The sequence below is a fragment of the Onychomys torridus genome, chromosome 2 (assembly GCF_903995425.1).
Source record: "Onychomys torridus chromosome 2, mOncTor1.1, whole genome shotgun sequence".
NCBI classification, from domain to species: Eukaryota; Metazoa; Chordata; class Mammalia; order Rodentia; family Cricetidae; genus Onychomys; species Onychomys torridus.
The window spans coordinates 13,082,926-13,155,014 of NC_050444.1; the positions used below are offsets into that span (position 1 = coordinate 13,082,926).

Sequence of the window (72,089 nt, forward strand, 5' to 3'; positions counted from 1 at the left end):
AAGATCTGCCAGTAGGCAGACTATAAACCGATCCTTTTGGAAGACTTGTGTGAAGCTATAAGCTGATTTTTTTTTTTTTTTTTTTGGCTTAGGAGCCATCCTGACTACTGCAAACTTAATTGTATGGATCTTAGCTGCTTTCAGACCTGTCTGTGTTTCTTAAGGCAGTTGAAAATGAGTGGGTGGAGTTAAGGTGAGTTAGGGCGAGAGTCTTAGAAGCTGCCCAAGCCCGCCCATTTGAGCCCACCTACTACCAGCGGAAGTCAGACAGAAAAGGTTACATATGGCAGACTCAGAAGTGGGGAAAGAAAAGGATTTAGAGCTTTAGCCGAAAGCTTGGAGATAAAGTAACTCTTATTTGCCTGTTCACTGGCAGAAGTTCCCGCGACTCTGTTATGCAGCCAGGTTTATGCTGTTATGTGGTCAGATTTACCAGTGCCCACTCCTATCTGACAATGTAGGTGGTAAATGTATCTGCCCCCTTGTCCCATGGCTGTAGCCGAGAGAAAAATAAAAAAAATTAAAATAACAAACCGGGATCAGACTCCAGTCTTGGGCATCCCCAAAGAGTGGAGAAAGATCTAAGAATCAGCTCAAGTTCACCATCCTTTTTGCCAAGGGATGGGAAGGGCTGCAGATACACTGCAGTTGGTCTGCCGGGTAGACCTGAGACAACATTTTTCTCTTTGTCAGGAGCAAAAATGTGCCTGTCATTGCCAGCACAGCCTGAGGACAACCCCCAGGGTGTCTGTCACAAAGAATATAGCTCAGACTACAGCATGGTCCCCCCTTCCCCTTTCTCTCTTCCCTCAGGCAGGTCCTCAGTTGGTGTATCTGAGTCTGAATGACCAAATATTGGTTAAATCGGTGCTGCTGGTGGCTGGAAGAATCACGAGCCATGGTTACCTTTCTAGAGCTTTATTGGGAGAGAAAGGGGGAGAGAGAGGGAGAGGGAGGGAGAGAGAGAGCGACAGACAGACAGACAGACAGACCGAGAGACCGTGCAGAGGGAGGAGAGCAGAAAGAGAAAAGGGAAGGAGTAAGTTATATGCATGCCTTGGCAACTGGTCTAGCCAATTTCCTCGACCCTATGGGCCTGTCCTACCACATATCCACCCTTTTATTTTATTACATAGGCATTCAGCAGGAGTCAGAGTTCTTTGCTCTGGCCTTGTTGACCCTGCCTCAGGAGGCTCAGCAACTGGGCTGTGCCTGTATTAGGTTGGTTAGCCAAACAAGTTCTTACCTGTCTTTGACTACCAGTCCTCAAAGAGCATCCATCCCTGGGGAGTCCCCCTGAGTAGGGAGTGTCAGGCAATAGCCTTTTGAATTTCAGAAAGCCAGGCTTGTATAACCTCCTGTGAGGGGCTATGAGTTGGATGTCTAAGAGCCATTAACACCTATAGAGTCATCTTAGTGGCTGCCTGCTGTTGTATGTGGTGTAGGACACACTTAAAAAGGAGAAAGATCAAGAGTACCACCAAGCCAATCAAAACATAAGTTAAATCCAGGAGAGATCAAACAGCCTCTTTATATCATGTCAAACCTTTTCCAACAAAAAGAGTCAAAGGCCATAACCTGTGCTCTTGTCTGATTTAATTGGAAAATTTCATGTGTTAGCCTTAATGGATAATATAGAAACTTAGCTGGCCATGGGCCCTTAATATATTTAGCTAGATCCTGGCCTCCTAAACTAATGTTCTTCATCTCAAAAGTCATCATACAAAATGAGGAAAAACAAGGCTCCACAAGTCTTCATCCTTTAGAGGGGTAATGAGAGCAAGAAAGGGGAGTATATACATTACCCATCCTGGGTGATTTTCTCCTTGGTGGGAGCAGGCAGGTTTATGGCCAAGCACACATCTCTTGCTGCGACCCATATTGGTGTAGCACACTAAGGAAAACACAAGTATATCCTCTCCCATGGATTAGCAGGGGGGCTAGTGGCTGCCACTAGAGCAAGATAGGACCTCTTCATCTCACCAGGGACAGAGGCATGTTCCTTAATAGAGAAACCTAGTGCTTGTAGGCCAGGCTGAGCCCCTTATAGGGCCTTGAGGGCCAGGTCTGAGACCTGTTGAAAATAGGCATTCAAACTAATCTGTGCCTGCTGCACAGAATGGATATATTTCCTGTGCCCTGTGAGCATATCATAGGTCACTGGGATGTTAAGCAAGATGTTTGTCCAGGCCTGGGATTCTGCCTGATCATCATAGACTGATCTCAAACTGAACAAGACTGCAGGTTCCAACACAGCTTTAAGCAAATGGTACCAATGGAAATGTTTGTAACCGCATTGACCATTGAGCAAGGACCTGCTGAAAGTAGGGGGAATCTGAGCCTGACTCATTGGCTACCTTCCTGATGAGGGAGAGATCAGCTATGGGGGTGGGAATCCAGGGCTGGTCTTTGGCACTTGGGCCCTTATTGACTGGGAAGGCTTCCATGGGTCTGCGGACTGGCAGTGGTGCAGGCAGTGAGGGTTGTAGGACATCTGGCACCATGGAAGAGTAGCCACCTCTGAAGGCAGGCTGGTATTGGGGTAGATTGCACCAAGAATACTGTGTCAGAGGGTAGCTGCCAGCGGTGGTGGTGGAGCGGAGGAGGTGGCAGCACATGACTTCATGACAGCTGCCTTCTCTCTGACAGATTTGGCGGGACCCAAACTGACAGCTACATTCTCCTCGACAGACTTCCCAGGGCCCAAACTGACACAGGTGGACATGTGGGGAAGATGAACCCTTACTTGTTGCTGGTGGGAATGTAACCAGTACAGCCACTGTGAAAATCAGCATGGTGGTGTCTTCAAAAATTAAAAATAGAACTACTATAGGACCTAGCTATTCCACTACTGGGCCCCAGAGGACTTCACTTCCTCCCAGGAGACACTTGCCCCCTCATGTTCACAATAGCCAAAAATTGGGATTGACCTAGATGCTCGCCAACTGGTGAGGCTAATAAAACTGTCATGCATATACACAACAGAATTGTATTCAGGCATTAAAAAAAATGAAATCAGCATAAAACAGAGAGAAATGGGAAATATTACATTAACTAAAATAAACCAGGGGCAAAAAGACAAACATTACATGTTCTTTCTCATATATGGATCCAAGCTTCCTATTCTTACACATGTGTATACATAGGAGTCACCAAGTGGCTATAGATCAAGTAACTAGAAAAAGGGCTGGGCATGGTGGCACATGCTTTAATCCTATAATCTGGGGGTGGAAGCAGGTAGATCTCTATGAGTCTGGGGCCAACCCTGTCTAGATGGAGAGTTTCAGGACAGCCAGCCAGGGCTACATAGTAATAATCTCCCTCAAACCAAAGGGGAAAAAAAAGAAAGAAAGAAATTAGAAAGGGACCATGAGAAGGAGAAAGCAACTTTAAAGAAGGGCAATGGAGAGAGTCACAGCACATGTGTGATGTGGAAGTGGAAAGGGCAATGCTCAGGCAGAAGGCACAAGTAGGCGGGATGAAGGAGATGGGGGAAGGAGCAGAGAAGAGACAACCCACACAAAGTCTATGACAGAGTGACTTCCAGGCCAGCCAGGGCTACTTAGTGAGACGTCTCAAAGCACTCACATGCGTGCGCGCACACACACTTATTTTGTGTATAAGCTGTTGGCTTGTACGGGCTGGCAGCAAGAAGGCAGCTACAGCTGCAGTATAATTACAAGGTAAAGCAGAAGGCAGTGTCATAGACCTGCTGCAGCTCTGGAGGAGGTAGGAGGCTTTGAAGAGGTCGTTTCCCAGGGAGAATGAAGCAAATATCCCAGGGCTGGGTGAGCAGATGGTAACAGAAACAGTGGGATCTGGGACTGGAGGTGGAAAGGAGTCAGAGGACACTGGGAGTGGCAGCAATTCAATTTACCTGAGACCTGGAGGTACAATGAGGAAAGTACCATGCAAATTCCCATGCAAGTCACAGAACCCCGTGTGCATTTAACATGCAATTCAAGTGTAACTTGAAAAGTGCATACCCTCACTAGCTTTTGCAAAGACATATTACCTCTTAGCCTGACAAAAACAATTTTTCTTAGGTATAAACATGTACTAAAATTGAAAATCTCTACAATGATTATTATAACTGAAATAAATATCTATGGCCGGGCGGTGGTGGCGCACGCCTTTAATCCCAGTACTCGGAGGCAGAGCCAGGTGGATATCCGTGAGTTCAAGGCCAGCCTGGTCTACCAAGTGAGTTCCAGGAAAGGTGCAAAGCTACACAGAGAGACCCTGTCTCGAAAAAAAAACAAAATAAAATAAAATAAATAATAAAATAAAATAAATAAATATCTACAAACAGAAAACATGACCATTGATGATAATAATTAACACTAAATTTATCAGCTTTTTGCTGATAAAATATAGATGTTTTTCCTTGTCCACAATAGAAAAATCCGCATTTACCCACTAAACATATTCTTAAATATTGTATTTTTATTAAAAGCTAAAAGGAATCTGGACATGGTGGACTTATAATCCCAGTACTCAGGAGGCAGGACGGTGAGTTTGAGGCCAGCTTGGGTTAGAGAATGAGTTCCACACTTGCCTGACCACAGTGTGTGCAAGCCTGTGTCACAAAAAAACAACAAAAAGCAAGCCCAGGGATAGTGGTGCACACCTTTAGTTCCAGTATTCCAGAGGCAGAGGCAGGCAGATCTCTGTGAGTTTGAGACTAGCCTGGTCTACACACAGAGTTCTAAGACAGCCAGGGTTTCATAGTTGTTGTGCCCAGATGGTGGAGACCCCTCAAAGACTACCACAGAGACATCGAATCCATGTGCAAAAGCCAAGAGCTTTATCCAAGCTTGAGCTTGGACCCTCCATGTGTTTGACACAGCGGTACTTCAGAGGGTGCCGAGCCCAGGCAAGATAGGGTTTTTATCATAGTAGAAGATGGGGGTGAGGGGATTTCCAGAGTTCAGGACCCTGATTGGCTGACATTTGTCTGGGGTGTCTTGGTGAAAGGGGGATAGGTGTGTGTTAGGCTCAGAGACATCTGGTGATCTTATCTAATCTTATCTAACGGTTGGAGTGTTTGGGATGTCAGATATTTCAAGCCCTTGGATGCTGGCCTGCCCCTGGGTGGTGTCAGCTTATAGCTTTTCCTGTATCCAGGTGTTGCCTGCCAATAACCCCAAACTCAGGCCTACTTTTTAGCTGGTTTTTATTAAGCCTGTCATGGCAGCTATGTGGCTAAGCTGCCCTGGGCCCCATAATAGTAACACCCAGTCTCATAAAATTAAACTAAAATTTTAAAGGACATGGTTTTTTGTGTTTTGTTTCTTTGGTTGGTTGGTTGGTTGGTTGGTTGGTTGGTTGGTTGGTTGGTTTTTCAAGACAGGGTTTCTCTGTGTAACAGCCCTGACTGTCCTGGAATTCCTTCTGTAGATGAGGCTTGTGGTGGACATGTCATCACCTCTCACCTACAATCTATGTAATCTGGAGAGATAACTCAGCACAGACTGCTCTTCCAGAGGACCTGGGTTTGATCCCAGCACCCACATTGTGACTCACAACCATCTGTAACTCCAGTTCTGACACCTTCTTCTGGCCACGATGAGCACTTACATGCACATGGTACAGACATTCATGCAGGCAGAACACCCATACACATAAAAATAAATAAGTATTAAAGAAATAAAAATAAATACATAAAATATCTCCCCCCCAGTTAAACGTGGTGGCATAGGCTTATAACTGAATACTGGGGGCTGATGCAGGAGAATCATGAGTTCAAGACTACACTGTATTCTGAGAATCTGTCTTGAAAATACCCAAATAAAACATATACTCCTCAAGAATGCTTTAAAGTTTATGAAATCATTATGGATGTCATTAAGCCTTGAAATAAATAATATTTCTATTATATCAAGTTAAAAGTAAACTGGTTTTCAAAATAAACAAGAATTCAAATACATGTATGTATGTGCAGATATAGTTAAATGTGTTGGTTAAGTAGCAGCCATGCCAACGGAAGAGAGCACCGGATGTTGCGGTGGCAGAAAAATCACGAGCCATAGTTACCTATCTAGAGCTTTATTGGGAGAGAGGGAGAGAAAGGGGGAGAGAGAGAGGGGGGAAGAGGGAGAGAGAGAGAGAGAGAGAGAGAGAGAGAGAGAGAGAGAGAGAGAGAGAGAGGGAGCAAGCCCGCTTTTTAGGCTGGGACACCATTGCAGGCTGGTGATGTAATTAAGGACAAAATCCTTACAAAATGTTTTTCCTTCTGGTAGTTTACTCTGTTGTTTCTATTTCTAAATGGCACCCTATTCTGTATGATTATTGTAATTTAATTAGTAATGTTCTGTTTGCATTCTAATGTGTTTAACAGTTGCTATCTACAGATTCTTTTTCTGAACCTGAAGTAGGTGTTACGTTGGCTCAGACACAAACAAGATTATATATAATCTTATTATCTCTGTGGTGGTTTTTTTGGGGTCCCTGCAATCTAAGCATAACAAGATCCACCTGTTGCTGCCTCCCGAGTTCTGGGATTAAAGGCATGCGCAACCACCGCCTGGCTCCGTCACCCTTTTACTTTCTTTCTGTTTGTTTGTTTGTTTGTTTGTTTTTGTTTTTTGGGGGGGATTTTTGTTTTTGGAGACAGGGTTTCTCTGTGTAGCTTTGTGCCTTTCCTGGCTCTCACTCTGTAGCCCAGGCTGGCCTCGAACTCACAGAGATCTGCCTGCCTCTGCCTCCCGAGTGCTGGGATTAAAGTCGTGCGCTGCCGCCACCACCACCGCCTGGCTTTACTTTCATTTTTAATGATCTCACTATGAATGCCTTTTCTCTGGGAAATTTTTTGTGGGCTTTGGTAAAGGATGAAAATGTGTACAATGGCAGCCTCTTTAAACAAAATAACTCTTTGGAAAAAACAAAACAAAACACCCCAAGGAACCAGGAATACCATTGTGCCCTCCTAATTACACCAAGAACAGGAAAGTTAGAGATTTACACCTGATCCCAAGGATGAAATGCATATAATTCAGATTCAGAGCCTGAGGCCATTACGGACCAGAGTTCAGTTAATAAGTACAGAGAAATCAGACTGGTAGAGTGGGGTGGGAAAAGAGTAAGACATGAGGACCCTCCTTAGGGAGTGTATGAGGGAACCGCCTACAGGAAGACGAAGATACAAGGGAACACAATTAGGAAAAGCTCCGCTCCCACTCCAGAGGAATGGAATTTGCTCTTAAACTGCAGTATAGTGGCTGCGCCCAGAAGTCTTCTTCCCAAGGACAGGCATTTGGCTAAGGGTCTCCATTCCCTCAGGGGCTTGTTGAGGAAAGTTCTCCTAATCTCTGGCAGGAGGAATTTATGGCCCTCCATTAACATGACTGGTACCTATTAAGGTCAATGCTAGATTCCTCAAGGCCTGATCTCAAGCCACATCCCAGCTCACAGGCGCCTTTTCTCCCATTTAATCCTATGTGCAACCCTAGAGTATAGGTGTATTATTTTTTCAATAAACGCTGCTGGCAGCCATCCTGATTCAGCCTCAGATGTCTCCTCCTCTCTCCCTGCCAACTCCACACATTCTCTTTGGGATGGAACACCTACCGAAACAAGTGTCCAGCAAGCAATGACTTTCAAATCCTCTGCAGCAGCATTAGGATGGCTGAGGGGCAGGCCTCAGCTCGTCTGTCCAACCTTCTCTTTAGCCAGGGCAGCACAAGAGCTCTAGTCACATCTGTCATGTTTGTGCATGCTGTTTCTCTTGAAAACATGTTTTGCTATGACACCCCCTCCCTCCCTCCTTACCTCTCCTTTCTCAGACTTCATATTTTGTATACAATATTATGGGCATTATTCTTCCTTCTTCCTTCTGAACAATTCATTCCTAGGGACCTGCACGGAGGCGCAGAACCTGAGCAAGTTGGGAAATCCTGGAACTAGGCAGCCTGGGGCAGGAGTCGGACGCAGAGAGGGGAGGGGTCCACCTCAGAGAGCAGCCTGCGGTGAATTGTGATGGATGGCTAGGAGCTGGAGGAGAGGGCCTCCCTCGAGCGAGCAGTGTGGCACAGTTATCAATCCAAGACCAGCCGGGCGGCGGTGGCGCACGCCTGTAATCCCATCACTCGGGAGGCAGCGGCAGGTGGATCTCTGTGAGTTCGAGGCCAGCCTGGGCTACAGAGCTCCAGGACAGGCTCCAAATCTACAGAGAAACCCTGTCTCGAAAAACAAACAAACAAACAAAACAAACAAAAAAAAATCCAAGATGGGGTGAGATCCTCCACACAACAGGGAGGCCCAGGGTCTGCTCTAGAATGGTGGGTGTGAGCTGGAAGCCTAAGGAAGGTGGTCTAGTGTGGATGCTGGAGCTCACATGACATGAAGGGCCACAGAAGGAAGCGCCATGGGCCAGAGCACAAAGCACGTCCTCAAAGCAAACCCAAGTGAGACTGAGGAGTGGGGAGGAGCTGTAATGACAGCTGGTGTGGGAGGCCTTGGTGGGTTGGACCAAGCTGCCCCAGTGGGTGAGGGAGACACGACATGCACACCCGGCAGCAGGCGACATGGCACGGTGGAAAGTTACACCCCAGGCATCCACATCGAAATTTGTTATAAGATAAATTAGAGGGGAGGGGAAGGAGAGAGGGAGAGAAAGGGAAAGAGGGAGAGAGGAAGAAAGAGGAAGGGAGGGAAACAGGGAAAGTGGAGGTGTGCTCACTTCATGGCGAGGAAAGGGGGGAAGAGGAAGAAGGGAGGGTTTTTCCTTTTAAGAGGATTTATGTCAGGGTGCAGGGCAGGTCCCCAGGATGCCTATAGGAGCAGCCTGGTGAATAAGTGGTGTGGGCCAACCCTGTGAGAGCATGCACAGAGGAGTATGGAACTGTGCTGAGGCAGATCTGTTGAGGAAGTGTTCAAGGGGCACCAGGGAGACACCTGGGTAGGGTCATTGGTGAGTGAAGACAGATGTGGTGGTGAGATCACATGCAGAGAGACTGTCTCAGGGTCACTACTGTGGTGATAAAACACCAAGATCAAAAGCAAGTTGGGGAGAAAAGGGCTTATTTCCCTCACACTTCCATACAACGGTTCATCATCAAAAGTAGTGAGGGCAGGAATTAAAGCAGGACAGGAATCTGGAGGCAGGAACTGATCCAGAGGCCATGGAAGAGTGCTGCTTACTGATATAGAAATGTATTATATAGAAATGATAGGATAAAAAGGTAGATTATTGAATCTACTCTGAAAAGGAAAAAGGAAGTATATGGATACAATAACATAAAAAGGTAGATTGATTATTGAATCTACTTTTAAAAATCAACTACTAGTTTTAAATATTTTACATTGGATTAGATTTTTGTATATTGTATACAAATTTTATATATTGATACAAAATTGAGATTATTTTTGTTAGAACATACTGTACATAGGTTTCTAATCTTGTTCAAGGTATTGTACCTATACAACTCATTTAACAATGTAATGCAGTTTTCTAGTCCTTGAAAGTTATTACCAACTAATTAGGATATAAAGAAATGCAGGTTAGTAGTTAGTCACCTATTACAATCAAACTTGTAGTCATTGGTATGTTTTCAAGGTCAAACAGATATATTTTAGACAGACAGGTGGTCTTCAAACACTTCTGAGATCTACAGAATATGGCATTTAAGATGTTTTAATAACATAAATTCTTTTATTTATGACTATGAGACATGTCTGCTCCTGGCAGCACCAATCTACTTCAGAGAAGATGATGGGCATCAAAGAAACTCCTTATGCAGTTTACTTTCCTAGTGGCAAGTTAGCCACTGGGCAAGAAACTGCCCTTGCCTTGGCTGATGACAGTATGCTGTCCAAATGGGCAGGGCATGATAAAGACATTCTAAAAACAGACAGTGGTGACACCTTTAGTGAATATGAATCACAGAACTGAACACACCAAACAGGTGAATTGTAGGTAGGTAAAATGGAGTATGTTTCAAATAAAGCTGTTAAAAATGCTAAGTTAAAAAAGGCACAAAATTATATTTTCTCCAAACTCACAGGAGCATGCTTAAACAGTAACTGGTAAAGTGGCACTCATTCCTTTTTTTCCTGATAAATTTATATTACCAAAGCTTTCCAACTACCATTTTAACTACCAGTAACTGGACAACAAAGGTATCCCATGTTCTTTCTCTCCTTGGAAAACTACATTAAGAGCCATCAAGACAGGCAACTCTGCCAGTTCCTGTGTGAGCCACCCTCTGAAGTGCCTTCGGGGACTGGGATGCAGCTCAGTTGGTGGAGTGCTGGCCTAGAGGTCCTAGGCTCCGTGCCCAGGACCTCATAAACAGGGTGTGAACCCAGCTTGCAGTCCTGGCACTCAGGAGGTGGAGGCAGACAGGTCAGAAATCAAGGGCATTCCCAGCAACAGTGAGAGCTACTTGTTACATATGAGTCTGAGGCCAGCTTGGGCTAAAGGAGACCATATCTCAAAAAAAAAAAAAAAAGTTCTAAGTAAGAGCTTCTGTTCACTGCCCTCTACTAGTGCCTACAACATACCTGGCATTCATAACTACTAAATAGTAAGGTAAAACTATGCATACTACTGTTGTGAGATATTTGACACTGTGTGAAGATGTATTTGCTGTGATTGGTGTAATAAAAAGCTGAACAGACAACAGCTAGCAGGAGGTATAGGCGGGATTTCTGGGAAGAGAAGGAAGAAGGAATCTAGGTGCACAGGGAGTCGCCAGGAGACACAGAAATAGGAGGTATAAGATGGAAGAGGTAACACCCTGTGACAGAACATAGATTAATATAAATGGGTTAATTTTAAGTTATAAGAGCTAGTTAAGAATAAGCCTAAGCTATAGGCTGATCTTTCATAATTAATAAGAAGTCTCTCATTATTTGTGAGCTGAAGCCCCAAAGAAAAATCCAATTACAAATGCACCCCACATGGGGCACAATCACACAGAGAACTCATGCCAGTTGACACGGCCACAGTTACGCCTGGCCTTCTCTGAGAGCCTCACAGGGACTCTGCAAAGAGTGCTCAACCACTTTCCAGAACTGGGGTGGTAAATGAGGCTTCTGCTGGCATAAGGCTAGGCTCTAGGGGAAGAGAGGGGCCAGGGCCAGCAGCTAGAGCCATACAATGGAGGGCCTAACCACTGCCTAATAGTTTAAAAATATGTCTCACACAGAGACACTATAGGCATGGAGTAAAGCCAGGCCAGATACACAAAAACTCTATAAAAAGGTACATCATGTAAAAAGGTGCTTAGTGCTTAAGAAAAAAGAAAATGGGTATAGGCAGTCAAAAAATAGTTTAAAAATAAAGTCTTTAAAGAGAGAGTAAAGTAATATTTGGACCTTATATAGTGCTTTGTTAATTTTAATTTTTTGAATGCTAATGAACAAAAAAAAAATAGCCACCAAGACACTGGATTATGGAAACTGCTAAATTAAACCAACCTATATATTTTAAGAATGTCTGAGCTTCAAAATGAAAGTCAGAAAATATGTTGCATTGGGGGAGAGATTATGCCTTTGTTTCCACATGAAACAAAAATTAATAAAGATCAGATTTGACCGGGGAAGACCTCCTGAGGATCTTGGCTATGTACATGAGGGGAAAAAAGCCAAGAAAGACTACAGGACAGATGACATATATGCTGATTTCCCGACATGGTGAACAGCTCTGAGACTGGATGAGACATAAATCTCGCTGGCTACAGAGTCCTGATGACTTATTACATGATATCCTTCATATGGCAAGGATAGAGACTTGGTTACATAGACTTATAAAGTTAACAGATGCTTTTTACCTGCTTCAAACATAGAAAAAAAAATCATCTTTAGCTGACTTGTATACACTACACATTCCACACTTGAATTAATGCAGATATATGTTATCTTTAAAAGTTTGTGTTTTCAGAAAAAAAGAACCAGACACCAATGAAGGCAAGTAGTTCAGGTGATCTAACCTCTCAGAATGACAGAAACTTTTAACAAAGTTTCCTCAAAATTCTGCTTCATCTTCAAAGCTGTTAGTTGAGAGCCCACCCTCACAAACTATCAAGCTCTACACTTTCCCATCACACAGACTGGACAACAAATGGCACAGCCAGCTCCCCCAGAACTTGACCATTACCCCAATTTCCTCGGGGTCCCCTAAAGGCCCAGTCGCCCCCAGACAGCAGGAAGCAGTCTAGAGAACACAATGTCCACATTCCCAAGAGGTGGAGTGGGTAGTTTTTGGTCATTTGGTGGGTTATGGATGTTAGTCATCACTTAGGGGGGTTAGTTACACATTGCTACTGGTAATGGTCAGGAAAAAAGCTAAACAAAAGAAATTAGGCCGGGCGGTGGTGGCGCACGCCTTTAATCCCAGCACTCAGGAGGCAGAGCCAGGCGGATCTCTTGAGTTCGAGTCCAGCCTGGTCTACCAAGTGAGATCCAGGACAGGCTCCAAACTACACAGAGAAACCCTGTCTCGAATAAAAGAAAAAAAGAAAAGAAAAAGGAAAAAAAAATTAGATTCAGGGATCTCATTCTGAAAAGTAAAAGGGAAAACATAGAAATGATAGGGTAAAGGGGTAGATTATTTAATCTACTTTCAAATTAAAACACTGGTATGGATTTTTGTATATTGACACAAATTTAAGATTATTTTTATTATACTGTACGTTTCTAATCCTGTTTAAGACATTTTTGTATATTGATACAAATTTAAGGTTATTTTTGTTATACTGTATATATGTGTCTACTCTTGCTTAGGGTATTGTAACTATACAGCTCATTTAAAAATGTAAAGTTTTAGTTCTTGAAAGCTATTTAGGATAATAGAGAAATATAGGTTGGTATTTATCTGTAACGCTCAAACTTATAGTCACGCTAGGTATGTTTTCAATGTCAAACATATATTTTAAATAGAAAGATGGTCTTCAAATACTTCAAAGACCCACAGAATATGACATTTAAAATGTTTTAATAACATAAGGCTTTTCATGACAGTGAGACACATATACTCCTGGCAGCACCAATCTACTTCAAAAAAGATGAACATGGAATAACCTCCATATGGAAGTTTGCTTTTATTGCGACATAATTAGCCACTGGGTAAGAAACTGTCCTTGCCTCAACTGCTGACAGTGTGCTGTCCAAATTGGACAAGCAGGACACAAAAGAAGGCAACTGCCAAACTTTGCCAAGACAAGGTAGGACAGTCCTTCAAAATTCCTGTTTCACAGACTAGTCTGTCAGATATTCTAGACCTGTAGGCCAAAGCCAGATGCCCCAATGTTGCAGGGGAACCTTGAGGTAACTGTCCAGGCTGCCAGCTGTCTGTGTCATTTCTATAGTTTTAGAAGTTGCTTGCTCTGCACTTCCTGTTTACTCAGATATTATATCCTTCTTGGGTCTCTGATGGAGATTGAAGACAACAGTATACAGTTTTCCTTGATACCAAATTAAAAAAAAAAAAAAAACTTACGTAAGAGATATAGTTTCTAAGACTGAGAAACATAAATGCTTACATTGTTTAAGGTCTAATGGTAACATAAGTTATGATAAAAAGTGGTTTAAGTATAATACTTTCTTCAAATTTGCCTAATACAGGTGGACTAGATAGTGTAAATGTAATTCTACCTGATGATTGTTCTTATTGTACATAGTTTTACTATGTAAGAGTTCAAACTTTTCCTTTTTATTTAGACAAAAAGGGGGAAATGTGGGATATTTGAAAACTGTGTGAAGGTTGCTGTGATTGGTATAATAAAAAGCTGAACAGCCAATAGCTAGGCAGGCAGTACAGGTGGGATTTCTGGGGAAAGAAAGGAAGAGGAGGAGGAACATAGGCATGCAGGATAAGCCAGGAGACAAGGACAGGAAAAAGGAGGTACAAGATGGAAGAGAGGTAATGCCACATGATAGAACGTAGATTAATATAAATGAGTTAATTTCAGTTGTAAGAGCTAATTAGGAACAAGCCTAAGCTATAGGCCAAGCTTTCATAATAAGAATTCTCCATGTCATTAATTGTGAGCTGGCAGCCCAAAGAAACGTCCAATTACAAAATACCTTACACTTAGCAAAAGGAAAGAAAATCTTCAACAAGTCACAATGTGCAAAAAAAAAAAAAAAAAGAAAAGAAAAGAAAGAAAAAGAAAAAAGAAAACCAGGAAGTAAGCTGCAAAATATTTTTATTGTAAAAACAATCAATAGAGGTTGACAATGCAAATGTTATCTCAGGACATTTCCTCTTGGTTCCTGAATTCGCTCAACTCCTGTGTACAGCAAGTTTCCATCCAAATTTCTCTGATTTAATGGTCCTTTTCAAATATGCTTATTGACTACATGTTAATGTTGCTTTGAAACAAATAAAAATCCATCTGATAGTCAAATCAACCAAAACAAAAACAAGAACAAAAGCCCCAAACTCTGGTTCTATTTGCTTTTCTTTCACATTTCCTACAGGAGACCTAGATAGCTCAGATGCTTCCAAAACTGAACAGCAATGTAAAATTAGTACTGCAACCACAGTGAGCTACCAACGAATCTTCCATCCACAAGTTACTCAATCAAACTCCAGGACATCGGCAGAATTATGCAGGCTTTTCAGTTTGAAGCCTTCTGGTTTCCCACATTTAAAAATCTAGTTATTGCAGCACACGAGTGCCTAGAACGTGTGCAGCATGTCCAGTGCTATGCAGTGAATGGGGCTTCAACTTCCGGCTGCCTCCAAACACAAGAGAAGAACTCCAACTTCTCAAAGCAGTCTCACTGATGGTCACAATTTAGAAACATAAACTGCTCTATTTCCACATATTGCAAAATGATTTCAGAAATGATTAAACATACTGATTGTTTTACAAAAATAGAAACTGTTTGGTGCATCACAAACTCCATAAAATACTGAACACCGCATGTAAATCAAGATAATTTCACAATAAAACTGACAATGCTTGAAGACAGGGAGTCTAGTCAAACTTCAATCTCTAGATCCTTCTCCTGTAGACTCCATATTCTACTGTGGGATTTAAAGAAAAAAAACAAAAAACTTTATTTTTGCCAGGTGGTGGTGGTGGAAGCCTTTAAGCCCAGCATTCAGAAGGCAGAGGCAAGTGGATCCCTGTGAGTTTGAGACCAGCCTGCTCTATAAAACAAGTTCCAGGACAGCCAAGGCTGCACAGAGAACCCCTCTCTCAAAAAAAGAGGGTTTCACAAAATTTTTCCTTTTAGAAATAATGTAAAGCAAATAAATTTATATGTAAAAATGCCTTAGGAAAGTAGAAACTAGTGGAATATGCCACTTCTAAGTGATATATTTCAAATCAGATTCCTGATAGTGGCAACTGATTAATTTCAAACATATATGTGACCATTGTAATTTGGTGCCTAGAAGATGTAAAAATATAATCACAATTATTTTATGAAAAATATGTATTCATATAAGAGTGAAGATTTAGCTCCTTGTAGCTGTCAAATAAATATTCTTGACTATATCCATCACTCACTCACTCATTACCACCTGTAAGAGCACCAGTGTGGTTTACATCGAGGAAAGAAGGTAGGACTCGTGTTTCCCGAGACAATGCTGCCACAATAAGGCACCACTTGGCATTCAGGAAAGAGAAGAGAAGAATTTCCAAACCATCTTCTGCCACGAATGTCTTAACCATTACATAGAATGCTTGAGAAAAAGCTACTAATATTATTAATTACTTTATACTCTTGTTCCCATCATTCTGTGCTTTTAGTTTTTCCTTATCAGTGGGAAAAATGTAGTACAAGATCTGTTAAATAAACCCCTTTTCCCACTTACAAGAAAATAATCTAGAAGTAAGGGGAACAGAAGCCAAGACTTTATCAGATATATTTGCAACAGTTTGTCCCCGTGAGAGTGTGGAGAAGAGCAGAGAAGGGGCTACTTTCTATAGGATACAGAGGCACAAAGGTCAAAACTTTCTCAGGCAAAGTCATGGCTAGAGCAAAATCGAGAGCGCTAGGACTTTTACATTTCCCCCAAAGCTGATTCTCAGGTAGTTGCACCCAATTAAATATTCCAAGACATGTCCTTAGTCACTGCTATCATCATCGTCGTCATCATCAGATACGTCATTTAAAGGCGATTTCAACGACTGACTGTAAGAGTCTGATCTAGTCGGCTGGCACGCAGCCATGTCCCCAGTGGAGAGCAGGTCATAGCAGAAGTCACATATCCGCACAGGCTTAGAAGACTGGCTAGGAAGAAGAAACCTCTTTTCAGAGCAGGGACCACAAACGACAAAGCCACATTTGCGGCAATGGTGCCTCCGATTCACGGGTGTGAACTTTGCTTTCTGGCAGCGCATACACACGGTGGCCTCAGAGTCAGGAACCCAGACAGCAGCATGTTCACTGCTGGGCGTCTTCCCGCTTTTGGAGAGTAAATCAGTGACACACTTGTTTATGTGGTTCATCCACTCTGACTTCTCGGTGGCGGTGGCAGCGTAAACTGCAAACGATTTAGTTGGTGTCTTAATAAGCCATCCATTCCGTAATTCTCCTTCATCTTTGATGGAATCAATGGTGACATTTTCCAAGGGGATAATGTGTTGCTTGTTGTACTTTTTCTTCTGGATGACAATGTTGCCGTACACAAGAATGTCATTAAACAGGAAAAACTGCCTCGCTTTAGGCTTCTTCCTGCACAGCTTAGTCAATACTCCCTCGCCAATGAGCACCCGTCCAGGGATGGTTAAGGGTTGACCAGCTGCTCCAAAACAGTTCTCCACGATACTGATTCGTCTCGTATTTGCCTCACTGTTTGCCAGGCGATCCACCATTTTTTGCTAATAACCTTTTGAAAAAAAGAAAGAAAAAGAATTAGCACAATTCTTTATAAATTATACATTCCTATAAGAGAAAATAACAAAATTTAATCACCCAAGACATTGCTTTTTCCAAAGGCAAATACTCCAATATTCCTTCCCTGTAAAATAATGACTGAGCATACTACATCTTCAGTGTTTATAGTAATCCAAACCTCTACCCTTCCACAAAACACAATCCTTGTCACACAACTATTTACAGAGGCTGTAGAGACAGTCCTCCATTATAGCCCTCACTGGCCTAGAACACAGTCCTCATGCCTCTACCTCTCAAGTGTATGCCATCAGAACCAGCACAAGTAAAAACAATAGGACAATTAACACATTACTTCTTGCAAAATAACAAACCCAATTCCATGAACCTGAATCTCAATGCGATGCTGGAGAACAGAATGCCTAATACACACACTTAAAAAACATGACCACTATTTTCCCAATAAAATACAGATAACCTCTGAGCCTAAGCTAATTTTCTTTCCTGGATTAGTCCCAAATGTTTCCCAACATGCTTCCCTGCTTCCAGGCTTCCCTTCTAAACCAATTCCAAGTCAGTGATCTCTAAAATGTTAATTTGATCCTGCTGTTGTTACTTCAAATGATTCCCCTTAATCTTTAAAATATATGAAGTTTAGCATAGTGTGTAAAGCTCTTAATTACATGGTGGGTTTTTGTTTTTGTTTTGTTTTTGAAATAGGATCTCACACTACGTAGCCCAGGTTGGCCCTGAACTTGCCACCCCCTTACCCCAGACCCCTGAGCACTGGGATGACAAGCATGTGTTACCACATCCAACTATTACCAGGTTTTTGTTTTCTCCAACCTCAACCTAAGTCATTCCCTGCCTAAAACATAGCATTTCACTGTTGTCTTCCTTACTACCCACAACTCCAGCTGCCTCTGCATCATCCTCAATCCCAGTGAGCAGCTCCTCCAGTACATCCTCCTATTCAAGACAGAAACAGCAACAGCAGCAAACTCCATCCTCTGTGTTGACCACATTGTGTGTGTTCCTTAGCTTCTTTTTTATCAACGGACTGAAGCCCATGCCTCTACTGGCTACAGTGAAACCTGAAAGGCAGAGGCCTCTGATAGCCATCTTTAAACTGACAAGAAGTACTAAATGTACTCAAGATAAACAAGAACATTTTAACAACGTTTAAAAAACAAAAACAAAAAACAAAAAAAAACAAAAAAAACAAAAACCAATCTGTTTATTTAATGATCAGATTTAATCTCTAGCTCCAATACTGAGCTCTCTCAAGTCCCTGAATGGTGTTCTATTTCAACCACTAACTGAGTACGACTACACTAACTGAAAAACACCAAGGTTTGAAAGGAAATATTTAAAGACACCCAGCGTGGTTAAATTGTCTTCAGCTCACTGACTGATGATACTGTAACCCGTCTTACCTTCTATCAGTAGCTTACTGTACGTCTGGCTATTCCTGCATCTCTGCTGCCTTTCACAAGGAGGGAGGGCCTCTGGCATGTCTGAGGGTCCTCCCATCAGTGAACAAGACAATGGATGGCTTCAAACCCTGAAGGTCTTAACTAAGTGACCAGTCCTCTGTCTCTCACTATCCATCACCACCATCTCAAATACACACTACATTTCATCAAACCTAAGACACTGCAGATTCAAAGATACTCACATCTTATGTGCCAACCAAACACAGCATATTCTCAATAAGACATTCAATTTAGAGACATAAAATACAACTGAAAAATTTATCTTGAGATTAAGTATACTACTAAAGTGTAATCATAGCTACTCATAAAATGTGAAAGTACACAGAAAATAAAATTAAAAAACAGTATCTACAATAGAAACTTATCTATGAAAAGATTTTCAGACTTTACATTCAACCATTCAAAAAGTCTTCCTCAGACACTGATTTATGTGCATGAAAAAACACAATACAAGCAAGTTCCCTACTCTTCCAGGGGAAACAGAAAACAAAATCTAGAACCAAGCAGGAACTAACGCTGTGAGCTCTTTCCCGTTCCCCTTTCTCCCTTCCTTCCCGGCCTCAGGCTTTGCAAACCTGCTATGTACTCAAGACAGAATTTCAGATCCCCTGCCTTTATCCAGGCTGTGGTGCATGCTTGTAATCCTAACCCTTGAAGGCCAAAGCAGGAGAGTTAGGAGAACAAGGCCAGTCTACACAGACCATTTCCAAACACCAAAGGAAAAGAAAAGGTTGAACAGATAAATCAGAAGTCACCCCAACTATATGGTCAAGAAAGGCCTCTCTAAAACTGGGCAGTGGTGGCGCACGCCTGTAATCCCAGCACTCGGGAGGCAGAGGCAGGTGGATCTCTGTGAGTTCGAGGCCAGCCTGGTCTACAGAGCTAGTCCAGGACAGACTCCAAAGCTACAGAGAAACCCTGTCTCGAAAAAACAAAACAAAACAAGAAAACTAAACTACTTGTCCGCATTTAAACAAACTCTGAACAGTGCAAACGGGTTTCCTATTGTGGCCACTGCTGGGCTTAACACAGAAATGTGAACAGTGAATCTCTTATCTGTTAGTTGTGACTAAAACTGTTTCAAACCCTGTGAGTAGCCAGAGGTTCTTATGATTCCCGGGGAAGCTTCTAGTATTAGCTAATATGAGCAACTCTGGCACAAAGAGGCAGACGGAGCCTGGAACTGACTCTTGCAGAGCTGAGCGAGGTGCTGAACATGGCTGCATTTCCTACTCACAGCAACCCTATCTACACGTGTGGTGTGAGCTCCATTTTATGGATACGTAAACAGCCACAGAGGGGTAACATGACTTGGCCTGAGACTGTCATAGAACACCAGGGATCAAGCCTAATGTACTGTCACCAGCATAACATGGTAACATTCTACCCACATGGAAGAACACAACATTGTCACTAACCTCTGGAAACCCTACACATACTGAAGACAGGAATGTAAGCAAATGACCTAAACTGGCTACAGTTTCCCTAGCCAGTCTCCCAATAATGTTTCACTGCTCAAATTCAGTAATTTATTAGGACTGAATTTTTATTTTATTTACAAATCTCCCCCTCTAAAAATGTATTATTATTATTATTATTATTATTATTATTTATTATTATTATTACTGTAGTTGTTGCTGTTGCTGTTGCTGTGTGGATGTCAGAGGACCACTCTGAGGTCGTTCTCTCCTCTTTGTGGGTCCTGTAGATTGAAGGACTCAGGTCACCAGGCTGGCACACCAAGCCCCTTTACCCACTGAGCCGGCTCATGAGCTCTCCTCACCCATTTAAGAAGGATGCAACTTGGAGAAGTCTGGACAGGAAGAATTTGGCTAGAACAAATGATTTCCAAAGTTTGGCAGTTGTACATAAATACACTACATAGTACAAGGATACAAAAACACACACTCATGATTCTTTCCATGATAAATGATGCATTTTAGTATCTCCACTTATTTAATAAGCATGGCAACCCTCTTCTGTTTTCACAGCCAGGCTGGGACCTATGTCTGAAAAGCAATGGGTATGTAGAACCTAAGGTCTCTGCTCTAGGCAGACCCTTCCATTATCCTTCTTGGTCCTGAAATAGGTCCCATGAGTCTGACATGAAAAGCAATGGACTAGAAAATACACAAACCTTGCTTTACACATGTACAAGCTATACTGGGGTGGGGGTAGAGTACATGGGTTAGTAGTGAAGAAAGTCACCAAAGGGGCATACACATCACCGTGACCCACATTTCTACTACACACCCCAAAGCAACTTTCTCTGGTAAAAGAGATACTGTCTCAAAGCCAAAGAGACTTCTCCCCAGGGCCCTGCCTCACCGAGACTTGCTGTGATGACCAGAATACAAGAGCACTGGTCTACCCAAGGACAGAGTCGCTACATGCTTTACTGAGGGTCTTAGGGGAACAGAGGGCTGCAAAATGTGGTCCAATCTGAACGCTGCTGCCTGCTTTTCCCGGGAAAGACTGTCACAGAATAGAAGGGACTAGGAAGAAAACCAATCCCATTCTCTGGCAGACAGGACCTGCATGTTTTTAAAGGGGCACACTCTTCAGTGGGGCACGCTCAGTACCTGTTAACATGTGACCCTGGAGTAGACAAGACAGAGACAGAGACTCCATTCACAACTAAGGAGACCCACCTGTCCAGACTACAGTGCTGGCTCCTCCATCTGCAAATCAGGGTCTCATCTCAGACTAAGTTCTTTCTTTCCTTCCTTCCTTTTGAGCTGGGTCTCACCAAGCAGGCCTGCTGGTCTGGAGCTCACAGACAGCTCCCTGCCTCTGACTGAGGTTAAAGGCGTGTGGACCATGCCTGACCAAACTTACTTTCTTACTCTTACTCACAATTTCTGGTGTTAATGAATTCCAGTATTCAAACTTAACAGGTTACAGTAAAAAACAAAAAGCCCAACAACAACAAAAACTATGAGCCAAAAGGCCTAATTTAAAAAAGAAAAAGCAGCAGCAGCCACCTTCAATGAAACAGTAAGGTACTTTCTGTCTTTAAAATACTGACCTTACATAATAAGTGGGCTGGCTAGATTTCCCATTTACAGCAAGTCTTATTTGCCAGAACCTACCAATGCGCCCACCACCCCCGCCCCTAACTCCCTACCCCCTTGCCCAGGGCTGGGGACTGGACCCAGGCAAATGCTCTACCACCAAGGCATCTCCTGCAAACATCTGATCAACACTTTCAAGTGCGAGGTACTGCTGAACTGAAACTTTACAGAGGAACAGAGCCGGATCAGAGCCGAGGGTGAGGGCGGTTAGAGCGCTGGGCCACCACTGGGAAGAGAAAACAAAGGGGGGCCGCCTGAACACAAAGCTCTGGGGCAGAAAGCCTGCTCCAACCTCCAGCAACTTCCGCAACCAAACAAAACAGTGGAAAAAACAGCCTGCCTGGGCATGAGGATATGAGCGCGAACTACCCCCCTCAGTCCATGTAGGCCAAATAAAAAGTCTAGTGCCTACCTACTTTTCGTAGTCACATAATCCAATAACCAGCATAAAAAAGTTACTCTAGGTAAAAGTGTAAATAAAATATTAGCATAATAAAACAAAGAAGAAACACTTGAAATTTTAGCAAACTAAATTTAAGTGAAGTTTACCTTTTCAATCAGAAGAAGAGACTTTGCCTCTCTGGCCTGTCCACTAAGATTTCTGCCCTGGCAGCAAATCACTGCTAACATGATCTGTAGAACCTGTGGTAATAAAGGAAATAGACTGACTTCTTAGATAAGAAAAAGGGAACAAACCTTTGTATTTTATGTTTAAATTTATCAATGCTGCATTTTACATTTAAAGTTATCAAAGCTGAGAGAAAAATGAAACTTCAGGAGTTGAATCGTATTATAAACTACATTAACTGTTGCAAGTCTCCCTAGGCACATCTGCCTAAAATTAAAAAGGTAAGTTATTTCACAATCTCAGTCATGAAAGGAAAAGCAAGGACGTTTAATCAATGCCTATTAGACATTTACTTTACTCTGAATGATGATAAAGTTAGGTGAAAATAATTCACTTTACCAAATCAATAAATAACAAATAAGTAAATGTAAACTGAGTCATAAAAGGTGACTAACATACACCTCGATACCTCCCACCCTAGCACTGGAAGCCAAATCAGGAGGACTGAGTGCTCCAGGCCTACCTGGACTACATGGTAGGACTGTTCTCCAAACAAAATAAAAACTTATTTCCTAAACAAGCCGGTCAAATAGGTCAGGTGTTAATATTATGACCTGCCTCCTGAAGTCCCGCCCCATCCTGCATCCTGACATAAAAGCTTCATTTTAAGGAAAAACTCCCCCCTCCCCCGTCCTCTGTCTGTCTGTCTTTCCCCTCATCCCCACGAGGTACACACCTCTGCTCTCTCTCCCTTCTCTTTCTCCCTTGTCTCCCTCTTTCCTATCTTTCTCTTTGTCTCTCTATTATAATAAACTCTCCACGTGGATGCAGCGCCTGGGTGTGAATGACTTTCCACACACCTGCCCGCAGGCCCTGCTGCATCTGCCCAGCATGTTTTCCCTCATGCGCGGGATACCCTGCCCCAGCCAGCCGGGGGTCCCCTTCACTCAAATTCCTAACACTGGGGAGCTGGTTCAGCAGTTAAAAGCACTGGCTGTTCCTATAGAGGACTGGGATCTAATTCCCAGCACCCATTTGGCAGCTCATAAGCATCTGTGACTCCAGTCCCAGGGTATCTGGCAGCAGGCATGCTTGTGGTGCACACAAATACATGCAGGCGAATCACCCATATGAAATAATTTCAGTTAAATAACTTTCTTATGACTTCACAGCTAGATACACTCACATTTTTATGAGATGCTAGGGGATACATGATCTTTTTGTTATTCCCTGCTCCCTTCAGAAATAGTTTACTAATGTGGACCTTTAATTATGTATCTAGGAGGGGCCACTGACAAAAAATAAAAATTAACATCAGTCAAGAGGGCTTTTATTTCACCAATAGGCCCAAATTTGGATATGTGCTTACTCCAAACAATTGGGAAGTTTCTGAAAACAAATTATTTCCTATAACCAGATATTACCAACGGTACCTTCGAAAACAGAGCATGCTCGCTCTGGCAGCTCACATACTAAAGGAAAATATTAACAAGCTCTATATCCATGCCACCAACACAACTGAATATGGACAGGGGTGACAGCGGCTTCTCAACAGGAGGCTTGCTCCAGTGTAAGATATGTATGTGCAAAGGATTCTTAAAGTGACTATTTAGATGGTCAGTAAAGGAGGTTTAGGTCTGAGTAAATAGGTTAGGTCTGAGAAAGAAACATAGCACACTACACAAGAATAACAGTCACAGGGTAAGATTGGGGATGGGGGAGATGAAAAAACACAAGAACCACTCACTGAGGAGATGTTGGACTAGCTGCTGTCTGTTTTAAAGGTCTACTCGGGAGAACAGAACATGGACTTCAAGTTTCTAAAGAATCCTCCGAGTCTCCAACAGTCAGTCCTAAATAAAGCAAGATTACTATTCTCCAGCTACAACTCTGACCAGGAACACCACCAGCCGGGCGGCGGCAGGGCTACGCCAAGCTTTTCCCAGGGACCCCAGCCTCCGGCAGTCTCTCTCCCCATCTTGACCGGCTGGCTCCAGGTTCCCTTGGCTGAACCTACACCAGACTATCACCAGCAACCTGCTCTGGGCTTCCTCTCCTCTCTGAACTCAACGCGAGGACACCTCCTCCTGTCCTCTTTCTGTTGGCTGAAATCTCACCAGGCCCTCAAGAGGTACTCAGGTCAAAAGCCTGGGAGCCAGACACTATTTCATCTTTAAACCTCCACGCCACTTAATAGCACATACTTTATTATATGTTTCATTGAAATTTGGATAGCTGTTTACTTCAAATAATTTGGGAGTTCCTGAAAACAAAAACAGTATTTTCTACAATTATGTATTCCAAACAGCACCTGCAAAATTGCTGCATTCTACATGCCAGAATAGACATTGAGTTGAACATGACCGCAGTTACAGGTAATGGCAGTTTCTTAATCTGGAGTTGGCTGAAAATCAACTACATCTTTAAAGCCTGCTGATCTTCAAAGAAAACAGGAACTGCTCCCCACACACCAAGCACTTCACTGAATCCACAAATTTCAGATTGACAAGCAAATCTAACTATATCTAATTATGAATTCTTAACATCCAGCCCGGAAGTTCCTATTTAAGAAAAAGTCCCCAGTATGTCACAATAATCTATAAGAGTTCTTCTCTTTCTAAAAGCACAGCTGTTCTGTCAATACAAAATGATGCTACAACGTATTTTTACCATCAACAACAGAGCAGAGAGGGCTTGAGGGCAGCAGTGCTCGGCTTAGGAAGAGCTGAGCAACCCTGCAAAGCGGGGGAACTTCCAACACTTCAGCATCATTCAAAACACTTCTGATTTGCTTGCCGTATTTATATTTGGTAGGAAAAAAGAATGAACAAGACACAGAGAATGAAGGATTTACATTCAATTTTAATATAAAGCACAATTGGTTAAGTATTATATTAAAAAAGTCAGCAAATCAGGAAGTGAGGGGAGGGAATGAATATGTGGCACACATAATTTACCATTCTAATATCTGAAAGAATAAGTGAAATTTCAGTATAAAAACACACAGTATAGAAACAAAATGAAAACCAAACCCTGAAGTAAGTGTGGTTTTTTGTTTGTTTTGCTTTTTTATTACACTCATGCACACAGTTTCAGTAGAGGACCTTGGGAGTCACTGGAGTGAGAGGAAAAAGACAAGATACCTAGCCACACTATCTTAGTTTCTGAGACTTCCTGCTAAAACTTTTGGAAGGACTAGCCTGATTTGATCTAAGTTTTCCTAAAATAATTATGCAAACAGTAAAAGCCACTGCTTTAAGAAGGAAGAACTGGAAAACAGGATCTAAGAGGTGGGTGTGGACTCACCATCATTTAGAAGGTTGAAGCAGGAAGACAACTCTAAGTTCCAGGTCAGTCTTGGGCTACATGAGGTTTAGGACCTGAGCGAGATAGAGTAAGGACAAGAGTTGGGGATGAGGTTACCATTGACTAACTGGATGTAAAGCTAAAACTAACCACCAGGTTGCAGATGCAGCTCAGTAGTAGAGTCCATAGAGAACACTGAGCATGGGAGGGGATGGAGGTTAAGTATAAAGTGATCCCTACAGTTCTAAGTAACGTGGAAGCAATCATTGATGATGTCAATGGGTTCCAAGCAGTAAAACAGTCACTAGCCATTTGGTACCATATAAAACTCCAGTAAACAAGACACTCAAAGCTAAATCTTTGTGGGGGGGAAAAAAAAGTAGCTATAATCTCAAATTTATACAAGCAAGTATATATAATTCAGATCTGTTTCTACAGGAAAGTAAATGATGGAAGCAATTAACAAAGGGAAAAAATGGTGGGCATGGTGGCATGCACCTTTGATTCCAGCACTATGGAGTCAGATACAGGTGGATTTCTGTGAGTTCAAGGCCAGCCTAGTCTACAACCTGACTTCCGGGCCAGCCAGGGATATACAGATCCTGTCTCAAAAACAAATAAACAATACCCCCACACACACCAAAAAGAAACAGGGTAAGAAAGGGGTCTAGTATCCCTGCAATGTACTAGAAACTGAGGAATAAAATGTGTTCTTAAAGTCTAAACAGCAGAGAAGCAAAGAACCAGCTAATTACACAGGGAACACACAAAGATGGTCTTAGGGCTAAGAGTTGAGCTGTGATAATTCTGACCATGTGGACATCTAGGCCCAAATCTTGAAACAAAAAACGTAGATTCTCCTATCAAGATAGGCCCAGGGCTCCATTTCCAGTACCAGGTACGGCTTCCCTCTTGTTGAGCAGACCCTGAATCCCACTAGAGAGCTGCTGGTTACCATTAAGGTATTCATGCCACTACTGCAATTCTCACTATGTCATGCCAGCTGGTGTGGCTCATAGCATCATAGCTGGGTAGGACTGTTGGTTGCCTCCCTCCCTTGGTAGCTTGTATGGTACCTTCCTCAGATCAGATCAGCTCAGGTCCTTCTGGGTCCTGTGTCAATGCATGGCATCTTCAGCAACAGGGATTTACTTCCACCTCCGGGAGGCAAGAGAGGGCAAGAGTAATAGCCTGTAATGTTTTAGAAGGTTCTTCAACATGCTGGCCAACAATTCAAAACATGGCTTCTCATGCCTGGTGCTGGGATTTTTGTTTCTGACACTTTACTAAACCAGCTTAATTTCTAACTATATTCCAAATATTTATTCCTATACCCACTGTTAAGAGTAGTTCTCACCCCTCATTAAAGAAACATCTCTTTGCAACAAACTGAGACATTTACAAAAAAAAATCCACAACTAATCAAAATGCAGGGAACAAGACATCACAGTATGTTGCCCAGCCCCAACTGATGTAGTTCCTGCATCTAAGACTCATGGATGATTGCAGAAAAAGGACAGAAAGATTTTAAGAGCCAGAGAAACAGGAAGTTTGCTGTGAGACTCAGTCTCCTAGAAATGTCAGAGATATAACACTCATGAAGTCTGTACTGAACAACAGTTACACCAAAGGACGTGCTAAAATGGAAGGGGAAAGTTCTTGGGGTGTCAACCCTAGAATAAGAACTACAGGCAACAAGGGAATACTGAGAGCTGGAAAAATGGTCTTCCCCAGCAAAGAGCCTCCTAATCAGTTATCCAGTACCACGTGGTCAGCCCTGAGCTCATATACACACAGGTAAATTACACAGGCCAAGCAGCTCCCACTTGTGTATATAGGAATATACGTATCTATGGATGGATGGATGGTGGATGGATGGGTGGTGGATGGATGGTGGATGGATGGGTGGTGGATGGATGGGTGGGTGGATGAATATATGTAACAAAGAAAAAGGCCACAAATGTGAAAACAAGGGTGGTGGAAGGAGCAAAGGGAAGGGAGGAAATGATGTAACTATAATTTCAAAATTTGAAAAAAAAGTAGGTTAAACTATTTGGAAGGGTAGATGATGGTACGTATGTCTACCCTAGGAAAGGAGATGCCTAAGCCCAGGCTATGTGAAGGAAGGCGAGCAGGAAGTACAGTGATAGAGTACTAATTTAAAAAATAATTTTTATACCTGTGTGTGTGTGTGTGTGTGTGTGTGTGTGTGTGTGTGTGTGTGCTCACACTTGGTCACATGAGTGCCAGGGCACACAAGTACAGATCAGAGAACAATTTGCAAAAACTGTTGATCACCTTCTGCCATGTAGGTTTCAGGGATCAAACATCGATCATCGGGCCTGACAGTAATAGCATTCACCTGCTCAATCATCTTGCTGTAGCATGAGTATTAATCTTGGTAAAATAAACAGGTTATAAACTATAAAAGAAAGCATCAGACTGAAGCTGGGTGTGGTGGCACATGCCTATAACGACAACCTTGGGGGAAATAGAGGCAGGAGGATCAAGAGTTCAAGGTCATGCTCAGCTACACAGTGAGAGGTCTGCTAGGCTACGTGAAACCTGCTCTTGCAGAGGTCCCAAGTTCATGTCTCAGCATGGACATTAGGTGGTTCACAGACCCTATAACTCCAGCTCCAAGGAACCCAACACTCTCTTCTGGCTTTCCACAGGCACCTGCTCTCATGTGTACATATCTACACACAGATAAGCACAAGTACACACAACTAAAAATAAAGTTTTAAAAAAAAATCTTAAAAAAAATTTAAAAAACAGACAAAACTAGAGAATGTAAGATCAGAAAATTTAGATTTGAGTATACAAGCAATGGAGGCCAAAGAAAATTTTTTTAACAGAAAAATATCAATATACAGAAACAGCACACAGGATGAAGTGAAGTGTTGTTTGAATCTTAAGCGGTCTTTTAATAAAAAACACAGAGCCAGACATTGGGGTAAAAGCTGAAAGATCAGAGAAGCAGAGCAAACCCCACCACCACCTATTACCTCACCGACTCCATGAATCCTCTGACTGAAATCCTGAGTCTTCACCCAAGAGGGTCTCAACTGAACTGCCTTAGTTCCTCACACCTTGTACACCCTTCTCCACCCTGCTGTCTCTTCCTGGGATTAAAAGTGTGTGCCACCACTGCCTGGCTGTTTCCAGTGTGGCCTTGAACTCACCGAGATCCAGATGGATCTCTGCCTCCCAAGTGAAGGATAAAGGGTGTGTGCCACCAATGCCTGACCTCTATGTCTAATTTGGTGGCTGGCTCTGTCCTCCAATCCTCAAGCAACCTCTCAGGGTGCACAATATATCACCACAATAAAAGAATATAAAAACACAAGACTGAAAGCAAAGAAGAGTATTACAGCAAAACAAGAGAGGTGTTCAATGCAAAATACACTGTACACGTGCACAGAAACATCAGTGAGACCCAATGCAAAATACACTGTACACGTGCACAGAAACATCAGTGAGACCCAATGCAAAATACACTGTACACGTGCACAGAAACATCAGTGAGACCCAATGCAAAATACACTGTACACGTGCACAGAAACATCAGTGAGACCCAGTGTTCTATGTGATTAACAAAAAAGCATAAAAACAACGGAGCACATAATGAAGGCAAGGGGAGAGTTCAAGAGCAGCAGACACAATTCAGGAACTGATTGAATACATGGATGAAAAGTAAGTTAGGACTGAAAAGTTGAAGGAAAGCCTGCGGCAAACTGTTAGTGTTGCAGGAAGAAGAAATTGGTTTGGCTCATTTATCCTGAAGTCCTTCAGGGAATCCAAAAGATAATCATTCTGGGTATCCACCTATCAAACAGAAAAGTCAGCACATGCAGGGTTCCAGAATGGAGGGAGTTCAGTAGTTGTCCACATAGTAGACGACTGTTAGTGGAAGAGGCAATAAAATAATACTGTGTGCCAAGCACGTACACCGACATCTTAGTGAATCTTCACACTTTTTCACAAATGGCTCCAGTGGAGCTTAGAGAATGAAGTGGCTTGTTAAGAATCTAGCCAGTACAGAGCAAAGGCTCTTCCCAGCAGCATTCAAGTTGCTTTCTTTCCAGTGTGCTCATAGCAATTACTAAAATGCCTTCTGTTTTCCTCCCAGGTCCTCCTCAAATTGTGTACACGTCTTTGTGCTTTAGACTGAGGAGCTCGAACGTGGCACACACCTACAGCCCCACCACTGAGGAAGCAGAAGCACAGGATGGAGAATTTGAAGTCAGCCTGATCTTCATAAGGAGACACTCTCTCAAAAAAGGAAAACACCATCAACAAAAAAGTAAATAAATGAGGTACAGTAGGGAAGGACTATTAGAGGCAGGAAGATTGAGAGCCTAAGTCTCCTTAACTCCATATGGTGCTGGAGGCCAGCCTGGGCTACATGAGACCTGCCTCTGAAAATAGAATTCTCTTAGGTGAGGACAAGACATTAATCCAAATTCTACAGTCCTTACAAAATTACTAAACACCTACCTCACCCTAGAAAAGTTCTGCAACTTAAGTTAGCACTGCAAAAGCACACTTAAGAAGCATTCAGACTTATACGTCAGCCTGATGATTACTATTTACACGAAGAGCTGCTATATGCAGAGCTGAGCCTCCAAGGTAAGTATCAATAGAAAAGCAGACTGTATTCACTTTTCCTAAGACAACTGTGACAAGACCACAACAAAATCAGTTTGATGGAATGGCATGTACACACAAACATAACCTTCTCATTTTCCATCGGGGCAAAGTAGCCAATCATACTTTAAAGCAGTGATTGTACCCTCTTGTTCATCCACAGCTTCTCTCCATTCACCACAATTACATCTCAGTCATCATCCGATTGGGAATTTTATAAATATTCAAGTCTGTATCCCCACGTCAAAATTCAGCACCCAAGTTAACAATTTTTAAAAAGAAAGAACTAAAAAGGAAAAGTCTGCCACCTCATCTGTGAACTGATGGAGTTTACGGTACAAAGGGAAAAGACTACAGAAACTTAACTATCCCACAGAAATTACAATCTGGTAAACTCATGAAGCACATGTACAAGAAATCCATTCAAACCCTCCTGAGCCTCTGCTATGTTCTCGGCTTGCTGGACCTCACTTGATGCTTGCTGTCAAGGGCGCGCCACACAGACCTATGCAATACTTCCAGGACGCCATAGGGGAAGGGAACTGAATCTGGAGAGGAAGAGGAAGCCTGACAGTAGTGTGGGCAAAAGCTTCAAAGAGTACAGCCTTAAGAGGTGGTTTGCCTTCTGTCTGGGTTTGGTTGTGAGACAAGTTCTCACTACTGCATCCCAGATCAAACTCCGCAGCACAATCCTGCCTCAGCGTGCTGGGATTCCAGGCATGTTCCACTACAAACACTCCCCTCCCACCCCCAGGCTTTAACTGAGTTTTTAAGATTCAACACCACACCCTTGCATTTTCAGCTCTTAGGAGACAGTTACACTGGAAACTTAAATTCAATCAGAAGGATAAGTGATGGGAAGACACAAGACGGCAGAGAATGCCCCACAGGAATGAGCTAAGTGATGCTACCGAGAAAGAAGATGGTTTCAGTCACCAGACTTCAGTTAATTATCAGCTTGACTGCTTTGACTGTTAGAGTTGTGAAATCAGCCAAGTAACTCCTTTCTATATTTTTGGTTAAAATATATATCATGAATTTGACCTGACCATGAAGCAAAATAACATAACATCTGGGTTGGTTTTTTTTTTTTTGGGGGGGGGGGTGTTTAAGACAGGGATTCTCTGTGCAACTTTTGGAGCCTGTCCCTTTTTTTTTTAAGAACTAACGAAACTGACAAATTTAACCTATTAAAGAATGAAATGAGGGGGCAGCAAGATGGTTCAGTGGTTTAAGGTACTCAAGGCCACACCTGACAGCCTAAGCTCCATCCTTGGAAGGAAGAGAAGCAACTCCCAAAAGTTATCCTTACACACACACACACACACACACACACACACACACACACACACACACACGATAATTAAAAATAGAGGGCCAGAAGGTGGCTCAGAAAGTAAGGAAAGACGCCAGCCTCCAAGCCTAAGCACCTAAGCTGGATCCCCACAATCACGTGGTGGGAAGAAGAAACTGGTGGTTTGTCTTCTGACCTCTCCACAAGGCTGTGTGCCTCCCACTACACACAAATGAATGTTGTTGTTGTTTTTTTAATTAAGAGTAAAAAGAGACATGTTTTAGGGCTTTTGCATTAAGAGCCTTTTTAGCCCATTTAACATAATTTTAAAGCTGTCTTTATTTATTTTTAATGATATTCACTTACTAGGCTAATTCATGCTGTCCACCAGCTTCATCTGGGGGAGAACAATTACATGTGCTTTCCAAATAAGCAACTTAATACCATCCACATCCCAATGCTATCATGACCCATGGTGATTAAAAATAGCCTTTGTTAATTCTGAATTAACCCAAGGCCCCCATAAGCTACAAGAGATAAAGAGATAAAGGCAAAACTCACGAACCATTAAGGAGCCAAAAGGAAAAAGAATGGGGGGGGGGGGGGGGGTACCTGAAACGTCAAGATCACATCACCCTAGTCTATTTGTTGTGGTTGGTTGATTTGGAGGGGGTTGTTTCTGACAGGCTCACTCTGTAGTCCAGGCTGGCCTCGAACTCACAACGATCCTCCTGCCCTGATCGGCCGAGTACTTGGGCTACAGGCAGGAGCCAACACACTGCACTACTTCACTTTATTTGTAAGAAAGTAACATATGCCTTAATGTCAACTGAACATTCACGTCTCAATGTTTCTTTAATGAGTCTCTTAGGCAACGTAAAAAACATAACAAAGAAGGCATTTACCGAGTTAACGTGCTAGAAGTCTGAAGTGCTGCTTAGGTGTAACCTGAATTCTATTCGCTTCCACTGCACACTCAACACAACTTACTGCTTTAATATTCTAGGAGTATACAAGGCTACTCGAACAACCTCGGGAACCAGCTCCTGACCTTTAATAATTTAAAAAAAAAAAAAAAAAAAAAAAAAACCTCAGCAGAAGATCATAAAACTTTAAAACACCCCAGACAAACAGCTTGTAAGCCACTGCTCCCATCAGAGCCAAATTCTGCGGAGCCATTTTCATATAAAGTCATATAAAATACGCTGCTGAAGTCACAGCGTGCCCCTGACGCCCGAACCCTGCAAAGTTTTCAGACCCCACGATCTGAAGGCCCGAGTCTTGGCGCCCCACAACTTCGGGCGCGACGCGGGGTCCCGTCCCCGGCCGCCGTCCCGGGTCTCAAGCCTTCGGGGCGGCGTCCCGCGGACGGGCGCGGCGGGACCGAGGCGGTTCCAGCCCGAGCGCCGGCCCGGAGGGGAGCCGCCCGGGAGCGCCCCGTTTCCCACAGACCCCAACATGGCGTCGGCCGCCGCCGCCCGCACCAACACGTCCTCCCCGCGCCGCGGCCGGCCCGGGCCCGCAAAGTTTCGCTTCCCCCTCCCCAGCCCGCCGCCGCCCGGCGCGCCCCGACCCCCGCGGCACCTACCCGGCCCGGCGCGGGCGGCGGCGCTGAGGCTGCGACTCCTCCTCGTCGCCGACTCCGGCCGCGGACCCCGCCTGGTCCCCGGCCCCAGCCTCGCAGGGTGTGCGGGGGCCCCGCGAGGCCGGCGCGATCCGGCCGCCACGGGCGCAGCCGCTCGCTCGCAGGTGACTTCACCGCCCCGCGGGTCGGACCGACAACAGCCGCTCGGGCCGGCTTCCCTCCTGAGCGCGCACCGGCGCGCCCTCGCTCAAGCGCCAAACACGGGCACGAGCGCACCCGCCCTGCCCTTTCTTCCCGGTTCCCTCGCCCCGCCCCTCGCCTTGCCCCGCCCCTCCACCACGACCCCGCGCGCCGGGCTCGAGGGGCGGGGCCTTGGGCGGAGGCCACACCCACCGGGGCCTCCCCGGGCGGGGTTGCGGGACGCACGCCTCTGCTGAGAGGTGACGCGCAGAAGCGGGCTGGGGCAAGCCCGGGTCGCCTGACCCGACTTTCCTGACTCGGAGAGGGCTGTTGAGCTGTCGGCGAAGTTCTCTGACGAATGGACGGAAGCCGCCTCCACGCCTCCCTAAGGAACAGGAAAGAAAGGCTTTGCCTCTCGCCACCCAAACGCGCCTGGCAGCCGCGCCTGGCTCGGCCCTGCTGCCGAGCACCTGCGCTCGCCCCTCCGGAACGCCTACCGCCTGCAGCGGCTCTGCGCCGCCGCCGCCCCGGCCCCGCACGCTTCCCTGTACCTGTGTGCCTTAGAGCTCTGCTCTTCTCCAAACTTCCCTGGCCGCGGCCTCGGCTACCTGCTTGGCGAGTCTAGGACACGGCGCTGAGATAACGTTGGGGAGCCCTCGCTCCTCAGTCCCTCGGCACCGCGTGTTTGCTAGACACGGTGGAGAGACGGGGTTATCTAGCAGGCAGGGTGAGGAAAACAGTCCGTTTAAATAGGGGAGGGGTAGAAAATGGGCTAGAGGACATTTTATTTCAGCTTTTCTCAACCTGTGGGTCTCGACCCCCGTTTTTTGCGATGGAAGGACCTTTTCAGAGGGGTCGCCTAAAACCAACGGAAAACACAGATACTTACATTACTATTCATAACAGTAGCAAAATTGCAGTTATCAAGTAGCAACAAAAATAGTTTTATGGTCGGAGGTCACCACAAAAGGAGCAACTGTATTAAAGGGTCACAGGGCAGCCTTAGGAAGGTTGAGAAGCATTGCTCTAATTTTTGTGGAATTAGCGGGTCCACCCACCCCGCTATACACAAGTGAGCCTGGGGGAAGGGGGTGAGCAGGTCTGGGTTGTGATGGTTTTCCTCCTGCTCTTGTGTCGGGAATTCTTTACGGTTTTCCACCCTCCCCTATTTCAATGTCTCTGCAACAAACACAATTGTTTTAAATTAATATCCAGTTCAAAATTACAAAATTGGGAAAGGAGTCCAATTGTGATAATAGGGATAGTTACAGGATTTCAGTCAGGCACACAGTCTTTACATGTTTAGGACTATATAAGTGCTCTGAGGTCCCTGTAAATTTGGAGATTAGGAACTGCTTTGTCTGTGGGTCCCTTCTAGAGCACTAGACACCAAACATTGCCGTCAATAACACTGTTGCCCTCCCTACCAATCCACTTAAGTGAAAGTGCACAGATGCACTCGAAGTCCCGGCTTCTCCACCAACTATAATACCTGTGTCCTTGGACACGCTCAGTTCCTTCTTGTGTAAAATAGGAATAATGAAAGAAAGTACCTCTAAGAGTCATTGAGAGAATCAATATTTGTAACATGCCTCGCACAAGCTAAGTGCTATGTAAGTATGATTTTCATCATTAAACATACGTATGTTGTGTATGTGTGCACACATATATCTATTACAATTTTCCTCATTTTTAAGTATTAAAACATACCGAATAATGATTTAAACATATGGAGTGCTATGTTTCCCCCTGCGGTCTGTGTACTCTCCCTTCCCGGGATGTGCGCTCCCCAGTTTGGAAGCCATTTATTTACAGTCATACTGGCAAATATGGTAACAACTGAGCACATGTATTCATATTCATTAAATTTTAAACTTAAGATCTGGCTCCTTGCTGACACAATTCTGTTGGATAGCACATAGCAAGCTGAACAAAATGAGAGATCAAAGCCCCCTAACAGCACTTGGACAGTCCTGACTCAGCCTGTAACTCCAGTACCTGTTCACGTGGGAAGTAAGATCTGTCCCTCACCCTCACATCTCGTTTGTGGCCCGAAGATATAACATGAACTACTGGATAGACTGCTGTAGAGCAAAGAATGTATGGAGTGTAGAAAGCTGGCAAAGGTCTACCATAGAAAAGCTTGAGAAACAGTAAAATTTGAGTGTCAATCAACTCAATTGTATCAGCCTGTAGGACAGAGTTGATCCTGTTTAATTGTCCTTCAATCAAAAGGCTTTTCTTCTAGGGTGCCTTCTTTGGGAAAAAGAAGAGCTTGGTAACTGAGAACAACATTGAGGGGAGATAGCAAATGCCTACATTTTTATTGCTCCTTAGTTTCATTGTATCTTTTGCCCAGAAGCCTTGTTGTTTGTTTGTTTGTTTGTTTGTTTGTTTGTTTGTTTGTTTCTCTAGTCTTGGCCATTACAGTAAAATTGACACTGCCTCATCCACAAACCTGATAAGTCATTATCCTTTATCTTCTGCCGGAATCCCAACTCCACTTCCAAAACATAGAAGGATCTATCTTCAAAGGACTTCATCGTTTGCCTGCACCTGGGAGGGGAAGAGGAGACAGGAACCCAGGCTCATCCTCAGCAGGACACATCTAGTTGGATGTCAGCGTGGGATACACGAAACACTATCTCAGAAAACAACAGTAAGGGCTATGGGGATGGCTCAGTCAGCAAAGAGCTTCATACCCAACCATGAGGACTTGAGTTCAAACCCCAGCACCCACGTAAAAAGCTGGGTATGGTGGCACACATCTGCAACCCCAGTGTTGGGAAGGTAGAGACAGGAGGGTCCCTGGGGCTCACTGGCCAGCCAGTCTAGCCTACATAGCCTACATCGGGTCCCAGTGAGAGACACTGTTGGGTGGTTCCTGAGACTGACCTCTGTGTCCCACAGTGCATAAAACAGTGTGGTGATTCGTGCCTGGAACCCCAGCACCTGGGAGACGGTGGCAAGAGGATCAGTTCAAGCCTTCTGCTACATAGAGCATTTGAGACCAGCCGGAGATACGTGAGAGTCTGCTTCGAATAATAATGTCGGAGGACAATAAAAACCATCAGTGGTGGTCAGATATTGGTGAGGAGGGAGAGATTGAATGAATGGTTGGAGCAGGGAGGGCAAACAGTCTAGACTACTACTGTAACAGTGGAAACAGGCTCCTAATACTTTGCTCAAACTGTAATAGCAAACTCTCTGGGGCTGGTAGAGTGCTTGCCCGACATGTACAAGGTCCTGGGTTGGATCCTCAGGTAGATGCAAGTTAATCTATTCTAGCAGACATACGACCCTGTTTCAGGACAGTTATGGTTGGGGAGATGGGGAGGGTCTGAGGATCGAACCCAGGGCCTTGTGCTTGCTAGGCAAGCGCTCTACCACTGAGCTAAATCCCCAGCCCGGAACTGTGTACTTTTCCCTCAGAGTTGCTATGAACCAAAAGCTGCCTTAAATAAATAAATAAATAAATAAAATCTATCCAAAAAGGAAAAAAGGCAAAAAATATTGCATATGTCTCTTGAAGAAGTTGGGATTTAAGCTTAGAAATGGTTTGAGATGCTTTTTGGCAGGCATTTAAGTGCATTTCATAGAAGAGTTACTGTAAACTGCATCTCTAAGGCAACTGCTCTTTTTACCATCTGTCAAAAATCTCACCTTAAAATTTTTAAATGGTGTTTAAATTTGAATAGACATCCTTATTCATGTTTTTAAATTATAGTTTCTTTTTCTTTTGAAACAAGCTAACTTCACCATGTCACTAAGGATGGCCTTGGACAGAGTAAACAACAGGGAAAGCATCTAAGGAAGACAGCTAGCATCAATCTCCAGTCTCCACACATGGGTGAAGACAGAGACATGGTCACAAACACACACACACACACACACACACACACACACACACACACACGGGCACACACCACACACACACACGGGCACACACACACACGGGCACACCACACACACACACACACACACACACACACACACACACACACACACACACACGGGGGCGCATGTTGACACACACATACACAGGCACAACTGTGGTTAGTTAAGTTTTATTGTAGAGTGTAAGTCTTACTCAGATATTCCCAAACAAACATAACATCTGCTTGCCTCTGTAGTTTCTAAATTCTATGCACATTACCTTCTTTGTCAGTAGAGGGAAATTTTCATTTATGTTGGGTGTGGTGGCTCATGCCTTTAATCTCTGCACTGGGAAGGTAGAGACAAGCAGATCTCTGTTGAGTCTACAGAGAGTTCCAGGTCAGCCATGGCTACCCAGGGAGACCCTATCTTCAAAGCAAACGAAACAAAATTTCATTGATTACTAGTATGTATGGCAGCAATTATTGAGTAACCTTTCTTTCCATTACTACTTCAAAATAAATATACATCCATCAAAGAACAGTTTTTAAAACTTGGCTCCAGATTAAATAAAATTCAACAGAATATTTAAATCCAAATATTGCCAAGAGAATCTATTTCCAAAAATAGCATTTGGTAGAACACTGGCATCACTTGTGTGTTTCTTTGTAAAGAGAAATTTAAGTATGGTTTTGTTTTAAGATTTCTTAAGTAGAAACACAATCTTCTTGGGGACAAAGCAAGCATAAAATTTTCTAGTTTGGAGTCAAATAGAGCCGTTGAAATGGGTATTGTGTTATCAGTCATATAACCATGTAAAAGGGGGGTAACTGTGCCACACCAAAATGTCCAGATATTTAAAGGTGAGGAGGAGTATAAACTCTAATTCCTAGGATTATAAAGATCAGGAGAAATGCATGGCACCTGGCAGATAATAGATGCTCAACAAACTAGCTTCAGCAGTAATGACTATAAATATTGCTGCTATTGAAGTTATTAACAGAATATAAATTTTTACCATATTAGTGAATGCACAGGAAATTGTATATTAAACCTTGACGTGTTATTCGTAGATCCTTGGTTCTTGCTTGCTTTTTTTTTGTCTTTCAGACAGGCTCCTGGGTCTAGGCCTCCCTATACTTCCCAAGTTCCCAGGTTATGGGAATGTCCCACCATGCCCAGTTTCTGTGGTCCTAGAGATCAAATCCAAGGTTTCCTTCAGGCTCGAACAACTAGGCTCCCTACTCTGTACCCCTCAACCAATTCTTTTTTTGTTTGGTTGGTTGGTTGGTTGGTTGGTTTTTCGAGACAGGGTTTCTCTGTGTAGCTTTGCGCCTTTTCCTGGAACTCACTTGGTAGCCCAGGCCGGACTTGAACTCACAGAGATCCGCCTGGCTCTGCCTCCCGAGTGCTGGGATTAAAGGCGTGCGCCACCACCGCCCGGCTAACCAATTCTTACAAAACTCTTTCCTTCATGGTTTGCCTTCCATCACTTCTTCATTTTAAATTGAGAACAAATAGCCTGTTCACTAGCAGGGAAAACACCAGATAGACATGCTATCCACAGCTCACCCAATCGCACTCTTTACCTAGTCTCCTGCTGGGTTAACATCCCCAACAGCCTGCTCCAGTCTGACTTCAACTGAACGCACCCACAGCTTTCTTTCCTTTCATCTCAGCTCAGACACAAGCTCTGGCTGCAGGACAGGAAGGAGCAAGGCTCTGGTTTTAGAAGGACTAGTGGACTGCCCCAGAGAAAGGAACCTCCCACTACACAACAGTTTCCTTGCCTCACTTTGGTTAGTCCTCAGCACGTGAACACATATATATAATCATTAATTATTGCAGTCTGGCTGGCTGCTTTCAGCTTTTAGTACTGAGGTTCCCCAGGTCCCCACAAACATAAGGCAAGTGCTCTACTGCGTGTTTTTCATGGCATCAAGAGTAGGAGCCTGGGTCTAGTGTAGCTCAGTTCATAGAATGCTCACATTCAGGTGAGCACCAGGCTCTAGGCTCCATTCTCAGCATCACATAAAAAAGCAGGTGTAGTAGTGCATGCTTGTACGCAGCACAGAAAGTGAGTCATCCGTCATTTCCCCTCCCTTTGACTCTAGAAGTAGTGCCTTGCCTTGACCAACAGAATATGGCATCCATAACATTCCGGGGCATCCAAGAATAGGTGTCTACAGAACTCTTTCTAAATTGCCCCTGTTCTGGATTTTTGGTACAAACCTAGCACACGTGCTGCAGTTGTAACCTCCAGGACACTCAGTAGATAAGCATCGTCAATCCAAGCCTACTGGGGAACCATTTTGGATGCCAGTTCAGATGAGTCAGAAGGAGACTGCAGCTCCAGCTATCAACTGACCGTAACTGTGTGGGTGACCCAGGGGAGAACTGTTAACAGAACCACAAGACAGCAGCTAGCTGTGGTTTTCCTGGATTCATTTTGCTAGGAAGAGAATGTGCACGTGCTACAGCATGCTTGTGGAGGTCAAAGGACAACTTGCTTCTTGCCTTCCACCTTGTTGAAACAGGGTCTCCCTTGTTTCTGCTGCTGTCTAGCTTGCTCCAGGACAGCTGGCTGGTGAGTTCTCCTACCTCTTCCTCCCATCTCATAGGTGTGAGCCGCACATCTGGCTCTTTAGTTAGATCCTGAGGACCAAATTCGGTCCATCCAGCTTGCACAGCTAGCACATTACCTGCTGAGCCATCTCCTCAGCTCCGAGCTAAACACTGGGATGATATGCTATACAAAAATCAATGAGAAGAGCATCTGCTGTTCTCCAGGGCAGCTGACAGCCACTTGATGACTCATGGATCCAGGCTTCTTACAGCTGTGCCTTATCAATATCTCCTCTTTTTCTGTTCATTTCCACCAAAAAGTCCTAATTATTGGTGCCAATTCTGTGAGCAGCCACATCAAGTCATTTTCAGTTTTTCAAAATGCAGGTGCTTTTACTTCAAAATACATTTTATGCGCCCAAATATATATCACCACGATCCAGGAATTATGTCCAATGGCTTTGGTGGTATACTAGTAAGCATACCAGCTTCCTTTCAAAAAGCATGTCCAGGCCACATTCTCATGACCAAAGAACAAAATCAGCACCTCCAACACGTAGGAAGAACTTTAAAACTAGAGAGTCCCAGATTTCCAGCTGTCACATGTGCCATTCCTGTGGCGTTCACTTGTCATTGTCTGTCACTTTGAGGATGTGCCTGGACAAATGGACCCTCTTCTGTGAGATCTAGCCTAGAAGCAGCCTTGGGGCATGTGAGGAGCCTGGTCTTGTGGACACCCACGTGCCTGGAAAAGCCCCTGTTGAGTAACAGGAAGTTAGGCCCTTCACTTCCTGGTGGTTTGTGTGGATGAGGAAGTGTGTGCTCCCAAGTGTGTGCAGTAGAGCTCTGACCAGTGTGGCTCAGTCAACTGTACAGCGTCTAATAGATCCTGCAGGAAAAAGAAGAGAAATGGAAAAATGGCTTCCTATGAGAAGAGTAAGACTCTTTGCCCTCTACCGAAATTCTCTCATCTCCTTACCACATTTAAGCAGGTAGAGACGTGTCAGGGAATGATAAATCTGGCCACATTTAAGACACCTGCCTCCCAGGAAACTGTGCTTCAGTCTTCTCAGCCATACGAGTCATCTTTCTTGGGTTACTATAATTTCTTTCCTTCTCAGGCCCCTTGGTGTTAAAAATATTTAGTTTTTCAAGACAGTCTTTAAATTTCAGTGAGCTGGTCATGGTGACACACATTTGTATTCCTACGATGCAGGAGGCTGAGGCAGAACAATCATGTATGTGAATTTGAGACTGACCTAGGCTACTTAAGATTGCATCTGTCTCCAAGAGGAGGAGGAGGAAGAGGAGGAGGAGGAGGAAGAGGAGAAGGAAGAGGAGGAGGAGGAGGAAGAGGAGGAGGAGGAGGAAGAAGAGGAGGAAGAGGAGGAGGAGGAGGAAGAAGAGGAGGAAGAGGAGGAGGAGGAGGAAGAGGAGGAGGAGGAAGAGGAGGAGGAGACAAACTAACCAATAAACTTCAATGCTAATGATGGAGAAACAGATCCGTTATCTATAAACAGAGGTCTGGCTGTGTATAGAATCACACATTCCCAGTACTCAGGAGGGTAGGGCAGGAGGACCATGAGTTTGAGTCCAACCTGAGCTACAGATACACAACAAGTCTAAGACCAGCCTGAAATACATAGTCAGATTCTGTCTCAAAAAATTTAGATTAAGAGGGGTGGGGTAAGGGGTCTAAAGAGATGACTCAGCAGCTAAGAGCACTTCCTGCTCTTGCAGAGGACCAGGTTTGATTCCCAACACGTGGTTGCTCATGGCTGTCTGTAACTCCAGTTCCAGGGGATCTGATACCTTTTTCTGACCCTCATAAGCACCAGACATTTATGTGAGGCGCGCGCGCACACACACACACACACACACACACACACACACACACACACACACCACTCATACATATAAAATAATTTTTAAAAGAATTTTTGAGGAGTTGGCAATTTGTCAAGATAGATATACAATTTCATAAGTAAGCCCTTCAAAGGCAAAACTCTGTGTGTGTGTGTGTGTGTGTGTGTGTGTGTGTGTGTGCGTCTGTGTTTATGTGTGTATGTGTCTGTGTGCATGTTCATGTCTGTGAGTGTCTATGTGTGTATGTATGTGTGTATGTATATATATATACATATATATGTCAGTTGAGTATCTGTGTGTCTGTATATGTGTGTGTCTGTTTATGTCTATGTGTCTATGTGTGTGCATGTCATTGTATGTATATGTGTATGTGTTACTTTTATCAAATACAGAAGCAAAGCTCTCTCCTTTTATTATAATTCCCTAAGATTATCTGCTTAGGACGTTTGAGCTGGTAGAGCAGTGACAAGAATGACAAATGTGACCGTATTTCAAAGCGTGGCCGTTGGGATGGAGCACGGGCCTTGTGAACTCTTGGCATGAGTTCCTCAGCCCACTAAAGACGCCCTTTTGTTATTGTCATTTCACATCTACACTGAAGCCCACACCCAGCTTAGCTCCCCTCACATCCACAGGAAAACTGGTCTGCCTTTTCTGTTATTGAGGCTCTCTTCATCTCACAGGGGGAAAGGTAGGCAAAGAAAAGAACATAATAATTGCCCATATACACTGAACAAAGGAGTGAGATTATAGAGCAGAGGTAAAAACTATATACAGAGAGTCGACAGGATGACTCATAAGTACAGTCCCTGAAATAGCTCAGCATTGGTATAGGTGTGACAGATCTGGCAGAAATGAAGGTAATGGGACACTAAGAACTTGTCACTGGGGTTATCTGAGAGTCCCTGGAAGCACACCTACAGCTGCAGTGCCAGAAAATGCCAGAAAATGATCGAGCATGGCTATCAGCCCATGAGAGTCAAGACAAGCAAATTGTCCACTAACACTCTGCATGGCATCAGTTGCTCTTGCATTGGAGGGGGGCTCTCTCACTGTCTCTGCCACCTATCTGTCCACAGCTCTGGGGGCACACCTCGAGCTAAGGCTGAACAGGCCTCCCTGGTTCTCTGTCCCTCTCTTGAGCAAGCTGTCCCCTTAGAGCCCTACCCTCCTTCAGTTACCATGTCTCAGGCTGTTTATTTTTGGCTTCACGTCTCTGCTCTAAACTGGAGATACCAGTTTGCTGTTCAGCCCAGTCCTTGCTTTCTCACAGAAGCTGTTGTCCCTCTTGGCTCCAAGGCTTTGCTCCAGATGGTGCTAGGGCTGCAGACAAGGGCAGAGCAGCCATATCAGGGAGCCTCGGGGTTCAAGGAGGAGTGCCGAGTTCCCTCCTCTGGGGCCTCCCTGGACTTCCCACTTAGTTGCATCAGAGCTCAGCTCTCCCTGAAGTAGAGCGGGACAACTGACCCCACAAGCCTGCATTCTTCTCTAAGAAGGCTTACCTCTCAGCTTTGGGACCTGCATTCCAGTGGGGACTGAGGGACCGTCATTAGTTCTACCCCACACCATTTTTCTGTGAAGTAGGGTGTTCCCTTTTGGGGGCATCCAGACTGCATGTCTCCCCTTCCCATGTATTCCTTACTCTATGGAGACAGTATTTCTCTCCAGATGTCTGTGAAGACATCAGACTTCCTTCCCTGCTGACACTCCCTGTTACTGTGTGACCTCCAGCATACAAATGAACCTCAGCCTCTGTTCATCCAGAGGCTTATGACAAAGTTTCAAAAACAGTCGGTGAGCACAGAGACCAGTGCGTGGTAAGACCTGGCATCAGGGGCTAGGAAGATGGCTCAAAGGATAAGAGTGTGCCACGCACACCTGCCAGCTTGAGTTCAATTCCCGTAACCAACAATACAAGGAGGAAATTGACACCTGAAAGCTGTGCTCGGACCTCCACCTGAACTATGTGACATGTGTGCCCCCACCACACAGACGGTCTCTCTTATGGGGACTCTGGGGGTCCAGCCCCTCGAAAGTCCGCTCCCAGGGTCCGGGAAGAATCTACAACCAGCTGATAATTAATCTTTGATGAAAAGAATTGAATCCATGTACACGAAACTCCTTAGTTCATACACTTTATTATTCTGTGATAGTTCTCTCTACACAGCTTCTATTCTGCTCTCATGTCTAGCTCCTTTCTTGCCTGATTTCTCTATATTTAACTACTGTCCCCTCTAGGTTCTATCTTCATTCCTCCATCTAGTTCTGTCCCCTCTAGGTTCTCATGCATCTAGTTCTTTCCCCTATCAGCTCCTCTCCCACCTCCTCTCTCCTCTGGCTCTTCCTCATCTTGTTCTTCCCCATCTGGCTCTTCCTCATCTTCCATCTCGTTCCTCTAGTACTCTTTTCTCGCCCTTCAATCTAGTTCTTCCCCGTCTCAGTTAGTTCTTCTCAAGTTCTTACCCATCTAGTCCTCCCATTCTCTTTTCTCTTCTCCGTCCTCTGCCCGGGAAGCCCCGGTATAAAAAGGGAGGGTCCGAGCTAAATCGTGTAAAGCTATTACTTAATGTCCACCTCACCGAGGCGGTGTCCCTTCTCGAATTTACCTTAATTCAGGAGACTCGAATGTGGGCTGTTATCACTGTCATCTTCGGAAGTTGGGCGCCCACCTGGGTGGTGCTTCCTGTTAGTCCTTGAAAGTGGCTAAGGGAGATATCTGATTCCAGAGGAAGCCTTTCCTGAGGCTGTTCTCCAAATACCTGGAATGTGTATGTGTATGTGATCAGTCCACACTGTTAGCCCTTCTTAGGGAAAAGTCAATTGGGAAACTATGAAGGCACACATGATTTTCATAACAGAAGACAGTTGATATATAACAAGCCAAGTAACACCAAAAACTCCTTGGGATTTGGCTTCCTCTGGAGGAATTCCCTGGTCTCTCCAGGTAGTGACTTTGCTATAACCAGCTGAGTTCTTATGATAAATTCCTGCGGCCTGCAGCACTCTCTCTCTGCCCCCTCTCTCCTTCCCTCCCTCCATTCCCCTCTCTCCTTCTCCCTCTTCCTCCCTCCCTCTCTCTCTCTTACACACACACACACACACACACACACACACACACACACACTCCAGCAGCCCCGAAACTGTCGATGTCTGGCCAGCTGGTGGCCTCTTGGACTTTGCTCCATCACTGTAGCCACTGTCCATTTGGGTCGTTGACACCTATGCCAACCTGGCTGCTACGGTTTTCATCTTAGTGGCACTGTTCTAGCTGCGCTGATTTCGAAGCACACAGAAGAAGTGACAGGCCAACATGTCAGAGGCATCAGAGAGAGCCTGGCCAGAGGACTTCTGTTCTCAGCATGGTCAGCAAACAGCGTCTTGATGACTGTGGTATAATAAAGAAACATGGGGAAAGCGATTGTGCTCCCTCGCAGATGGCTGGAAACAGCGAGGCTTGCCAACCATGATTTTGTCTCTCAACCCTGGAGACTGGAAAGCCTGTGCTCCTCTGAAGCCTCCAGAGTCCTCCTTACCGCCTCTGCTGCTAGGGCTCCAGAGTTCCTTGTGGCAGCATCATACACACACACACACACACACACACACACACACACACACACACACACATACACACACATACACACACACACACCGCCCTCCTCTTCATGTGTATTTCCTTCCTGAGAATCCCCTCTGCCTGCCTCGTAGGTCCACCTGTCACTGGAGATGTCCAGAAATCCAGGATGATCTCATTGAGACCCATAATAACATTGCATCTGCAAGAACTTTTTCCAAATAAGATCATACTCACAGGATCAGGGGGGTTGAGATTTGAACAGTATTGATGAATAGTGTCTCTGGCAGACACTGTTGAGCCCTCTAAAATGTGTGCAAAAGCAGAAGCCTTTGTCCATGAGGGCACCTAACAGACACTGTGGTTCCTACACATCTAGCTAATTCTTGATGATTCTCAAGCTGTAATTCTGTGACACTGAAGTATACAGCATGACCTCAGTGTTCCTCAGACATGTTCCTCAGCATCCTTCTCCTGCTCAGAACACAATCCTTTACCTCCTTGTGTCTCCTGTTTCACAAGCTACTGGCATTCCTAGCTCATGGCCCTATATTGCTCCAATCTCTTCTCCCTTCATGCATCTGCCTTCTCTGATTCTGACTCTACTATAAACACCAGCAAAGCCACCCTAATCCAGCCAGATAAGCCAGGACCATCTCCCCATCTCAGAATCCTTAACCAAATCACAGCTGCAAAACAGCCTATTCTGTACCATAACTGGGGGCCAGGGATTAAGGTGTAGAGAGTCGCCTTTGGAGGGCAATTACTCTGTGAACTATCATAGTAGAGAACGTAAGTTCTTCTCTAAGAGGAGTCAGTGGAGGCTGTACTGGCTGCTTTTGTGTGTCAACTTGACACAAGCTACAGAGTCATCAGAGGAAGGAGCCTCAGCTAAGGAAATGCCTCCTTGAGATCCAGCTGTAAGGCATTTTCTCATTTAATGATCAATGGGGAAGGGCTCAACCCATGGTGGGTGGTTACCATCCCAAGGCTGCTGGTCCTGGGTTCTATAAGCAAGGAAGCTGAGCAAGCCATGCAAGGCAAAGCCTCTGCATCAGCTCCTGCCTCCAGGATCCTGCCCTGCTTGAGTTCCTGTCCTGACTTCCTTCAGTGATGAACAGCAATGCTGAAGTGTAAGCCAAATAAACCCTTTCCTCCCCAACTTGCTTCTTTGGTCATGGTGTTTCATTGCAGCAATAGAAACCCTCACTAAGACAAATTGGTACCAGTGTAGTAGGGGTATTGCTGTGACAGACCTGACTATGTTTTGGGAAGATTGTGGAAGGGTTTTGAACTTTGGGCAAGAAGAGCCATTGAGTGTTAAAGGTTCCATGGGATGTACTGTGGAACTTGGAGGATAATAATGTTAAAAGCAGTGCAGAAGTGGAGGCCTGGCTTGTGAGGTTTCAGAGGAAGTTTAAAGACTCCACCAGCACTGCTTGCTGTTTTGAATTAAGATTCTGTGGGGCTGAAGAATCAGCTGTGATTAACAAGATACCAGACCTACTAAGCAAAATTTTGCTTTGCTGGGACACTTGATGCTGGTCAGCTGGAGCTAAGAAATTAGCAGTGATTAAGAGGAGACCAGAATCTCTGAGGTGAAATCTTCTGGGAGGTGTTTCCTGAGAGCATATAGAAGCTATGTTTCAGAGGTGGCCAAGATTGTACCTCATGCTGGCAGTCAGACCTGATAATGTGTAAGAGTCACCCATGTAGTATTGGTTTTGAGGGCATGAGGGGTCATGAAGAACAGCTGAGGCTTGGCCCTGTGAGAGGTCAGGAAAGGCCATTGGTGAAGGTGCAGCCTCAGTGGCAGTTGGAGGCCCAGGACTGGAGGGATCACGCAGAGAAGGTGAGGCTTGGCACCATGAAGAGAACCTATGAGAGGCTATTGGTGAAAGTGCAGCCCAGATGCAGCAAGGGACCCCAGCATTTTGGAAATGTCAGTACCATGGAATGACCACCAAGAAGAGCAGCAGCAGTAGAGTGGAGCCAGCTGGAGCCCAGAAGATAAACTGTGTGTGCTGCGGAGGGCGGAGCCAGAGACATGACCAAGCCCTTTGGAGCAGTCCAGAAGATCATGAGTGGATTCCAGATAATTAGACATTGAATTATTTATAATGTTGGGGTTTGGTTTTGCTTGGTTAAGAGTCTGACCAGAGCACTGGTTCTTCTCTTTTTATTTAACTTTATTTTATGTGCCTTGGTATGAGGGTGTCAGATTCCCCCGGAACTGGAGTTACAGTTATGAGCTACCAAGTGGGTGCTGGGAATTGAACCTGGGTCCTCTGGAAGTAGCCAGTGCTCTTAACTGCTGAGCCATCTCTCCAGCCCCAGTTCTTTCCTCTTGAAGATATTTAATTTTGATTTTTAAAGGAGCCCACAGCTGAAAGACTTGAACTTTTTAAAAGAGATTGGCTATTTTAAAGGAACTGAAATTTTAATGTGTTTGAATTTGTAAAGACTGTGGGACGTTTAAAGTTAAGATCTTGAGAATGAATAATATATACAGTGATGTTTGTATCTATTGACAAGAGGTAAGTTGTACTGGGTGGTTTTGTGAGTCAACTTGACACAAGCTGGAGTCATCAGCTGAGGAAATGCCTCCATTAATCCAGCTGTAAGGCATTTTCTCATTTAGTGATCAATGGGGGAGGACCCAGTCCATGATGGGTGATGCCATCCCTGGGCTGGGTCCTGGGTTCTGTAAGAAAGCAGGCTGAACAAGCCATGGGAAGCAAGCCAGTAAGCAGCGTCCCTCCGCGGCCTCTGCATCAGCTCCTGCCTCCAGGTTCCTGTCCTGTGTGAGTTCCTGTCCTGACTTCCTTCAGTGATGAACAGCAACGCTGAAATAAAACCTAAATAAACATTTCCTCCCCAACTTGCTTTTTTGGCCATGGTGTTTCATTGCAGCAATGGAAACCCTCCCGAAGACAGGGGTTTTTTCAAGGAAGGGAGTTAAGCCAGCAGCAGTCAGATGACCGAAGCAGAAATCACACCAGACAGCAGAGAAAAGACTAAGTCATGGCCGGAGGGTTAGACAGCAATATGGAAGCATGTTGCACCATATTTTTATCCTTATGAACATAGCGGATAACTGATAAATAATGTGTTTCTCTTTTACTATTCTGGCTTCATCTCTCTCAGTGTATCCCGTCAGGGTTAGATGAAGCCTGTGTACCAGTGCTCCTCTGGTAATTGTTAAGTGAGCAGCTGGACAAGATAGCCTGGTGATGTAAAACGTCCACATCTGCATTGCCGAGTGGGAGAGGTGTAACATAGTCTGTGTGATTTATAGGGCTTGTTTCCACAACACCTACCACAGCACATCCTAGCAGAGAAAACCAATCAGAATAAGACATGGATAAACAGCTATGCACAAGATCAACCAGTCCACATTCCAGCCCAAGGAGTACGGAGGAGTCTGGCAACCCCCACTCCCAGCCTCGGACCTGTTGACAGTTGATGTTGGCTGTCAAAAGTCACTTTTCTTTAAGGGTGTGGCTCCTGGTAGGTCAGCCCACCTCCAGCGATGGCCCCACACCCGTGTATACATGGGCAACACAAATTGAACTGAATGGGTCATTTTTAAAAAGAGGCTAGGCACTGTGGCTCGTGCTTTTAATTCCAGTATTCAGAAGGCTGAGACAGATGGATATGAGTTCAAGGCCAGCCAAATTTACATAGAAAGTTCCAGACCAGCCAGGACTACACAGTGGCGACCTGTCTCCAAAAAACAAAAACAAAAAGAGGTCATGAAGTGGGAGAGGGGGATCTAGAAGAAGTTAGAGGGAAGAACAGGGATGTATATGAACTATTGTATAAAAGTATCGTAAGTCTAAGAATGGACTGTGTTGGTTCCTGAAGAAGTTTTATTAGCACATAGAGTGCATAAAATCGCTCACACACATGTAAAGGATGTGTGAATTAACAGAACTTTGGAGCGTTCTCACTAATGTTGGTGAACATCACTCACTGGGTGCTGCTGGAGCCAGCTGCCTATCTCTGATCTTGCACGGAATTGCTCAGAACTACCCAGCATGCCCTTCAGTGACCCTTGGGCTTGCCTCTTCCTGCTCCAGTCTTCACTGGTTTTCTAAGCCCTCTCCTTCCTGCGGCTGATGATGACTGCTCAGGTGACCTACAGTAATAACATTCCTGCTCGGGAAGGGCTGCGGTGTTCACACCTCAGCCTTCCTGTCCTCGCCTCTCTGCTTAGCCAAGCCAGGCTGGCCACCGTTTTCACTTCCAGCTCCAGAGAGATGCTATAACCTCCGGCTTGTGATATTGACAACTTGTTTTTATTTGGAATTTCCAGTGGGGACACCTCAGTTCAGGCCTGTTGGAAAGGCAGAGCCACCTGCACACCATGATTGCCTCAGAAACAAATATATGGTATGTGTTTAGGATATCAGAGTCAATTAAATGTAATCTGGAACAATCTGGTGCCATATTGGGAGGGCAGAGTGCTTTCTCCCTAGGGTGGCTGAAAGCGGCGGTCCAGGCCTGGAGCATATATACTCTTTGAGGTATAAAAAGGGCGTGTGCAGCTGGAGCATGGATCTTCGAGGTATAAAGGGCATGTGCAGGGCCTGCAGAGAGAAGAGGAATGCAAAGGTGTGTCTGCTGCTGCTCTTCTGTCTCCACTACCAGTTCACCCTAAATCGCTTGCTCTGGATCGGTAAGCACTTCTCCGCTGCAGCTGGTAGATATGGAGCTCTGTCAGTAGAGGGCGCTGGGGAGACAGGCAGAAGAAGGGGTTCTGCTTTCCGGTTCTGGTGTGTTCCATGCCAGCCCAGCTGCCACTTCAGCCTCTCTTGCAACGCCCACGGCCCTTCTGGCTCTTGGCTCTTTCTGTTTCAGTAAATTAACAGGCACCTCCCCTGGTGCCTTCAGAAAGACACTTCTCTGTGAACAACTTTTCCCCCGTGAATGCCAGGGGAATGCACCGACGCCAAGTAACAGCAACTTCTGTCAGTAGTGAAACACAGCAGTGCTCTGTACAATACTCCAGATTTGAACCCAGGCTGGGGGCTGGGGTGGCAGGTTTTCCTCCTCCTCGGGTACTATCTCTGCCCAAGATGTTTTCCATATCTGAATACACACACACACACACACACACACACACACACACACACACACACACACACACACACACACACACGTCCCGCCCCAAACATAGTTTGTCTACGTAGCCTTGGCTGTCCTGGAACTTGCTCTTTTACTAAAGTGGCACATCCCTTTAATCCCAGGACTAGGGATGCAGAGGCAGGCAGATCTCTGAGTTTGAGGCCAGTCTGGTCTACAGAATAAGTTCTAGGACAGCCAGGGCTACACAGTGAAACCTTGTCGGGGCAGGGGGGGGTGGTTAAAAAAAATTACTAGACTTGGGCCATAAAGCCAAAAGATTCTAAATATCATAATCCCAAATGTTGAAATCATAAAAGTCCAAAACCCCTAAGTCTAAAATAACAAAAAATTGAAATTCTAAAATTACACTTCTGGGGGAAAAATTAAATTTATTTTAAAAGACTTTTATTTATGTTTTTTAAGAGTTGTTTGACAAATGTAAAAATACAATATAGTATTTCATAAGCCCCTTTACAAATGAAACAATATAACACACATTTTACATACATATGTATGTTTAGAGAACACAATAGCACACGGATACACTAATGAGAACTGCACAGGTATAATGTTTGTGAGCAGATGAGCCATGTTCATACATAGTTCAAAATGCAAAACTGCAAAATATACAGAGCTTAGGAGAGCTGGTGTCCAGGGTCTTCCTTAGTTACATATCATGTTCAAGGCCAGCCTGCACCATCAAAAAGCAGGGAGGAGGCTGGAGAGATGGCTTAGTGGTTAGGAGCACTGGCTGCTCTTCCAGAGGACCCACATGGTAGCCCTGGGATCTGACACACTCTTCTGGATCCTCAGGCACTAGACACACTCGTGATGCACAGATGTACATACAGGCAAAACACCCAAAAACATAAAATACTTCTAAAAATATATAACCAATGATAGGAGTGGCGGCACTGGTTTTCACCCCAGCACTTGGGAGGTTGAGGCAGGCTGGTCTTCATGAGTTCAAGGCCAGCCTGTCTACATAGGGAGCCCCAGGCCAGTCAAAGTTACATAGTGAGCCCCCAGCCTCATAAAGCAAACAAACGAAAAAGCAAATTGTATATGTACATATCTCTTGGTTAATAATTTTGTGCATTTTATAAATGTGGTTATTTGAAATACCATAATGGGGGTTGGAGATTTAGCTCAGTAGTACACTTGCCTAGCAAGCGCAAGGCCCTGGGTTCGGTCCTCAGTGCCAGTAAAAAAAAAGAAAGAAAGAAAAAGAAAAAAAGAAATACTTTGATGAGCAATTTGCATGTTTTATAAGATAAATTTTAAAAACCACATTAGGAAACATAACATCACTCAGTATTAAGTAGAGCACTTGCCTAGCACATCTGAGGTCCTTGGTTCAATGCCCAGCACTACAAGAAAACACACAATAGGTCAATAGGTCAACATTGTTAATATGCAGTTACCCAAAGAGCTAAGGTCTTGAGAAATTTTATCTTTCCCAAATGGAGATGTACAAAGAAAAAAAATCAGTTTAAAACAGATTTTTTGTTTGTTTGTTTTGTTTTTGTTTTTGTTTTTTGAGACAGGGTTTCTCTCTGTAGCTTTGGAGCCTGTCCTGGAACTCACTCTGTAGCCCAGGCTGGCCTGGAACTCACAGAGATCAGTCTGCCTCTGCCTCCCGAGTGCTGGGATTAAAAGCATATGCCACCACTGCCCCACTAAAACAGAATTTTGACTTTTTCTGTTGTTGTTTATTTTATTTTTTGAGGTAGGATTTCTCTGTGTAGCTGTGGCTGTCTTGGAACTTGCCCCAAAGATCAGACTGGCTTTAAACTCAAAGATCTGTCTGCCTCTAGATGTGTGCCACCACACCCCGATGAGATTTTAAGAGTTTTACCACACCAAATAAACTATAATAATGTTTCTCCATAAAGTTGATTTTGAAAAAAAAATGCTTACAGAGGCTGATGGTACTGGCGAATATCTTTAATCCCAGCACTCGGGTGGCAGAGGCTGGGGAATCTCTGTGGGTTAAAGGCCAGCCTGGTCTACACAGTGAATTCCAGAACAGCCAAGGCTACATAGAGAAACCCTGTCTACCCACCTACCACCCACAAAAGCAAAAGCAAAAACCAGAAAAAAAGCATCTAATATCTGAGAAGACCTGAAGAGGAAATATGTAACACAGTGAGCTGTAAAAAGTAAAACTGAAGATTTAACACTATGTGGGAAGAAACTGAAACAGGAAACAAAGCTAAAGAGAGTTCAACACAATTTTAAAAAGTGTGTGGCAGGGATGGGTTATAGGCAGTGAGTCTGGAAGAGCAGGCGACTATGGCTAAATTGTAAAAGTCTTTCATCCCGATGAATATCTGCCTTTTTTCTTTTTCTTCCTTGCTTCCTTCCTTCTTTCTTTCTTTCTTCTTTTTTTTTTTTTTTTTTTTTTTGCCATGGCTCTCAGGAGGAAAAAAATGGCCACAGTCATTTTCCTACTGGTACTGACAGGTTTTGATTTTTCCAGTTATATATTTTTGTTTTATGTATGAGTATTTGCCTACATGTATGTATGTGCACCAATGTGCCTCAGAGGCCAGAAGAGGTTATCAGACTCCCCGGGAACTGGGGTACAGATGATTGTGAGCTGCCATGTGGGTGCTGGGAATCAAACCTGGGGCCCTAGCCCCATACTGCTTGTTTTAATTATTTCTATGATTTGATATTCACTGACACAGACATTCCCTCCATTTTTTCCATCTCCTATGCCACACTCCTGCATCGTCTTGGATATACAAAAGTCCACTCTGCAGGTATCCATGTAGAGACCACACATTTGGCAGAAAAAGGCAGTGACCAGACAGTAGCAGGTATACGTTAGTACATCCCTGTCATAGCATGTAAACTAATCCCTTCCCCCACGCTGGGCTTACTACCTAGACCGGCTGGGTTTGTGTGTCAGCTTGACACAAGCTGGAGTCATCACAGAGGAAGGAGCCTCAGCTGAGGAAATGTTGCCATGAGATCCAGCTGTGAGGCATTTTCTCAATTAGTGATCATTGGGGGAGGGCCCAGCCCATGGTGGGTGGGGCCATCCCTGGGCTGGTGGTCCTGGTTCTATGAGAAAGCAGGCTTTGCAAGCCGTCAGGAGCAAGCCAGTAAGCAGCTCCCCTCCATGGCCTCTGCATCAGCTCCTGCCTCCAGGATCCTGCTCTGAGTTCCTGTCCTGGCTTTCTTCCGTGATGAACAGCAATGGTGAAATGTAAACCCAACAGATCTTTATCTCCCCAACTTGCCTTTTGGTCACGGTGTTTTGCCTCAGCAATAGAAACCTTAACTAAGAATCTACAGTTGTTGTTTTGTTTTGTGTTGTGTTTGTTTGGTTGTTTTTGTTTTTGGTGTGGTTTTTTTTTCAGCAGTTTCCCCCAATGGTATTGCAGTTTGGAGTCTTGGTTGAGGTTTTAGGATTTCAGCATTCAGAATTTGAATCTTTGGGAACTGTGGCTTCCTGGAGTACAGGCTTCAGGATGATTTGGGAGGATTTTGATATTCAGGATTATGACATTTGGGATTGTGTCACTGGAGAATTAACATCATGACTATTATTATATATTATGATGATCCCTTACTCCAAATAACCTATTAAAGTTAAGCATTTTTCAGACTCTTTTTTTCTTCTGATCAAATGATCACATAGTTTCTCTGTCCTGATGGAAGTGAGACCAGGCCATGACTGGAGTGGCTGAATTTGGATATGACTGAATCAAAAGCTGCCTTTAGCCAGAGCTGGAGGGTCTTGCCTGTGATCTCAGCACTGGAGAGTCTGAGGCAGGAGAATCAAGAGTCTGAATCCATATAACAAGGGCTTACCTCAAGGTTCTTGTTAGACATCTTTAATTGTGTGTGTGTGTGTGTGTGTGTGTGTGTGTGTGCGCGCGCGCGCGCAGAGATCAGAGGACAACCTTCAGAGGGTTTTCCTCTACCATGTGGGACTTGGTGATGAACTCAGGGCATCAGGGTTAGTGTACCTGCTGAGCCATCTCTCTTGCCCCAACCCCAAAAATTGTGTAAGTTGTCTGTCTCACTTGGGTTATTTCGGTTGCATTTCCTCCCTCTGGCGAATTAAAGATTGGCACTCACATGAGTTAGGAAAGAGGAAGAGTGAAGGGACAAAGCATGCTTACCAGAGAATCGCCCTGTCAGGAGGAGATACGAGACTGCACACACTCTTCAGAGCAAAGAGTTGAACTTTACCAGCAACTCAAACTATGGTGGCTTCAATCTCGCTAGCCACATGTTAGGGCCAAAGAACAGAAGTTACAGAGATACAAAATCATAGTTAATTGTGGCAGCGTGAAGAACTATCCAGCAATCCAGTATTCAAAAGGGAATAAAGCTAGGAGTGTGTGCTTTCAATCTGCACACTTGTGAGGCAGAGGCAGGAGGATCTGTGTGAGTTCTAGGTCAGCCTGGTCTACACAGCAAATTTCAGACCAGTCAGGGCTACATAGTGAGACCCTGTCTCAAAAAAAAAAAAAAAAATTAACTGCCTTGTGCAGTTGTGAGGTTGTGAGTGCCTTGTCATAGAGATGTTGGGAACAAGCAGTGACAGTCACTGCCCAGAGTACTACAGTAGAGATTATTGCTTTGGGTGTGAACTGCAACTAAGTGACCCTGTAAAGTCCCTCCAAATATAAGATTCTAGAAAGCAAGCTGTCTAAAAGACAAGCAAACAAAGGCAGTGTTGTGCATTATGTCAGTACTCAGGGACTTTGGGTACTGCCAGATGTCATTAGATGCAAAGAACACGGACCAAGTCACCAGATAGCGAAGTTTAAATACAGACCTCTTTCTCTGTTGAGAACACAATGTATTGCATGAAAAGCAGCGAAACAATTACTGTAAAGAAAATTATCCTGAAAAGAAGCATATTAGACACTTGGCTTTCATTTGGCTAAAGCTCATTTACCTGACTCAGAACTGCATGGTCTAAACAAGCCCTAAGACTTGGCTTAACCCAAGTGTGGAGCGTGGAGCTGGGAGGCAGCCAACACTGATTCTAATCCTGTTTTTATAGTAACCTTGAGGAGTGGAGGGGAGAAGAAAGCAAAAGAACTTGACTGTGCTGAGCTTTATTCTGTCCAGCTACAAGAATAAATAAAGCCATGTCACGCCTACTTTGTACAGTGTGTGAAAGTCCAGCAGGAAAAGCCCAGGAAACAGAAAACAATGAGTTGGTTGATGGACACAATAGATGCCCCGAGTCAGAAGCTTTTCACGGAAAAGTTCCTGAGCATGAACCAAGCTGAGAATGGTATCATTTAGCGAATATTTCCCAACACCTTCTGAGTTCATTTCTAAAGACGGCTGATTCCCAGCCAGCTGGGTCTAGTTCTAGCATAATCATAATGTGGTGGGTCTGATGGCCTGACACCCATGTAGTCAGAGGCCACGTAAAGTGGAAAACCTCTAGACCAAACATTTCAGCAAATCAGATCATTTTGGTATTATCAGTATTGTTTTCCTTTTAAGAAGAAAAAGAAATTCTAGCTACAATTGCCATGCTAATGTCTGTGTTGCTTAGCTGTTCTTTCGAGTTGAATTGCTGCTTTGCCGTTCTATTTACTACTGTTCTACCTATTTTCTGCGCACAGACCACTTCCTGAGGAGGAAATCAATTTGAAACCTAACTCTTACAGATAGCTCCATTTCAGGGCACTTTGTGATTGGCCAGTTATTCCTTGTAGATTTGGTGGACACGGACGGGAATTGGTTAGTTGACAGGGTGAGGTGGGGGCTGTAGGGTACTGGGGATAGATTGGATTGGTTTTTAGAGCTTTCCCTCCATCAGTTTAAATCAGTTCTCAATTTCCAGGTCACACAAACTTAGTTACGCTTTACTCCAAGCCTTATGCTTGAACATGAAGACAATTATCTGCATTCCATAGCCAGGCAAGAGAGCCTGGACTTGTTTACAGATGTTCTGTGAGGCCTGGGCAATGAAAAGGTCAGCAGAGGCGTTACTCAAAGGTTGTTTCTTCTAGTGGAGGATTAATATTTTACAGACAGTTACAGATGCCCCGCAATAGGAAATACTGGACAGATGAGAAAGTGGAGAGATGTCTTAGGAATAAGGAGACCTGAGGCTTAAACTCTGTGTGTAGCAAGAAGAGGTTGGAGAAGAGAACATTCAAGACACACGTCTCCAGACTGTCTGTCCAAGAAGACGCTGTGTGTTGAGGATGGGTCAGGGGTTAGGTTAGGCCAAATCAAGTACTAGGTACTCTACCTTTGACCCCTTATATGAAAAGCCCAGGAGAATGGTCACTGATGGTAGCCTAGAATATACCCAGCAGGAAACACATTTGTCCCTACAGTGGTGGTACCTCACATCATTGACACATGAAAATTTCATCTGCACAAAGCCTTTGAGCCTTAGTATTGGTTAGAGGATAATCCTAGAAGAAACTTACCATTTTTGGAGAGATGAGACATTAACATTGGTGGCTGTGCACTGAGCATCATTGATTAATAGGTAGATTTCCAAACATCTAAAGAAAATAGCCTTGAATCCCTACGAGTCCATCTAGCTTCTTGGTGTAGATCACACTGTAGTTGATAGTATTTAAGGGGTTTTTGGGGGGGAGTGAAAATCTTTAGACTTTTTTTGTGGGGAGGGCCTGGTCACATGTTATGGCACACGTGTGGAGGTCAGAGGACAACGGATAGGAATCAGTTCTCTCCTTCCACCATGTCGTGTCCAGGGGTTGAACTTTATCCACTGAGCCATCTCTACATCCCTAGAGCATGAACTTCACCAGACCAACGCCATACAAAGGTCCAGACACCACACAGCACTCAAAAGCACACCCTGAGTGGTGCCAAAGCACTGTGGAAGTAAGGGACCCAAGTCAGGCCTCCGCCTCATTACCAGAGCCTTCAGTGTGGGACTTCCCTTCCTAAGTCAGAGAAACCCTTCCTCTCGAGGGAGTGTTTCAGGTTAAAAGCAATCACCACTTACATTTTTCTGCATTTATTAACAGTATAAATTTGAGAAATGACTCTAGTGAGACCAAAACGCTTACACCTCTCATAGGAAGGAGAAAATTATTTATTCTGCAGGTTCCTTTTTATAATAATATAGAAACATAACAGAAGGAAAGATGTTGGCAATGTGTGGTTATTACATTAAGATGGACCCAAAAAATAGAGTAAGTTAGAGACAAATTTCTTTCTTTAGTGTGTGTGCGCATGTGTGACTCAGCGTGTGTATGTGTGAGTCAGTGCATCTGTGAGTGAGTGTGTAAGTGCATCTGTGAGTGAGTGTATGTGCATCTGTGTGTGTGCACATGTGTGACTCAGCGTGTGTCTGTGTGAGTCAGTGCATCTGTGAGTGAGTTATGTGCATCTGTGTGTGAGTGCATCTGTGAATGAGTGTGTGAGTGTGTGTGTGTGAGTGAGTGCATCTGTGAATGAGTGTGTGAGTGAGTGTATCTGTGAATGAGTGTGTGAGTATATGTGTGTGTGAGTGAGTGCATCTGTGAATGAGTGTGTTAGAGAGATGGGGGGGTGTATGTGCACTTGAGTATGGAGGTGACCAGCAAATAAAAAGCAGCCAGAGCAGGACAATAGGTGTCCTCCTCTCTCTCTGCCTGTTATTGCCTTGAGACAGGGTCTCACCCTGAAACAGAAGTTTGGCCAGTGAGCTCTAGGGAGCCCCTGTCTCTGCCTGCCGCCTGCCAGACTAGGTCACAGACACAAGCAGCCCTGCACAGCTTCGTGCAGGCTTCAGCACACTGAGCCATCTTCCCAGCTCTTCTAGTTTTTGTTCTAAAAAAGAATGCAGCTTCTCCATCAAGATAGAAAAGCAAGCATTTCTCGATGCTCTTCATTTTCTGGAGCCCATCAACACATTTGACAGAATCCTTTACTTACAGCATTTTCCGTGTCAGCTGAGAAATGGCTCAGCAGTTAAGAGCATGCGACATTCCAGAGGATTGGGTGCCCTCTTCTGGCCTGCACCAGCACCTGCACACAGGTGCTATACATACAGACAAGGAGGCACGCACATACACATAAAACAAAAGTAAATACATCTTTAAAAAACGATCAGAAGTTTGTGTATGAGTGTGCATGTGAACAAATGAGAAGGAAAGGTAAAAAGAGAAACATCCATATAGCAGATCATACCATAAACATCATCATGGTCCCCACCACATGCAGCTACTCCCAGACTCACCCCTAACTCAAGATGCACTGCTCTTTCTCTCTGTCTCCTTCCTTCCAGAATCTGTTAAGCTTCAAAGATTGTCATTTTTTTAAAAAAAGGTACCAGTAAGGCTAGCTAGTAAAACAGATGACATAGCATTAATTAAAAAGAACATGAGACCAGGTGGTGGTGGCGCACACCTTTAATCCCAGCACTCAGGAGGCAGAGGCAGGTTGATCTCTGTGATTTCGAGGCCAGCCTGAGCTACAGAGTGAGATCCAGGATAGCCAGGGGTACAAAAGGGGGGGGGGGAGAACACAGCATAGTGTATCATTCAAGTTTTAAATAATACATCGTATGTATTTGATTAAATTCTTAGAGACAGGACATATAGTGGCCATTGTTAATGAGGGCTGTGGTTCTGTTGTGGAGCTTTTGCCTGGCTACAGAAGGCCCAGGTTCAATCTCCAACACAGAAAAGGGGAAAGGTTGCTAGGGGCTAAGAAAACATTGGTGAGGAAGCTGTGTGTGTAGGCGAGGGTAGGGGGTAGCTTAGCTTGACTTTTGGTTTTGGAAACAAGGTCTCACTGTTAGCTAAAGCTGGTCCAGAATGTGTTGTGTTGCCCAGACTGGCTTCAAGGTCCTGGTTCTCCTGCTCCTGCCTCCTGGGTGCTGGGATTGCCGGCATGCAAGCATGTAAATTATGTTGTAATGGACCAAGTTCTAGTCTTGCGAAAGGTAAAGCCTTCAGGTGGCAGTGCCTGCACTGTGTGAATGTCTGTATTGTCTCTCCCCATACACTTAAAGTGGTTAATACAGTCCATTTTCAGTTGCGTACATTTGATCATATGTTTCAGAAATTATATATTCAACTTTAAAATATTTGAAAAATACAACAAAAAGCTAGGAGTGGTCATTTCACCATAGTGGGAATACAGACCTAATTTTCTTTGCACTTCTCCCCCACCCCACCCCACCCCTGAAGTTCTCTACAATAGACTTTTTTTGGGGGGGGGGGGGGGGGGCAGGGATTTATTGAGTAGCCCAAACTAGCCCTGAACTCTTGGCGGTCCCCTTAGCTCAGCCTTTCAAGTGCTGGGTTACAGGCATGTGTCACCATGTCTGGTTTAACAATAGACATTTTTTAATTAAAACATTAACTTTAAACCCGTCCCTTCAAGTTCCTGTGTCCTTAGATTGCTCTCGTCACTCGCCCACTCTCTACTTCCCAGGCAGAGCCCATCTCCAGGGCATTCGTTTTCATGGGACAAAGTATCTGTCTCATTTCCCAGTACATTTCAGAGTAAGGAAACCACAAATGCCTCGGACACCAGTGGAATCCTGGCTCACGGTCCCTCTTGTATAGGACCCCCACCTCAGTGACTGCACTCACCGCCTGTGGTCGCCAGTGTCCCTGTGGCTTGCTGCGTACCACCAGCTTCTCTACATCACCTCATGGGCCCTTTGATGGGGTAAGACAGAGTGGTGACAGAGTGGATGTGGTTCTACTTCTTGCATGATAATTGCCATCATCTCACTGTCCCAATGCCCAGTGCTCTTGACATCTGTCCCCTAATTATGAACACTCAGGGGAAACGGTAGACATCTGAGCTTAAAAAAAATGTTAGGGAAGTTTAGAAGACAAGATAATGCATGCCTGTAATCACAACAACACTTGGGAGGAGTACAAGAATAGCCCAGGCTACCTAGTGGGTCTGAGGGCAACCTGGGCTACCTTAGACTCTGTCAAAAGAGAAAAGGAGGACGAGAAAAGTAAGGAGAGGGGGGGGCAGTGGGGGTGAAGCAAGCAAGGAAGATTACACTTAGTAGGGAGGTAAGAGAGATCCCAGCTAAGAACATCACTCCTGAGAGCAGGTCTCACCTGAAGCCGGGTGCAAACAAGTGAGCAGGAGAATGTATGGTATGTCCTCTTACCTTCTCAGTGTCGCATGGCAACTCCAGACAACAGGGCCTAGACCCGAGCCAAAGCCTCCCTCCAACACCAGCACATCCCTCTCCTCAAATCCAATACTTGGCTTCAGAAATCACAGGCCTTGGTCATGGGCCGAGGCCTAGAGAACCCAGGCTAGCAACAGAGGAGTCACCATTGGAGCAGTTGGCAAGGTGCTTCTCCAGTTTTCAAATCCAAGCTCTCCAGTACTTTTGCAAGTTAGATTTGAGAAATCAGCTTCCAGTTGCTCAACTTCCAACACAAGCCAACCACACAAGAAGATGGACTTCACAACGTAGGCATGACTGCATGCTCTTCCTTCTACAACTTAGGTTATTTCCAACATTCTGCCCTTACCAATTAGGACATTCCAGTAAGGAAAGTGGTTTTTTTCCAGCTTGGGTGCTGTAATATTTTGTTACTTGTTCTTTGTTTCATTTCATTTCCAGGCAATGATTATACAAGTTTCCATTTGTTTTTATTTTTGAGACAGGTCCTTATGTAGCCCAAGAGCCAGTAACCATGTTGTGGGGCAGCAGGGTGACGATTGAGGTTCAGGGTGTCGGCCCACCAGGAAGTAGCCTCCTGGTGGATGATTCTTGGGTAGGCAAGGCCCCCAAGGCCACAGACCCGGGAAGTCTTTTGCTCCTGCTCTGTCTTAGCATGGTTGTTGTTGCTGTCTGTCTCTGATATCTGGTATAGTTGAATTGGGTGTGGGGAAATCCCTCACTGCCTGTAAGGTAATATGAGTTTATCTCATTGGAAACATCCCATTCTTCTGGGCATTTTTACCTTTGAATTATTATGGAGATGACTTCCTCCCTCTGCTGTACCATCTAATTGATGATAATAATGTTAGCTTATACAGAGATTGATGAATAAAATTATATATACAAAGGTGTGGTTTTCAGCCAAGACCTTTGAGTTCCATTTTGGAAGCTGCTTTAGATAACAGCTCAGCTTAATGATTAAGGATAACAATTGAAATCTCTGGAAACCAGGCTGGCCCTAATTCTCCTAATGCTTAAAAGATCAGACAGAGGTCTTGGTGTCCTTGTACCCATGCCTGCCCTCAATTCTCCTGATATAAGAAACCAGTGATAGATGGGTATACACCCTAAAGATCTAAAGTACAGCTGATTGATTGTCTTTCATGTACATAAGTTTAGATTTGTGATTCCTTTAGGATTCCTTGTAAGATTAACTTTCTAGACATGACTGATTCTTTCTTGGTAGCCTGGTATACACCCTGCCAGCAAGGGAGTTGTCTGTGAAAAGATGCTTTCTGTCTTCATATGCTCTGTTGATCTACAATAAGTTACCTACACATAAATGTATATGGGATATTTATTTTTACATAATTGTATATGGGATATTTATTTTTAATCATGTAAGGGAGATGAAAAACATGTTACTTGTACTCTGTAGGAATTTAGCAAAATCACTGTATGGGATAGAGATTAGAATAAACAGATGATATTTAGAAGTACCTTGACCTTAAAGAGTCCTTGGAAAACAATGATTATTTTGCTGAGGTGACCTTGTGGCCATCCCATGATCTTAGTCACAAGACACTTCAGGCATACATGGGGCTCTTGTGTTATTGTATATTGCACACAATGCATAGTGAAGGGCTAGGGCCATGGAGGCATGTGATGCTCCCCTTCAGAAAGGCATGTCAATTAAGGTTAGGGACCTTGGTATGAGGAAATACTTTACATAAAAATCTATAAATACACTCTTCTGTTAGCAGAAGCCAGCAAACCCCAAGCCAGCCCAGCCAGTCCATCAGAAGAGGCTGATGAGTAAAGAAGGAAATGGTCAAGAGAATGTGTGAGGGTCTTTTTCCTAAGCCCCTCAGATAGAAAAGGTCTAAGCTTCACCAGCGCTGTGGATTCCCTCAGAGCCCTGAGCTGCCTGGAGGCTGGCTTTCCAGGCAGCAGTACCCAGGCTGACCTCAAACTCTCTATAACCGAGAATGACCTTGAACTTCAGACCTGCCTGTCTCCACCTCCTGAGTTCTAGGATTGCAAGCCTGCTGGGTAGTGATCAAACCCAAGTTTTCAGGCTTGCTCGGTAAGCACTATATCCCTTAGCCCTTCATTTGAAAATTCGGCTGAGTGCATCACATACTCCAAGAAGGGACATTCTAAGTTCATACTGTACTTTCTCTTTTTTTCTTTCTTCCAGTGCTGGTGATTGAACCCAAGCTTCATGCATGCTAGGCAAGAGCTCTATGCTCCCTACTTTTGAAAGGGACAACGTATCCAGCCAGAAAGAAAATGAGCAAATTATTATCCATGGACCTGGGTTCTCTGGAGTTCAGATGCTACTAGGATCTCACTGTCATCTCCCCTCAGCGCCCCAGTTTTGTGATCACCATAGAAAGAATTCAGAGCAGACACACACAGCATGATGTAGAGAAGACAGGTTTATCAGAGCCAAATGGAACACTTGAGGAGTGAGAGTGTGCAGTGGCCAGAGGGACCAATGCATTCATCTCCATGTCAGGTAAGCTTCATTCTATTTCTGAAGTCCAGAATGGGGATTGATTAACAGACCCATTTGGATTGACTCTTCCAAGTGAAAAGAGGGGGGTGGGGTTGGCCTTATTCCTTATCATAAAGCCTTCAGTTAGATGGCACTCTTACAAAGTTTAGATAGTTATGTATTAATGACCTTCTGAGACGTTTAGAATATCACGTCTCTACCCAGGCCCATTTATATAACCTTGAACCCATTCTTTCGAGTCCTGAAGTTGCAGGCCTTGGTTTTACAAGCTGCTGATTAGGAGGGAAGGGTCCATCTCCAGTGCCCACCACATCTGCTAACATGGAACAGCGGCCCTCCACAGAGTTTATTCTTCTTGCTTCCTTCTCCTACACCTCAGGTTAGCAATCACAGGGTTCAATACACAAGGAGCAAGAGGCTCTTCACAAGGTTGCCAAGATCTTTCTATAAATGACTTTCAAAGATTTCACAAGGGGCTGGGAGACAGCTGTCAGTAAAATGCTTGCTGTGAGGCAAGAGGGCCTGAGTTTGGATCCCCAGCACCCACAGAAAAAGCTGTTTACTGGGGCTTTCTGGTCACCTAGTCTAGCCAAATTAGTAAACTCCAGGTTCAAAGTAATACTTTGAACAATTGAGGAAGACGCCCAGCACCGCCCTCTGAACTCCATGCATGTACATGTCTCTCCTAACAGCCACACACAGGTTTTGAGACTTTGTAAAGTGTCGGGTAGCTCCTGTAAAGCATGCTGGTCAGATGTCAGGCATAGTAATGCACATATCTAATCTCTGCACTTGGGAGGTTGAGGATAATTTTTAGTTCCAGGCCATCATGGGCTTCACAGAAAAACCCTGGGTTTGTCCTGGACCCAGTGAATATAGAACCAAATCATGTCAGTGAACACTTGAGATTTACTACATGCTAGATACTTTCATCTGAAGACAGGAAGACACAGGAATGATTCACATCTGACAATATGAGTTGGGACATGGAGGGAGCTGTAAAGAAGAACAATATGAATGAAGGGTCCAGGAATATAAAATTACAAGCTTTAGAGATGAACACTGACAGTCAAGGTTAACTGCTAACAATGGCTGTCTGCTTTACAGCAGCTCCTCTGTCAACAGCCAGGGGGTAACTTTAACCCCCCTCACCCCTTAGAGCCAACAACTGCCTGGACCAAAGTTAACTTTTAATAGTTGTTTCTACATGACTACTAGCATGCACCCCGTGCCTGATACTATAAAAGGGGGCCAGTAACTGCTTCCATTGCCACAGCCCCAGAATTCCAACACTGGCTGTGGTCTCAGCTAGCTGATAAGCTTTTGTGCCCTGCAGTGTTTTATTTTAATTTTAATTTTAATTTTAATTTTTCTGGAATAAAGTTTGCTTCTGGTTTAATAGACTTTGGTAGTCTGTCCCCCATTATTTCATGACCCCGGACCCAACATGAATATGGAAGTTAAACTATGTCCAATAGGTAGAGTTACCATGCATGTTAGGTGAGCAGTCTCATAAAATCAAAACACAAAGCTGGGTCTTCCTTAGGGCATCAAGAAAAGGAATAATCAAATCATTTTCCATCTGCTGGAGTGTGTGGAAGGGAAGGAAGGTATGGCAGGAGATGGAGAAGGTTTCCTGGAAAAGTTTCAGGATGAAAACGAAGCTTGTGGTGTCTGGGGAAGGGAAAGAGGACCCTCATGTCGTCAACCAGTGACCAGGAAGGGCAGCAGGGACCAAAGAGAGTATAGTGAGGGGACCATGACCTGCTTTGTCTTGAGCTAACAAACGAGGAGGAGAGGAGGAGGAGGAGGAGGAGTGGAGAGACATCCAGAGGAGTTCAGGAGGGACAGATGAGAACAGGTCTCCTTGAAAGGGGATGTGGGGAAACTGCCTCTTGGAGAGGAGTGTCTGAAGATGGGGAAAGGTGAAGTCAGGGAAAGGGAGCGGAACACATCCAGGTAATCAGAGTATTTGACGTTAGCACAATTGGGGGAAAGATTAACGTTGGTCCTTCCGGTTTCCAGAAGAAACCTCCAGCAGAGGAGGGCGATCTCACCTCAGGCTCGCACCCAGTGGACTGAGTCCCCCTCAGAGCGCAGCTCTCCTTCAAGCGCACAGACTTCGTGGTCTGTGAGGCAGAGGGATCTGAGCCACCGGCTCATCCGGGGCACCCCCAGCTCCTGCACAGAATGCGGGGCTACCCTGGGTATCAGGAGCCAGGACCACACCAGGCCCAGCCTGATGTTCGAACCAGACACAACTTGGTCACTGTTTGGAAGCTCTGACTGCGTCCCCTCCGCGGCTCCTGGGATGCACAGGACTGGTGCAGGATGAAGGATCCACAAGCCGCTGGGTCAACAGTGGGTTTCATTGTCTTTTTGTGTGCCACACACACTCTATCTCAGCCCTCATACCAGGGTAGTGAAAAGACCCTGGAGACCTACCATCACGGCAGGTTAACGGCAATGAAAGGAAGGTCCCCAAGGTTGGGGGTGGGGTGGGGGTTTAGCTAGCAGCCAGTGGGAGAACAGAAAGATGAAATATGATATTGGGCAAGGAGGGGAATTTGGATCGCTTTTCACTGAGGTCCAGAATGGAGAGACATATTCTTAAACGTTTTAAAAATAAAAATGCTTAAAAGGAAAAGAAGAAGCCAAAGAAAGGTTTCACCCTGCGAAGAGATTGTTCCGAGTTTAAATGGGAAGGCAGCAAGAGTAATAAATGAACTGAAGGCCAGGAAAATGCGCAGCGGGTACCACAGGTGATGGGAGGAAAATGTGCAGCGGGTACCACAGGTGATGGGGGGATGTGCAGCGGGTACCACAGGTGACGGGAGGAAAATGAGCAGAAAATGCTATCATGTGATGGGATAGGAAAAGGCTGGGGAAGCCAGGGGGAAAGTCGGTGAATAAAAGAGGTTTTAACCAAAAAGAAAGAAGAAGGGGGGGGGGGGGGAGAAAGGGAGGGAGGGAGGGACCCACAGATTTGGGAATGCAGAATCTTCAGGAACAGAAATGTAGGTGCCTTCAGAAGTGGTCAAGGGCCAGAGAGCTGACTCAGTCGGTAAAGTGCTTGCCCTGTGATCACGAGGACCTGTCCCCAGCACCAGGGAGGCAAGCCAGGAGGAGCAGAAGTTCAAGGTGATCTTCAGCTGTCACCGCTTAGTTTCAGGCTGGACTTGGCTCCATTAGGTCCTGTCTCAAAAAGTAAAGAAATAAAGTGAGAAAACATGTGTGTGTGAAGGGAAAGAAACGACGTAAGTAAGAAAGTCATGGGTGACCCTTGGGTGACCCCCAAACTGCCAATGATGCACCAAGGGAGATGCTCCTCTTCCTCAGGAGATTACCACCAGTCCATCCTACAGACTTCATTCAGGGACTCTGGGATACACTGACCTGGTAGAGAGAAGACAGGCAGGCAGCCAAAAGAAGCAAGCTAGCATTGGGATTGCGCCCCGCACTGAAGAGTTGTGACTGTTTCTGGGGCAGGATCCAGAGAAGTGGGACTAACTAGGGGTTGACCGCCCACTGTTGAGGGAAGGGTAACAACAGGATGTCACCAGCAACAACTAAAATGCGGCCTGTGGCACCAGGGATACACATGTGCAGTCATCAGAGGGAGGGCTGCTGTGAAATGCCCAGCTTTGGGGGAACAGTGACTTCTGGTTCCTTGGCGCAGGCTTTGCCTGTCAACTAAAGGCAGAGATACTGTCCTCTGACTCTCAGTGACTCTCGGTCTGTGAAATCCACAAAATCCATATTTCTCTAAAGGCAGACCAAAGAGCCTAGGTGAGGAATGCTGTCCCTCCCACTGCTGGACAAACTGGGGATCACATGACAGGACCATGGCTCTGGAGGGCACACATTTGAATACTGCACACAGATAAACACTAGGAGACCAGGTTATGATCAGGGTTGGTAGTTCATTTGTAAACTCCTTTTTTACACATTTATTCAGATAATATCCAGAAGGAAAATTAAATCCCTGTCCCCAATCTGCAGAGCCTGCAGAATCAGACAGGAAGGTTACCTGATCAAATCCTGACCCTCTCCTCTCTCAGACAAGTCCACACTATACAGCCCCAGCTGGCCTGGAACTCACAGAGATCACCTGCCTCTGCCTCCTGAGTGCTGGGATCACAGGCATGCCACCACCACCCATTCTGGTGGCATGTGTATTCTTAATATGTCAGTTTCAAGCCTTCCTAGAGTGGGTTCTGGAAAAACAACTTAAACACTTTATTCAAGGAACTTATGCCCAAGTATGTTGGGCCTTAACTGATTTCACTATTACTTTGCTTTGGCATTTTTGTTTGTTGGTTTTTGTTTCGTTTTGTTTTAAAGACAGGTAGAAGCAAGAGAATTAGAAGTTCAAGGTTGTCCTCAGCTATGTGAAGAGTTTGAGGCCAATCTGCGCTGTATAAGACTAGTCTACAAATAAAAACATAAAGACTAAGTAGTTGGTCAATCAATTCATTAAAATAAAGTCTCTTAATTACACCGCATCTATTTGCCAGCTCTTTCTCAGGATAAATTTCTGTGAATGTCTGGTTACAGAAGCTACCCTCCATGCTGTATTAGTTAGCCCAGTTTTTGTTACCATAATAAAATACCCCAAATGAGATGTTGTTGTTGTATTCATTTAGCTCAGCTTGATAGACTGAAAATCCATGTAGCACACTGTCGGCTCTGAGGGCTTTATAACAAAGACCATCACAGAACGAGGGCATGTGTTAAAGGAAGAGGTCACGTGGTTTGGGATCACTCACAGCTCACACTCAGAGAGCTTAGAAGTCCTGTGAGAACAACCTTAACCTTTTTCCTTAGCTAGCAGCCCCACAATGTCCCATGGACTTCTGACTCACCCCACCATTTCTCTGCTCTCACTGTGTCGTTCAGGCTGGTCCTCAACTGGTGGTCCTCCTGCTTCAGCTTTCTGAAGACATGAACCTGGTCTAGACTCTACATCTTTAGGATTCCACACTATCGCCCAACATCATCTCCCAACAAGCTTCTAACACACAACGGGTTGGGGACAACTTACACCTAAACCAAAGGAGTGACGAGCATTGTTTCGGTGCAGACGGAACCTGCGCATCCAGGTACGGCACAAGAGGGCTTCAAATGTGTGCCATGATGCTGTGGTTGGCTGTCCTTTGAAGGAGTCTGAATTCAGTTGGCTAGGAATCAGAGCTGGCATCAAGCCATGGGATTGGTACCAAAGGAAGCTGAATGGAGCACATTAAAAGGAGTCTCCCATATGTTTAGCTATATCAGAGGCTGATTATGTCCAGGTGTCAGATTCAAGCCGAAGAGAGAGGAAAGAACATCAAGGGTAATGCTTGGATATTTTTGAGACCTAACTTATTAGTTATGAGAAAATTACCTAAACATGAATAAATACTTGCTAATATTAAGAAAGGTGGTTTTTTTTCACTCGTTTTTCTTTTTTATACTTCTTTACTGTGGAGTGTGTCATGCCCCACATATGGGAGTCAGAGGACAACTTTCAGGAGTTGGTTCTCCTCATGAGAACTGGGCTTCAGAACCGCAGCCTGGTTCTGATTGTGCAGCCCAGCTCTTAGAAGCCTCCCTGGGACACCCATGAAACTGGGGACTCTTTGTTTTCAGAACAAAAGATGATTGAGAGGGTTCCTCCTCTTGAGACAGTGGTGAGCGCATTTTCTACTGAATTAACGGTGCCGCCAGCAGACGGGCAGCTGCTCCGATCACTGGCAGACTTCCTCACTGTCCCCTTGGCCAGTCATTCCTGGGCGGAAGGGATCCCACTCCGCTTTCTTCGCTGTAGCTGCTTTCTCTCCACCCCAAAACCAAGCCCAGTGGTTCTTCCCCGTTCTCATCATTTGGGGTTCTCTTCAGCATGTCCTAGTATGATCTCCAGCTCATAACAGCACCCTGCGACTTTCAGAGCACCCCACTCTTCTCATGTGGGTCAAATCAATCGTGACCCACCTTTCTCCATGGTCTCCTTTGCCTGGTCCTATCGTCACCTTATCTAAGTGCTCAGTCTACACAGGAAAATACACCCAGTCATTATACCGGTTCACTTACTGAGCACTTGCTGTGTACCAGGCCCTGTTCTGCAGCAGTGAACAGGAAATGGGCTAGTGTCATGGAGCTAATATGCCCTTGGAAGACACACAGACTAAACAGCCAGCAACCATAATAAATGAGTAATGAGACACATGCCCTTTCAACAATATAAAATGGGTAAGATTTTGTATGTATATAATCCCGGCTATCTTTTCTATTGTTGAGATACTACAATCCACAAAAGACTGGCTACAACATCAAATTCACTTGTGATGACTTATTTAAATGCTGGGCTTTCCCATAGTTGGGGATATACAAATTATGTTGAACTAAACAGCAATGCATGTGTGCATGAGAGTTCTGGTGTCCTTAGAGGCCAGAAGAAGGAGTCAGATCCCCTGGGCTGGAATCATAGCTAGCTGTGAGCTGCCTGACATGGATGCGCGGAGCCAAACTCGGGCCCTTTGCAAGGACACTATGTGTCCTTAACCATTGCACCATCTCTCAAGCCCTCTCCATGCAGTTTTTTTTGTTTTGTTTTGTTGTTGTTGTTGGTTTGGTTTGGTTTGGTTTGGTTTGGTTTGGTTTGGTTTGGGGTTTTTCGGTTTTTTGAGACAGGGTTTCTCTGTGTGGCTTTGTGCCTTTCCTGGATCTTGCTCAGTAGACCAGGCTGGCCTCGAACTCCCAGAGCTCCGCCTGGCTCTGCCTCCCGAGTGCTGGGATTAAAGGCATGTGTCACCACCGCCCGGCCTTTTTTAACTTTTGAAGTTATAATATAATTACAGCATGGGGTTAAAGGCATGTGTCACCACCGCCCGGCCTTTTTTAACTTTTGAAGTTATAATATAATTACATTTCTCATTTCCCTTTTCTCCTTCCCTTCAAATTCTCCCCTATGCCCTTCCTTGCTCTTTTTCAAATTCAGGGCCTCTTTTTTCATTAATTGCTGTTACATGCATATATGCATATGCATATATATTCCTACATATAACCTGTCAGTCTGTATGTTACTTGTACATATGTTTTCAGGGCTGACCATTTGGCACTGGATAACCAATTGGTGTGTTCTTCCCTGGGGAAGGCTATTTTTCCTTAGTTTCCTGTATTTCTTTGTGTAGAGTTGAGGCCTCATGAACAGCTCAACTAATCTGCATGACAATTGTTGTGGCCATCTTCCTGCCTCTGCCTCCCAAGCGCTGGGATTCTGTGCATGTGCTACATGGCTGGCTCATCTTGGCTTTTTTTTTTTTTTTTTTAGCTGAGGATCAAACCCAGGGCCTTGTGCTTGCTAGGCAAGCACTCTACCACTGAGCTAAATCCCCAACCCTTGTCTTGGCATTTTTAAAAGTAACTTATTTGGGGCTGGAGAAATGAGTCAGCAATTAGAACCTTTACTGCTCAAACATGAGGTCAGTCATCAGAGTTCAAATCCCAGGACCCATGTTAGATGGCCTACAATCGTCACCTGAAACTCAGCTCTAAGGATCAAATGCCCTCTCCTGGCCTCCCTGGGCACCCAGATATATGTGCTAATACACTCACAGACACACAAGTAAATATAAATATATCTTCTTTAAAGAGTAACTTGCTTTGGCTCATAATTCACTTATCCTATTTATTGGTTGATTATTGCTTTACTGCACTATTCTGGTTATGAATATTTACCAAGTCTTTTCTAATGTGGTCTTGAGTGAATAGTTTCAAATACTTAAATTCTTTCTAATATCCCAATGGCTGAAAGGATTTGATTTGATTTGATTTTGTGGTCCTGGGGATTGAACCCAAGGCTTTACATGGGCCAGACATCTGCTCCACCACTGAGCCATCTCCACAGCTTTTTACCATTACAATTCAGGCAGAGCGTATTTCTACCTCTTCGAGTTGGTCAGGAAGTTAAAAGATTTCGGTTACACACTAGTGTTTGTTCCGTTCTGTTCTACTTCATTAACTTTTCACATTTGGTTCAGTGCACAGGAAGTGTCTCTGAATATGACTCAAGCGATGGCAGAGGGCACTAGCCTTTGTCACTGGCCCTCACCACGGTGCTAAGGAAGCTGGAGAGAGCGCTTCATGTTCAGGAAATGTTCGATTTGCCACAGTAAGAAACACAGCCCCCCCTTTTAAAACTCTGCATCTAGAAAATAAGTAAATAAAAGTGGCCAAAATAAATAAAAATTCTGAAGGAATAAAACAAAAAACCAGCATGGTTGTGATGTGCTCTTTCTCAATTACCTCAATAGTCATGGTATATGAAAACATCTGTGCTTTTCTATACCTCAATAGTTGTGGTGTATGAAAACAGCTGTGCTTTTCTACCGGGGCACACCCACCGGGCTGCTGACAGGACTGTGTTTCCCGGCTTGCACTCATAATGGAAGGAATGGCAGCTTTTCTCCATCCAAGTTCACAGAACCCCTGAATTTCACGCATGAATCTTAGCTTAAGGCTCTCTGTGGTCAGATCTTGAAAAGGACTAGTTGATATTTAATCAGGGTGGTGAATGTTTGAGAAATCAATATGATAAAAAAAACATCTTATCTTTGCAAGGGTAGCTGGGGTGAAGTTGCACAAGGCAGTGCTGTGGTCACCACAGTTTCATCTTCTTCTCCGTGATGTTGCCCTTTGTCAAAAATGCAGTAAGCCGTCTCCAAGTTTGAAGCATTCAGCAAGTGGTGGTAAGGCAGAGCCACCAGAAATGGGCACCTAATTTCCATGACAAATATGGAAGTATTATATTAGCAGGTGAGTCCTCTTCTGTGTTTCTACATGGACATATACAGCAACACAAATTGGCATAGAATGAACCTGTCTCCTGTTGGCAGAGTCACCCCAAAGGAATGGAGAGATCAGTAGTCATGCCAGCTGCTACAATAATCACGGAATTGTTTCGAAATCAACTTAGAAGTGATTCCAAGTCAAAGAATCATGTATTCACTAAAATATAGCTTATTGAAGAAAAAATAAAGTACCTTTGAAATTGGAAGGAAGGAAGGAAGGAAGGAAGGAAGGAAGGAAGGAAGGAAGGAAGGAAGGAAGGAAGGAAGGAAGGAAGGAAATTCATCTTGGCTAGATGTGGTGGTGCATACCTAGGAAGCCCGTAACTTGGAGTGGAGGAAGGGGGATCAAGGATTAAGGCCAGCCTTGCCTGCACTAAGCTGGTGTGCACCCAGACTACTTGAGATTGCCTCAGAACAAACAACAAAACCCACAAAAATCTCATCTTATCTGTAGTTATTTTTCGTTATGTAATTATCTGGGAACATTTGCAGACCCATGCCTTTCTTGTTGCTTTCTGTTGCTGCTTTTTGAAACATGACTCTACTACATACCTCTGCCTGTCCTGGAACTTACTCTGTAAACCTCAAACTCACAGAGATCCACCTGCCTCAGCCTCCGGAGTGCTGGGATTACAGTGTGCACAACCATGGCCACTCCTGTTTTCCACAGGGATGTT

General features: G+C 44.5%; 1 protein-coding gene and 1 pseudogene across 2 annotated transcripts; one reads left to right on the plus strand and one right to left on the minus strand.

Annotated features, from left to right (window-relative positions):
- Positions 1-15,173: 15,173 nt before the first annotated feature.
- Plekhf2 (pleckstrin homology and FYVE domain containing 2) lies at positions 15,174-33,059 on the minus strand. Of its 2 annotated transcripts, XM_036178506.1 has the most exons (3): positions 32,771-33,059; positions 21,914-22,006; positions 15,174-16,789 (listed from the first exon to the last, which is right to left on the minus strand). In XM_036178506.1, the coding sequence occupies exon 3, from the start codon at positions 16,773-16,775 to the stop codon at positions 16,026-16,028; it is 750 nt and encodes a 249-aa protein (XP_036034399.1). In that variant the 5' UTR covers positions 16,776-16,789; positions 21,914-22,006; positions 32,771-33,059; the 3' UTR covers positions 15,174-16,025. The 2 variants fall into 2 exon arrangements, with proteins under 2 accessions (XP_036034399.1, XP_036034400.1); XM_036178507.1 differs by lacking the exon at positions 21,914-22,006.
- A 38,188-nt stretch (positions 33,060-71,247) lies between these two features.
- On the plus strand, positions 71,248-71,488 carry LOC118577267 (annotated as a pseudogene).
- The last annotated feature ends 601 nt before the right edge of the window (positions 71,489-72,089 follow it).

Excerpts from the sequence above, each read along its gene's own strand:
- Plekhf2 (XM_036178507.1), bottom strand. The coding sequence starts at position 16,775 with ATGGTGGATCGCCTGGCAAACAGTGAGGCAAATACGAGACGAATCAGT.